The following is a 65,019-nucleotide window of genomic DNA, read 5'->3' as shown; positions in this document are numbered from 1 at the left end:
GGGCCCGCCCGCCGCTCCGGGCGCTCCGAGCGGGGGCAGCGCTGACTCCCGCCCGTACAGCGCTGCCCCTGCCTCTGCCCCTGCAGCGCTGCTCCTGCCTCTGCCCACCTCCTGCGGCCAGGGCACGGAGTGAAGCTTCCCGCCCCCGGGAGCGGCCTTGGCTGCCGCTGGCACACCCTCTGCGTGCATTTCTTGTCTTGCCACAAACGTCCAGATGACACGCAGGAGTTCTTCGGCATCTTCCACGCGATCTGGCACTCCCTCCGCACTTAGTTCTCTCTCATTTGATCTCCAGAGAAACCAACAGAGTAGGTCTTTGGCTGCCGCCTATAAGCTCCTCTCTGAAATGCCTGTTGCTATGTCCTATCACCTTCTGTAAGCACTTTTCAACCCATTTTAGGAGTGAATTTGTTTTCATCTCCCATGTGGAATACAATCTTGATCGGTTAAGGAGAGAGAAGACTTATGGAATATGTTGGATGGCAGACCAGGGGAACAAATAATTAATCTATAGTCTGGTCCCAGATTGGACTATGAGAGTAACCTCAGGTGTTTCACTAGAATACCTCAAAAACCAGTTTGCCATATAAGTCAGCAGCTGACTTGGTACTTAACAATGGAGCAGTCAGCCATAAAGGATACAATCATACACCTGCTGGCTCCAGTGTGCGTGCTTTGCTTTTGCAGTGGAAGGAGGAGGAAAAAACAGATCCCTACTGATTTCCCCATGCTACTCATGAATCTTATTTTCACAAATTTTTTACTGTATTTGGTCCTTAAATGCCTAAACAAAAAGATGTTATAAAATTTTCAGCTTAGCTATTGGAGAGACAGATATAGCGGTTGAAATCTTGTCCCTGCTGACAAAGCAAAACTTGACCCAAAGTTGAGATTTTGGTTATTTTTCTTAGCTCAGGAAAAATCTATCTTGCCTGTAGTTTCTCTTTTTATTTTATTTTACACTTATTTTTAGCTAGTTTTTTAAACTGCATTATTTACGTAAGCTCTTAATGACAAAATTACCAAATATTTGTTTGTGGGCTTTTTAATGGTTCAATAAATAATATATTACTTCACCCAATATATCCAACAGCCACAGAAAAACCTAATTGTCAACTAGAAAGAACAGCCTGAAAGATTAGTGTAATTTTAGTTGTGAGACAAATTCTAGGTTGGAAAGCTAAATTTGCCTTTGCTTTGAACCACTGTAATATGCAGCAGTAGGTTATGATACGTCATTGAGTGAGGGCTGACTTAAAGTAATGTTTGGTGTATTCTCCATCTTTTAAAACAATCTCCAGGTTAATAACACATATCAGTTTTGCTAAAATCAGAGAATGAGATGGTTTTCTCTATTTAGTCCAGAAGAAAAGGAAAAACATTGTGGTTTTGGAGGCGGGGACAGGGAGATATTATCTTGCATTCATTGTGACTGCAAGGCACAAACTTATCACTACAGTGACAACAGTAAAGGAGAAACAGGTCAGGAAATCAGACCTTAAAGACTGTGAAATATGTTGAGACACAAAGCACCAGAATGATGGTGGCACAAGAACTCATATTTGCAGGAACAAATATGCTGTGATTTAAACCCTATGTTTAATGCTGCTGTGGACAAGCAGAAACAATGGCATGAGAACTCCATTTCTCCATTTATCTCCCTTTCAATAGTGGAAATATTAGAATAACAAAGCAGCTAGAGGTAGCAAAGCCCAATTATGGCTCAGATTTTAGATAACATTTAGTATTTATATGCTGGATAAGAAATGTTAATTCATTATACACTCTCTTCTCACAGCTATTTCTATCTCCATTGGTGGCTATTGCTCACTATTGGGTTTATTTCTCCTTGTGATTATTTCAATTAAAAAAAGGTATTTCTTGAAATTTTAAAAACTAAAGAAATAAAAGAATAAGAATATTTTCATCAAAAATATTTATTTTTGAATGAAAAATCATTTCATAAAAATAACCAGATATTTTTCTTGATAACCATATTTCACCAATATTTAGCTTGATGGCCAGAGTGTCTGGCAAAAATTGGTTAATGCTCTCTAGCTCTCCTTAGAATTTAAAATCTGATACAATATCTGAGTGTATAATTTGTGTCTGAAAGACATGCTGTAGAAATTGTCCAGAGAAAATCCAGAATCATTTGCTAATGAATGTCTCATATTTTATTTATCCTCTCCACAGAAAAAGTACTGCTAAGTTAAAGTTGTGGTTAAAAGAAATTCCTAGAAATGTTGGAACATTTTAATTCTGGAGATCTAGGTGAAAATAAGAAAAGATAAAAAGGAGAATCAAGATATGCTTTCTCTTACAAAGACAAAATTAAGGCCAGAATCTCCCTTTCTAACACAGCACAGAACACCTCCAAAAACTGCCATTGACCTTTAGTGATGTTCTTTCCTCAGAACTAACTCAGCTAACACAATTTATCCCCCTGGCATTAAGGTAGCAGCAAGAAGAATACAAATTGTGTCAGCAGGTGCTATTCACCCCCTGTTTAGAAAGATGCTAATTAGGATTTGTCCATTAGCATCGATATTTTGGTTCTTTCTTTGCTGGCCCAGGTTAGGAGTACTGAACCCTCTTCCTCTCTGTTTGTCTCACAGGGATCTGGGGAACACACCTGACAAGGCATAAAAATTTATCTGCCTTCCACAGTGACCCTTTATGTTTGAAAAGTATACATATTCCCCTCTTATGCTGCCCAAGTTTCCTTAAATAACCTTTGCTTTCTACATTCTTTCTCTTTCTTCAAGGATAAGCCAAAAATACATTTTCTGAAATCAAAATATAGCTTTCCCAAATTTGGGCATAATAGACATTTTTCAACCGTGGGCTGAGATATTTTATGTCTCAAATAAATGATTACTGATATTTATTTTGCAGCTGGGTTGCTATACTAGTTTTTAACTTTATGACTATTTATTTGCTTATAACTAAACAAAAGAAAAGCTTAGAGGACTTTTGAAATTCCATTTCCCCATATCTGTAATGTTTTAATTCAGCAGGTGTTTGTTAAATAATTTCAAATTTTATAGAAAAAATATATATCTTGTTCAACATTCTTTAACAATTCTGCATTTTCCATGGCTGAAAATAGTCTTCTTATGGTAAAGGAATTGCAATAGCTATGAAATCAAATCCTGCTGTGCTTTCCACAGTTATTTGGGTTTTAGTTTTCTTGGAAGAGATGAAGAAAAATAATGTCTTAAAATAACATTGGTATAATAGCTATATTTAAAAATGAAGCTTACACACACGAATATTGAAAATCCTATTATTTTATTTGATATTTAAACATTCTGTCCATTTAGATATTTTTCTTTATTATTTTTTAATTAAAAAAGAGTATTCTCCTTTTCCTCTTTAAATAGAAAACTTTAATATCCAAATGAATGCAAATCCCTTTCTCTCACTTAACAGCAATGAAAACTAGGAGGAATTGCAACAGTGTCAAGTAAAACAGCTGTTGGGGAAGGCTAAAGCATAAAGTGATTGAGCACTTCATAAAACTATAGTTGCCATGATAGATAATACATTGCATGACATTAGGTCAAAGAAAAACCTAGAAAAATATTTACAAAAGGTAATCAAATAACACCTGGTCAATTAATAATTGGCTTTATAGAAACATTTGAATACATGAGACTATCTTCTTCCTATGCCAAATAATTTTTAATAGAAAAGTCCTCCCTCTCATCTTACCGGTTCTTTTGAAAAATCTGGACTGAAATGCAAGAATAGTGCCACAGGGAAATTGTATCTCAGGTTCTCATAATTAGCCTTTTTCTAACCAATAGACCACATTCTTCTAGAAGACTAAGTCTCCACTGATGCACCATGTTCATCCTTTAAGGAAAAAAATACAATACATAGTAGGAAGCTCCAGGCCAGAGAGATTATCCCATAAATAGCTATATAGATCTAGAATTGATTGTATCTTTAGTTATAAATGGCAGTTGAGAGGGAAGTCATGAAAACGAAAGGCAATTAATGTTCCCTACGTTAAAGATTTTCAGAGATCTTCTGGAGCAACACGTACACATCATGGACTAAAACGAGCTACCAAAGTTAAAATGTCCAGTCCTTCAGAGGTGCTGACACTTGTTATTCCTATTGGCCTGAGCAGAAAATTTGAGCCTATAGCACCTTTGAGCATCACATAAGTTTTATTTAAATGGTTACTTTTTAGGCACTCAAATCTGAAAAAAATAAAAGGCTGTTTAAGTGTAATCTTATGAAAATATGTGACTTTCAGCACTTTGGATTCACATCTTAGAAGCAGGTCTGTACTTAGAAAAGTAATGTGGACTCTCCCCAAGTCAGTCTGAAGTGAAAGTTCCATAAGAAACATAGAACTTACTACAAGTGGATTTGCAGAAAAAGAAGTGCAAAGTAATGCCAGAATATCACTAGTGCATAAGTAAGCATTCTTTGTACATGAATCAATCATTTATAGAAAGAGGATATAAATAAATGGTGTTTGAGCTTTCTTTCAAATACTTAGATTTCTTCATATGATACATTTTAGAACATTTCACAGCATCTAAAATATATAAAAATAAATATCTACAATATTTACAAAGTATGATACAATCCAATCCTTAAAAAGAATTGTAAAGACATGTTCTTTAGCTCATACTGAGGTAAGTAGGTTTCTGTAAGACTGAGAAAAAAGAGGATAGGCAGTTATTTTGAAGGAACCCCTTTGTCCAGTTGTAGTTTGTACCACAGCTAAAACCATGTGACACTCTGTGGCAGTTGTAGTGTATTGAGCCAAAGTCATCCTTGCTGTAGCTCCATCGAAGTGAGTTTAGTTATGCTAGGGACAAATTTATCCCACTCTGCATTCTCTGGTTTGACAGTGTCTTCTGCAGAAACCCTCATGGCTTCATCTATGTTTGAAGTCATGTTCATCCCAGGTATGTGGAGATGCAGTTCTGCTGACTTCAATGGGCTGAGCATCGCTGGGATATCTGTAGACAAAATAAAGATTTTAAATAATTTCACTGCTTGTATCAGGTGGCTGGCTAACTGACTCTCTGAGTATCTCTCTCTGAACACTATGCAGGTGATTATCTATTAGTAAAATGGTCTTCCAGAAAATGTTTCAAATTGCATTTGAAAATTGGAAGTGAAAGCTTCTTGACTGAAGACTAAGGGCATTTCTAAGGCATAAATATAGATTTTTAAACTTTGCAACATTTTAATGTGTTCTACTACTTATTATTATGCACTATTAAGTACATTGCCCTGTGGTTCCTTATCCAGATGCCTTTCTGACCAGCAGTGCACCATGGCTTCCTGTTGATAAATCAGTCATGGAATCACTGATAGTTTGGGTTTGAAGAGACATTTAAGGACCATCTAGTCTAACTCCCCTGCCATGAGCAGAGGACAGAGAGAAGAGAATAAATCAGAAACAAAGGGTAAAACATAATTTATAGCCACAGTGTCATATGAATTTCATATTTGTAACTTTGCTTGTGCTGTACATAAAGGAATGGCAATGCTACTGAATTCAGGTGAAAAACCCCATTCCTTCTACATTAAGTGAAAAAAGTGGCTTTCACTTCAGGAATGTGTAATAGCCTACCATGAAAAAGAACAAAAATTTTGGAAAATAAATTAATATGAATTGCTCTTTTGATCAGCCTAACTCACACCAGAATGCATGCTAAGCAGATAATTTGAAATAGTAAAAGACATTAACAGTAGTTCAATCTCTACACTCAGTTTTGGTAAAACACTTGTTATAAAATATACCACAACTTCAGCTAATTAGATAAGAGCTGTTTATATACCCAGTCCAATGATAGGGAAAATAATTTTCATACTCTCAGATACTTGTTCTTTATTTACTTAGGAGTCTAAAAGAAGTAGGTATCCAAAGAAAATATTTGTATAAAACATGTCTGCTTTGCTCCCTAGCTATCTGCAACATGACTTGAAATAAATGTGAGAAATTTTCTTTCCTCATTATAAAATCAAAGTTATGGCATATTCTATAAAATATTTCTTTTAATTTTCTTTTCTTCTTAAAATTAAGTCAGTTCTTAATTTTAACACCCTTCTCTCTTTGTGCTCAGATCCCAATATTGATGGATGCAGAATTAGAATTTCCTTCTATGGGATCAAAAGGCATAGGGACCAGTATACTAGCAGTGAGTAATAGATGCAGTACCATTTGATGGAATTGTGTTTATGTTGGTCAATACAACGTGTTCTGAAAGTTTTGAAACGTTATCAAAATTGCTGATCTGGGTGGTCAAGGATTTCCGACTCTCTGTACTGGCACGACCTCTGTTGAACCGTTCGTCATGGTGGCTGCGAATGCCAAAGATGCAACAGGAAAATGCTGCTTTAAATTCTTCTCTAAATTTCCCTGTCAACCACAAAAATGATTCATGAAAAAATTGTACTATAAACTGCATTTCATCAAACTTTATAGATTAGGATATAAAGGAGTTATCTAAAGCAAAATTAATGTGAACCACCCAGATGCTCTTCGAATGCAAAAGGAGAAAATCACAGTTTAATCATCTTGGAGAAAGACAGAAAAAAGACAACCTTTGTAAGAAGACATGTGAGGTGTGATGTGAAGACAGAATTATTCTTGGCTGGACAGAATGGACAAACTAGAATGATTAATGACACCACCTCATAGATAGTCCGCTGATCATTTACGTATGTAACATAAAAATAATTGAGCACATATAGGCTTGAATGATTGTATCCTTACTTGATATCTGAAATGAGAGAGCATGGCTAGTTTGTGTTTTATCATTAATAGGTTTTAGAAGAAGATTCACAATGTTTGACAATCCCATGCTTTTGGGGCTCAGAGGAAATTGCTCAGATCATTATCATACTACACACCACAAAAAAACTACAGTGGGCCAATATGTAGTGAGGATCAATAGAGTTTTGCCTCCCTGTATTTAGCTGCAATACTACCAGGTCAGGTCCTCATTCTGCTCTCCAAGCCAAATGACACAAACTATGAGAAATCTATACTAGCAAGTAAACAGCATCCTGGCTGGTTTTTGAAGTTGACCCTACTTGGCACAGTCTGGCCATGCAGATACTATTAAAGACTCACAGCCTCCAAATCCCAAGACTTGGATATAACACACCAGCTGGGGACAGCCCCCAGACTGTGCTACCTGCCAGAGAGCATTCAAGAGTCTTTAGAGGAATGGTAATTGTTTCAGATCAAAGTCATGCCAGGAACTTCTCTGCCACATTAATGTCACACTCTAGCACTTGGACTCAGGCCCTGGCACACTCCAGGTTACTTTTTGGTAGACAGCTGAGGGTAATGGGATACTTCAGGCAACTTCTTCTAGGAAGAGGATCTAGCTCCCACTGGAGGAGCTGAGCTGAAGTTACACAGTCATTAATTTTTGCTATGGTTCATTACATTCAAATTACACATTAAACTTGAATTCTAGGTAACAGTAACTTACCACTGAGGAAGTTATAAATAATAGGATTGGCAGCACTGTTTGCGTATACAAGCCAGTGTGAGAATGTGAACCAGGCATATACAGTTTCTCTGTCATCAGCATGATTAAACATCCCCAAAACCCTACAGAAAGAGAAAAGCAAACCTGAAAGATCGCAAAATTGGAATTCATCTTAAAAAATTTTACAACTTCTAGCCTGATATTATCTCTGATGACCTATTTGCAGTACCACAAAAAGGCTGATTCAGCAGTGCTCTCTCACTTGAGAGAAAGAAATCCTCTCCCCAGCCCTCAGCCTCCTGTCTTGGTGGTTTAGCACAACTGAGACTTTACCATGGTGAAGATGCACAAGTTTTCTGCCAAGTAATTAAAGTCATCTGGTGCAACATAAGCCAAGAAAAGATAGGAAAAGTTGCTTTTGATGTACTTATGTCACTGATCTTCCTGGCTCTAGGCCCACTCTCCAAGACACTCTCTAGGCCACTCTCCAAATATCTCTGGAATTGAAAAGGTACTGAACTGGCCCCAAACCTGAGGCTACTGTAGCAGTTTCTGCCCTCCAGAGAAATCTGCATTTTCCAGACTCTTTACGCATCACTTCCGACATTCACATGAAAATCTAACCCTGGGCCTACTCTGCTATTGTTGTTGATGTAGCCTGTGTATCTCCTCTTTTTCATGTTGTAGGAGCCATGAATCATCTTCTGGAAATAGTTTTCTCTCTAAATTTCCTACAAAGGGACTTGAGAATGAAAAGAATTTAAATTAGGCCTCAGGGAAAAGCTAGAATTGAGTAGGATGTATGTAAACCTTGAAAATCTCCCTTAAAAACTAAAATGTTCCAATAACACTCCAATTAAAAAAACACTAATAACATGCTCATTTTTTTTAGGATATTCAAATCTTCTGCTGTGTGCCATTATTTATTGGTATTCCGGGGGACTCATGAGGTGTAACTTTAGCAAAGCCTCAGTCTGTCAGGCACTGTACAAATACCAAGAGTGTACACAATCACATACGAAATGCACAGAGAGAAAAAGATAAAAAGTTAAAATACAGCTTCATAGGACCAATGGAAGTGTTAATCTAGGGTCTCAAAACTGTACATGAGTAGCTTAGGTTTGAATTCAGCATTTCACAGCCCTTAGAGCCAAGCCACAACACTGCACTCTGCTGCTAACCTTCAACTGCTGCTTTAGGTGATTGCACTTCCATGGGGGCATTTACAGCAAACAAGCTGCAATTCCACATAAATGATGAGGTTTAAAGAGGAGATAGGTTAGATCATTTTCATGAGGAAGATCTTGTTAATAAGAGTTCCACAATCTGGCCTCTAGTTTAAGTACAATGGATAGGTTATATATATATAAACATATATGTGTTATATATATTATTTTCTCGCAATACTATGCTTATTTTCCACTTCTTTATCATGCAATAAGTAAGCTTATCCTTCAATAGTATCTGTCAGAATAAAAGGAATCTTGTAACAGAGAATTCTGGTTTTAGACAGAAAGCTTTACCAAGTGTTTCTATTTTGAGATAAACTTTACCTTTTCAAGACATTAAGGATGCTAATTGGTAGGTAGCAAAGTGCAAAAACCAGAAGGACGACCATTAGCATACGTGCTGTTTTCCTTCTTGCACGAATCTGTTTTATTTCAGCTGCCACAGCACTAATCTTTGACTTTGTTGATTGTCCCAGCCCTCGGGGCTGTGCTGAAGGCTGCTGAGGTTTCCATTTCTTCTGAACAACAGAAGAAGTTCCTGGGATCTAAGGCAAACAGAATAAAGGGCATTTTGAAAAACATTTCAATAAACCGATTTTGTCGGCAGATATAACAAGACAAATAGACACCTCAACATACACAGTGTAAGCTCACAGGGATAAAAAGGATTTTTAAATTAATTTAATTGATGTAGCTGCAGGAAACAAACTGAATTTGAGACACACAAGAGGGACTGCATAAAAAATTGTGTTTTATACACAGATATCAACTGATGTCCTCAAGTTTTCTTTACTTCCCACATACCTTGTCTTGCCCGCATCTTCAGACTATCAACAAAACCAACCCTATTGCTGCAATTACGTTGCTTTAAAGTTCTACATTAAATGTTTTGTTGTATAGCAGAGTAGCTTTCCCCATTAATATGCTGCTAATATAAGATACCAAACAGTTTTTCAGTACTGGAAAACAAGGATTTTCAGCCTACAAAGCTTTAAGTGCCATAAAACTTCCATACATGCAACTCATATGACAGTGAAGTAGCTAAAGAAATAATCACAGCTGAAGTGTGGATCTCTCTGCAAAGTTCTTCTAAACTGAGGGAATTCATGGAAATCACCTTGTCCTGCCAAGACACAGGAAGAATTAGATTAGTCAAAGACATGCAATGAGTTGCATGTAGGACCACGCTATTAAAAAAAATGGTTTTTTGTTTCCTGTGCCCTCACATAAGACAAGGCAAGTAAAACCATTTTGCTTCAGTTCTTCTAAATTACTTCCTGCCTGCAGCAAAATGTGAAAGACTGCAGATATCAAGGACTTTCTCAGAGAACTCTATTACAATTACATTTATAATATTTTCAATGTCATACAGTGTGAAAACCTTTTGGCTAGAAATACAGTTTTATTTATGTGTAGTACAACTGTGTGTAGGGTGACTAAGCTCATGAGAAATATTTCAACTTCAAAAGTATCTGAAAAGTTCACATTGTCTATTGTAACTTTTTTTTTTTTTAACCAGGGCTTATGTAGACAAACAGACCAGAAAATTATGAAAATTTAGTATTTATTTAAGAAAGATAAAAGTAAGATAAAAAGCATGCACATTCAGAATTGTTCTAGAAAACCTATTATGTTGTGGTTTTGTGGGGTTAGGTGGGGGTTTTTTTGTTGGTTTTTGGTTTTGGTCTATTTATTTGTTGTCTGGGGTGGGAGTTGTGTGTGAATATCTTCAGACAAGCCCTTAGTTCAGCATTTATGTACACACCAAACATGATTTACAACTATTGGAACATTTTGGCAAAGTTGCCATCTAGTGAGCAGAAAATCCATTAAGCAAAACTGGGAATAAATTCTAACATTTAGTTTTTACTAACGTATCCATGGATTTAACAACATGGATAAAACAACTCAGCCCCTTACACTTCTACTGTGGATTCCCCCTCACACAGCTGAAATAATCAATTACCAGCTTGACAATTGCACATCAGTACTATTGCAAGGGATTTGCCCTGCTTGGCTGTGGGGTGTAGCAGAGAAGTGATAGAATGAAAGGAAATTGTCTCAGGTTAAGCCAGGGGAGGTTTAGATTGGATATAAGGAAAAATTTCTTCACAAAAAGGGTAGTCAAGCCTTGGAACGGGCTGCCAGACCACTCCTGTAGATATTTAAAAGATAAGCAGAGGTGGCACTTTGGGACATGGTTTAGTGGTGAACTTGGCAGTGTTATGGTTGTTATGGTTGAATTCAATGGTTGTTTTGGTTGAATTTAATGTACTTAAGAGCCTTTTGCAAGATAAATGTTTCTATGATTCTGTGATTCTTTATGTACAAATATACACGAGTGTACACATGGGAGCATAATGTATATATTTGCTTGTTGGTAATTAATCAGTCAGAGATAATTTTGAAGCATTTGTGTAATTCCAACATTTTATGAAAAGCCTATTAGCTGTGAATATACAAGTACTGAAATTTAGAGTTTTACTTTCTTATACACCTTTTCTCTACCCCTCAGATAGTTGTCAAGGGGCTTACAACCAAAGAAAATTTCTCAAATGTAGTATCAACTTGCAAAGATTGGGAGGGTATATTTAAACTACCAAAAAGAAAATGGATAAAGCTCCTAATTATTAATTCAAATGTACTTTAGTGATAATGCATTCAGACATGAGGAAATTGAAGCATACTAGGAACTTGGTATTACAAATGGTGTATCAACATTTTCATCATATTCAGTTCATTCAGTTCTGTTTGTACAGAAGCCATTTTAAACGACTTAAAATCCACACAAGAACATAGACTTCTAAATTACTACCTCCTTACTAATAATTAAAATTAATTACTCAAAATTTATAGTATTTTTTGCATGATTGTGCTTGTCTTTATAAAAGTGAGTCGTTAATTCAAAGATCTGCTTGATTTATACAATCAGAAATTTTAAGAGCTATTACACAAAGTATAGCAAAGATAACTTGTAATTCAGTCTTTTCTTTTTAATTTGAAAATTTGCATGCACAACACATTACATTTTAAAAAATAATATAAAAAATATAGGGCATAGAAAGGATCTACTGTTAGTTGTTTTTTCTATCATGTACATCTGAAAGGCTCCTTGTACCTTGCAATAAGATCACCATATTTAACTGAATTTCTGGTAAACAGCATGATTTTTTATTGAAACTGTTACCAAAGAACACATTTAGAGCACTTCATAAATTTGTGCTACATGACTGATTACAGCACACCTGCTGCACCTAGAAAAGTGCCTGATGCCTGCAGCCAAGTCATAGCTGATAATAGATGTGCAGTGGTTTTAATTTCACTTAGTGCAGCCTCTTATACTTAGTGCTATCATCTAGGCCAGGCAGAGGGACAGCTGTAATTTGGCACCACTGACAGCACTAAGCCTGCAGTAGAATTTCTCTTTTTGTCACTGAAAAAAAAGGATCATCCTAACCTTGCCAGCATGCAACATGAATTGGGAGAAGAAAACTGAGGAACAAATAGACCAGCTAAAACAACTGGGAGTGGAAGTGGGGGAACCAAAAAAAAAGGTCGGTTTTCAGTCATTCAACTTCTGCTCTGCATCTGAGCCAGGGATTTCAGCTACGTGTAGGTTAAGAAAACTGCTTTGCATTAACTTAGTTAATGCAGAGCTCGAGAGGGTAGGCAAATTGTAAAGAAGAGAAGGTTGAGAAGGATTATGGTGATAAAGCCATTGGGTGATACAGGACAGATTCAGCAAGGCAGAGCATATAAACTATGTTTAGCCTGGACTTAAAACTAAGCAAGAAATCCTTTGCTCTGGAGAAGAGTCCCCTCAAACTGTAAAGGTTAAATTTAATCTCCAAGCCATCTTGTTATTTAATCTTATCAACCTAAGAAATTAAAAGCAAAAATAATAATTTAAAGCTGACAAGCAATTCTGGTTTAACCTAATCTGATTAGAAGTGACAAAAATTGCTCTTATGACTTATGGACAATATCAAAAAGCCTTAAAGTGGATTTGGTATTTCCTGTGTATGAGTTACTTGTGAGAGATATATTCTGTCAGTATGAGATTTGATTTTTAATTTTATCACATGCATATTTAGAAATACAAAGTCTATTTGTGGTTTATCTGATGAGTCATTATGAACTGCATGAAAAATGCTCCTGATGGGGCAGGTATTATCCCCTGCCCAGGACAACCTCAGAATTGAATGGTATCAAACATGCTGGTGAGAGAGAAGTGATTCATGCCCATATGTTAATGGAAATATGAACCATGTTAGAGCCACTTGAGATGGAATATCTTGCATTATTTCTTCAACAGGATGGGTATTTTGTCCTTTTCAGAATTACAGGACAGCTGGTGGTGGACTACAGCTATAGATAAATCCTGGACAAAGCAGAAGACATCAGAGAGCACCACAGACAGGTGCATGATAAATTGCAGTTCACAAACAAAAACCAATTTTTTTAAAGATTTCTGAAAAAAACATTCATCATTTTGCCACTTAAATTCAAATGTTCTTTGTTTGTTTGTCTGCTTGATGGGTTTTTTGTTTTGTTTAATGTTCTTGTTTTCTTTCCTGTATTTTTATTTGAATCTTGAAAAAAAAAAGGTGTTCACATTAGAAATTGTGTCAATTATTTTTATACCAATTCACATCAAATGTTTTTGGTAACAGCCAGCTTCACATCAGGAAATTCCAGTCTCCCAGTACTGATAGCTGGACCTTCTAGTTTAAATTTTGTTCAGATTGGACCTGCCATCAACCTGAGTAAGAAAAATAAAAATAAAACTAACAAAATGAGAAGGTCAATCTTAAATTTGACTGCTACAGGAGATTTTAGCAGCATTAATAAGGTCATCTAAGGTATTTTGGCAAGCATTTCAGATACATTCAGTACATTCAAGTGAGAGAGATTTTCCTTCTACCTATAATCAATTTTTCTGATGCCTTTGCTTTCTTTCTCTCTAAGACAAAGCCCTTCACAGACACATGAAAGCTGTTTACTTTGACTGCCTTCATTTTTCATTACATCTCAATGCCTCTCCAAGGTGGCTGTATACCTGCATGGATGGAAAAATCAAAGTCCCAAGTGACAAAATGGAGTTTATAAAGGCAGAGGTTGTACATGGGAATCTGCACAAAGCTGCGAGAGCAGTTAAGCAGAGGCAGTGCCGAGCGCCTTACCTGGCGACACCACAGCTTCCGGAATATCTGCAAATAGGCCAACACCATAAGACACAGTGGTGCCATGTATGTCACCAGAAAAAAGCATGTGTGATACATTTTGGGGTACACCTCAGCTGGAAAGAGAATTCAAATAGGAAATGTGCATTTAAATATACATACATTTCAAAATCCCCCTTAGAAAATTATTCATATTGATATGCATGTATTTTTCAACATAACAGGAAGATGTACCAAATAATATTATGGTCAAGATTGGTTTTTTAATCTCTTCTAGATATACTCTATCAGAAACATACTTTTTATCTCAAGGATCTCCTATATCACACTTCAGATTTCTTATCATATTATTACTTTATGCATGGAGTGTTAAGTTTTACTTTTTGTTAAAACAGTGATGGATTAATTTTGTTATCTAAAAATGAAATATTAACTATAAGTGAAAAATTTTGCTATCTAAAAATAGGTAAGTAATCAGTCAACCTACCTCATCCTTGACATATTGAAAGGTTGTCTGTCATTAGTTTAATTCTGCAAAGGCTACTACATATCCCTGAGTAAACTGCACAATCCCTCACGTACAAAGACTGCAACTGCAAACTACAGCACACAGGACACTGATGGGAAGAGAGACACATATTCCATAAAGCACTCGTTGGTGGCAGAATATATCTGACTAAGATGCAGTAATTAATTATTATGATTAAATTTTAAAAATAGAATCGGTACATTCAAGTGCTTTAAACCTAGGAAATCTCCAAGATGGTTTTTAACTCAGATTTAACAATAAAGAGTTTGGTAGTGTTGTATTCTAATTTCCCATGTATCTCTTTTCAAAAGAAAACTTATAAATGTTATTTGCTTAGAGTAAATATCTTAGAAGTGCTGCACCTGTATTGAGTTTTAAGAACGTTGCACCTTAAGCTCCATCAGTAGTTTACACAAGAATGTGCAGTGCCTGAAAACTTGGCTTCTATTTTGTAACATTAAATGTAGTTTGCTATTACCAATTGTTGGTATTAATTACAACTTAACATCATTGGGTGGCCTCAGAAAAGGAAAGAACTTTTTGGACATAACAGCACATAGCAGAAGAGAAACTGTACCCCATGAACAGTTAAATTGCAAGGTAATATTAAGCATTGCATCTTGGATAAAGAAGGAAATTTTATTTTAATTTCTAGAATTTCCAAATGTTTCAGGATGATAAGATCTGCAAGTGAAATTCTGTATTGATTGCTTTTTAAATTAAAAAAAAAGAAAAAAGAAAAAAAGAGGGGAAAAAAAAGAAAAGACAAAAAAAAAAGAATTGCATGAGATCAAAACTGGTGCATCAAAATTATTTTCTGCCTGTTAAAGTGACTGAGACTGTGGACCCTATCAAAGAAGAGCATGCCAGGAGAATTTCAGAGCTTGTTCAGGCAAAGTTAGACAAAGACTTGCCCCACAACCCTCATAGCAGGGAAGAGAACACCACAATGTAAATTCTAGGCTCACTCTCAAATGCAGGCTCAGGTAGTCTCACACTTGCTATTGGACCTGAAAGTGCCTGCTGGTACACCCAGAAAACCTTCAGTGTGAAGGAGATGGAAACCTGCTACAGCAAAATCCAGCCAATGTTCATTCCCAGCAAAGGTAATAGAGATGCTGCCACTGACATTTGATAGTTTTGACGCATCAGGGTTCAAAAAATTCAGATGAGCATTATTAGACTTCTTACTTGCTCTAAGATCCTGTAGCAAACCAACTTACCACCTCCTAACTAGCAGCTGCAGCTACTAACTCTTGTCAATGTCCCTGGGGTAGCCAGACCATTTGGGGCAGGTTTATTATAATTGGCATTAACCTGAGATTATATGTTGATTGATGATCTCAAACTTGCTTTGCATTCCAGAAAATGCAGCCTCACAGCAACCCTGCTAGCCAGGGGAAGTATTGACATGCATGCTCCACAGGTGGAGAGATTAGGGAGCAACTGGAGTAACGTGACTTGCTGGGATCACAGGAGGTCAGAACTGAAAGAACATTCTTTGTGCTCAGGAGGAGGTGCCACCTGCCTCGTCAGGGCTCTGCCGGCAGCCGGGCCCCTTTCAGGTGGAAGGACGGTACATATTTAAAAGGCCATCTGGAGTTTATGACTTCCAATTTAGCATTCCAAGTAAAGTAAAACATTAAATGAGCCTAGCTATCTACAAAGAACTGAGGACCAGGTTGGAGGAAGATCCTAACACTTGCCTTTGAAGTTTAGCCACCTGGAAAGTGCCAGCTGCTAAACATCAAAGGAAACCTGTCCCTCCTCCACCCAGGGCAAAGCCCTTTGCAGAACTTTTCCCTAAGAAACATGACTCTGTTTAGCTTCTCAAGCCAAAGAAAAGCTTTAAAGCTGTTTGACAATCCCAGCAGCAAGAAGGAGGAGGGCTGGCTAAAGATACTATTCATTTATCAAGCGAGTTCCAGGCTCCTTGAATGCAAGCATCAATCAGTCTGTGGTCCTGCCTGTCCGGGACAGCTGAAACGAGGGGGAGAAAAGGGTCCTATGGTCCCATAATGGACTTCAGGACAGGGGGAGATTGTTCTTAGCTGGAGTAGCCACCTCTTTAAGAATGAAACAATGACTCTCATGCCTCTGGCTGCTATTCTATTGGAAAGAGAGAGTAAAACTTAAAGCAAACAGGGGGTCACAGCGGTTGGACTGGATTCAGATCAGCATTCCTACTCAGCTTCATTCATACACTGTAATTACCCCACCCAATAAAGGATCAGTATGTTAAATTGAGCTTTCATCTGTCTACTGCAGGGGTTATTATAAACATTTTAAATTTTTCTAAAGCTTGGTCTTCCAGTCCCACCCTGAAATTGGTAGATTGAAACTGCAGCTTCTGGATTTTTGCCAGAATTTTACTGTATTTTTGTAAATACATATATACACATGTATACATATACATATGTAATCAAATTGAAATAAGCACTCAAAACATTGTGATATGTCTAGCAAATGAAATAGTCCCTTTAGCCATAGTGCTTAACAAAATTGGTACTCCTGACAGCTTCCTTAAGAATAGGGAAAATCAGGACTATCAAGTTTGCTGAGCATCAGTAGAGTTCCCAGGTTCTCTGCTCTCAGGAAGATACCCATGAGGTTCTGGAGTTACCAACATAGAGAAGCAATGCAACTTAAAGTGTACATCTTTAAAATAAAGCTTAATAATCAGGGATGTTAGGAAGTGGGTGCCTATAGGACAAAAAAATCAAACACATAATGCAGTGCTTCCAAGCTAAGTTCCTATGTCAGAGTACTTAGGGCTAGCTAATACTAAAATTACATGTTGAAACTGAAAATATTGTGCTTGAGTTATCAACTTACAATAACACCCAGCATAATTTCAGTATTTGAAATATTCTAACTTCCTTCTACATTAAAATATGCCAAGAGTTTTTCATTAAATTTTGAACACTTTGATAAACAGGATGTATAAATCTTCTTGTAGTACTGCAATTTCCAGCTATTTGTTTTCCAGAATTAACACAATGTGGTTTTGTACTATTGTATGAATAGTCTAAGAGGAAAAGGAACACGAAGTCTTCCCTTTGTTTCCACTCAGCCATGCAGTTTTGGGAAAGAATTATCTCCATATTCTTTTTATCATTTGCAAAGGGCTTGGCTAATGTACTTTGGCTAATACTCTCTTCTTGAACAGCTATAAGACAATGTACTTAGCTGACTTGGACACATGGTGAACTCATTTTAATATACATTTATTTTATTTTGGCACTTTATCATCAAATTCAGCACAGCAACTACAGACTATTATAGAGCAGTGGCCAACTCTGGCTCCTTAAGTGAGCCTGCATTGGTCACATGTTGGATTCTTCTGCATTCCCAAATAAAATATTGTTATTAGACAGTACTCAAGATGAAAAACCCTCAGCCTAGAATTGGCAATGAATTTTACATTCAGGAATGCCAGAAGCAATTATAAAGAAATTGAGCCCTGTTTTAGGCTGAACTACTGCTCCATTTGCAGCCACTGGCAGCTTTCCAACAGCATGCTCAAATCTTATTAGTCAGGGTGGCAACCATTGGTTCACCATTGAGGAGCCCAGGTGTCACAGTTCTGATCAGACCTTCCCTCCAGACACTCAACAGACTTTTATGGTCTCCAGCAGCTGGCCCTAAGTCTGTGTAGGGTACAGTGCTGTCTCCTGCTTTGGCATCTCTGACATCTTCCTGGACGTGGCTTTCAGTTACTCTTCCATAGCACCTCATGCTTCAATGGCCCTGGGGTTCCAGAATTACAACAGACTTTGGAAAGTGTTATTAAGCATCCTCTTTTTGCAGTCCCAGTTTTTAACATTCACAGTTCAACATCCTCAGAACATATGGTGTACACGATATTCTGCAAAGATTTTATCAGACATACTGTAATTTTAGACAGCATTAATTGTATGCAGTTCTAAACAAAGCAATAAACACCCAAAATACAATCCCTTTCTTGAAATTGATTTTCCTATAGGACTTTCTCAGGGTCTCTTGAGTGTATGCAACATCTACATCTCTACTTTCTCTTTGCAAATATGGGTTATTTGTAGCAGCAAATTAATTTCTTTCTCCTTCAACATCCTCCTAGACAGCTCTTTCTTTGACCTTCTATATTTGCATAGTCAAAAGAGGCAAAACAAAATCCAACAACAATGCAGTTATTTTCTTTAAAAATATTAGCTTTTTATTTCTCCTTCCAGCTTTAAGGCTCATCGTTCTTTTCAAACCACTGCCTTACTCTTTTCTTTTGTTCTTCTTTTTGTGGGCCTTTATGATTTCAAACTCTATTATTCAGTAGAAAAACTGCATATTCTATGCCTTGAATTAACTTGGAGTCCTTAGAAACTTTCAAGAGAATGGAAATTATTTTTAAATTAGACTTTATTTGCTATACTCTGAAAGGGATGTGTGTATATATATATATATATATAAAATCCTTATTGATAAAATATTATTAACTCTACTTTTACTAGTCAATTCCATGATTTTGAGAAATCTGCTCATAATTTAATGCATATAAAGATTCTTCTTTCAAGTTACTATGATAAACTTTTATTAGAACATGCAGATTTTTTAAGGATATCCGAAATGCACCAGCAGAATAACTAGCAATGATGGTGTATCACCATTGGAAGAATTATTTGTTTAAAAGGCAGCAAGATAAAAATAGGATTGTTATCTTTCAGTGGAGTGAAAAGCTTCCCATTTCAGAAAACTTTTTAATATAACATTATTCTTTTCATGCTCAATATAAATAATAATTTTTAAAAATTGGAGTGTTTGTACTCCCTTTCTGAAGCCAGACACAGAAAAATTGACTCTATACACAAATACACTTGCCTTTATTATAATCCCCTCTATCTCTCCACACATCCAAGTGAAGGCTCACATCATAACCTAAAGACCAGCAGATTTAAGTTTAGAAAATACACTCCATAGGAGTAGAGTCTTGCAAGCACATGGGAATTTGGGTTGGTTGTTTCTTGTTGGGGTTTTTTGAATAGTGGGTGCTTCAGCTCAGGCTGCAACTACTTCAGCACAACTGAACAAGAGGCACCATTTAAAATATTTCTAAACCTACTACAGAATCTGTAGTTCAAAAGCAGCACTTTTCCATTGGGAATCAAAGAGTGGCCAATACAGATCTGGAAATTCTGAGATTACATTCCCTGATGAAATGCTCTCTTTATTTCCTAATAAATTAACCACATCCTTTCCTAGGCTGAGATTAAAAGAATCTTTGCTGCAGAGTTAACCCTGAAGTGATGAAGGCATGAATAATTGCTTCTGCACCAAAATGAGTGGACAAAAATTGTACTTGGAATGAATGCTGTGAAAGAAAATAGTAACATAACTACTGCAGTATGCTGCAGCAGAAGGGGACACAAAATTTTTCACAGATGAAGGAAGAACACCAGAAGTAGAGATTTGTCCTCTCCAATGAAACACTAAGTACAATACAGCTTAACAGAGGCTCCCTCTCAGCTATGAACTCAGAGCACACCTTTGTCAGCAGTGAGTACCAGTGAGCCCGTGGCCACCTCTGCTCCCTTGCCTTGTCCCAGAGGACTAACTGGGATGAAGGAGATAAAGAACAGGGAATGTGATACCCAGTGTCTTCTCATTAATCCTCTGGTGGCTCTGTGTAAGCTGTTAGCAGGAAAGGAACTTTCAGAAGAGCACATGGAAGAGTCCCCAGCAGTTCAGGCTGTTTAAGCTAATTTATCATGATAATTAAACACAGGTGAGCCAGTTGTGTTTTATCACAATTTTTCACAGGACTGGAATCTTCTTCTACAGAGACAGCTCTGGGAAAATATCTGATTGTGCTTCAGCCGGACTCAAGGCTATTAAACAGGCACCTTTTAGCTATGTGTTTTGGCAAACTTGGCTTTATTTTCCTGTGTGTGAAGAATGGTATTACTGATGGCCATTATATCCAGTGTCAGAGTCACAGCATGTAACTCATGCAGTCTGTTAGCACTGGAGGTGTGCCAAGGCCCACCAGAGTCGAGCCCCAGCCGTTCGGGTGGGTGGCTCACACCACTTGCTGTGAACCAAGACAAAATAGATGCAGTTACTCCCTGGCAATCCTTACAGCTTCCCTCAGCCACAGAACATGTTAGATTCAAAGTTACTCTGGAAAGGCAGGGTTACACTTCTTGTATAGATTAATTTGTAACTGATCGCTTTCACAAAGGTGTTTAAACTATTTTGTCCATGACAAATTTCAAATTTTACATTAACTCACTACCCTGTATTGATGACATCCCTGTAAATTCTGCAATGACATGCAATTTGCATTGAACTCCCAGGAGATACCTATAAACACGAGTCAAATGCCAGCAATTAGCAAAATATCAGGTGAAAAGAAAATCTGTTCTTGCATAGTTACTTCTCAAGGCTAAGTACTGAAGTCTTTGTCAACCATCGATGTACATCAGTCACAGAATTATATAAACATCAGCATGGAAGGGACGGAACACTTCTGCCCTCTGGGAAACATTAACATGGTCAAGACCTTAGTCAGTCTCATTCATTTAAACTTCATTTAAAATGTATTTTAAGCCTCAGCAACACAAAAGAAATTCACAGAAATTTCACAAAATTTGAAAAAATGATAGTTCTTGGAAAGCTTATATAATCAAGAACATTTATTGGTATGTTTATACAACTTGACTTCATATTAACATCTCCTGATATTTTTGATTACTTCATTTAACACCTCCTGTTATTTTGATTACTTTATAGCAGTACAAAGTTAGCTTGTATGGTCAATGACAGACTCACCTCCCCAGTGCTCATCACACACTGTGAACAAGGTGGTTTTATTGGCTAATCCTGGGAAAACACTGCTGCACTCCATAACAATAGCCTGAGGAATCATTATGATGCAGGACACAATCCAGATAATTATAATGCTGTTCCTTGCTCGCTTGGCTGTGCTTTTAAACATCAAAGGGTGACAAATTGCATACCATCGATCCAAAGCAATGCAGCTGAGTGTTAGGACAGACACAGACACTGAAACTGTCTAAAGAAAAAGAAATATTATATAAATTTAAATGTGAGGATTTTACCTAGAGTTTAAAAATTATTTATCATCATTTCCTCCCAGAGTTTTAAAAATTGTTTATGTTTTCAACATCGTTAGTTCTTTATCTGCAATTGTTAAATAGACTCCCAGTAAAAAAGACTACTTTTAAAATAACTTCTTACAGAATTACAACAGATGTCCTCAGCTGCTGTACTCCTACTAGAATCCACAAGACAATTCACACATTAGGATGCTAACTAAACAGAATGGGTGTTGCAAAATCAAATTTTGAAATAGAAAATTTAATCAACTTGGAATGTATAAAACTTTATGTGAAAAAACTTTTCAAACATTAGACAGTGAATTTTATCTTTTTTCTTTGTAGAAAAAATTATTTGTTGGTTTCTACGTTATATTAGCATACCAGAGCCATCATTTTACTTTTTATTTTTACAAGAACAATGAAACCCAGGATCTCATGAAAAAGTCCTTTACAACAATCAGCTTAAGGCAGACTAAGATATTTTACCTTTTATTTAGTAAAGGAAATAACCTATCACTTCAGTTTTATTGTTTCAATTTGTATACTTGGTGATCATTCACTCTTCAGATTTTCTTTCACTAGAATGGAGGTTTTGAACAAAAAAGTTGTGATTTTGATTGTATCTCAAGCTGCTGGAGAACTTTGCCTTTGACATTATAGTTCTTTGGCCTTCAAGGTACCTTCTGCAAATATAAACTGTGCTGGAGGCACAGAGCTGATGATCTGCACACACTCTGAGTACTGCTTAATTCTTCTGAATTTTAATGACTACAAAGCCAAGCACTTGTCATTCTAGTTTACCCAGTCAGTTCATCCATTCACTTGTTCTTAGAAAATGTATTTATCAATCATCTTGAGGTAAATGATTTCAAAACTAGTTAAGTCCATGGGTAAATGAGAAGCAATTATTGCTTAAGGCAGACAATCTGATCAACTCCCAGCGAACCTGGATACTTTGACACAAATTCAGTAAACATAAAAAAAGTTTATACTGCCTTCAGGAGTTGGATTCTCTGTCCTAGACACTTGTGTAGCTGTTCAGATCCACACAGAGAGAATATTAATGAGTTTATTTATGTTACAGGTATTTTTATTGTTTTACATCCCTTCTGAATCATTAAAAAGATCACAAAAAGTAAAGAGCATAGAAAAATGTTCCAAAAGATGCATTTTTGAAGTCCAACAATTAGATGGGATGAAAACCTTTATTCTGCATATTCATATTCCCAAGAGGAACATATTCCCATAATCGTATTCCCAAGTCTTTAAGGCCTCAGCATGTACTCTGAGATACCTACTCAGTATCAGGTAAGGATTTTCATTGGATTAGAAGTATCAGGAAGTTGCTGTTGTCATTTCTGGTTCTCATAACATGGATAATGTGTACACAAACAGAAAAATAATACCTGTAAGTAGGGAATCACTTTACAGAGGGTCTGCCCAAAGAACCACGTTTCTGTGATGTCCACAACTAAGGTTGCTGGAAGACAAGTAATTGTGACCAGAATGTCAGCCAGAGAGAGATTCACTATGAAGTAGTTGGTAACAGTCCGCATGTGATGGTTCTTCCACACTGCAAGGCAAACTGAATTTGGAAAGACAAGTTAGTGAGATGGAAATGACTTAGGAAATGCTTTAAGAGGAAAACATTTGACTTTGTGGAATTAAGGAAATGTTTGTGTCCTTTGTTTCACACAGAATATCTAAATATGCAAGAACCATTTGTTTTCTTTTCGAGTAGAAACAAGAGGGTACATGTAGACAGATTCTTATTACACAAAGAATAGCTTTCCACAGACTGCAGGGTGGGAAACAATCCAACATATAAAGCATCTTCTCTGCTAGTTAATCTTCACTAACTACTTATACAACTTTATTTCTCTTTCAAGCCATTAGCTCTAGTCTACAGCAGTACACATCTATACCTGTAAATGTTTATCTATTTTCTTGTAATAGCATGATGCTTAAATCAAATTACTGCAACACAAAATCTTGTAAGCTGTACAAATATAATTTTAGAAAATATTTTGCTGGATTTAATATATCTATTGCATCTGCAGAGAATCTGTAACAATTTTCTGGGTAACTGTTATTTGAATTAAGTTAATAAAAGTAATTTTTGCTGTATTAAATGTCACATTTTTGAGGGTGATCAAAAGCAGCATGTAGCAGTCACTTTATAAGATGTGCCTTTAAATCTTGTTTTGTATATTTTATCTCACTCTTTTTCACACTGAAAGACTTTTAGAAATGAATCAAATCAATCTTTAAAATCACTACACTAAATTCATAAGCTGCTGAATTAAAAATGCCATAATTAAGTCTAGGAAAGTAGCAGAAAAGTAATTTTTAAAATAATTTTGGAAGTCAAACCCTGAGTGACTGGTGCAATCAAAAGCTTTTGAATTATTTAGATTTTTAAATTAATTCACACAAAGATCTTAAAAACTGATGCCCAAAATTTTCCAGAAACACCACAATACTTTTTGTAAGACAAGAATACAATTCATTGTACATCAAAGGGTCTTCCCTGCAAACAATTATTCATCCATCATGCACATCTAGATGAAGATTCAAAGTCTCCTAATCTGTCAGGATACAGCACAGTGCTTAATTTAGATATACTAAACAGATCAGAGAATGTTAAAAAAATTGAGCTAAAAAGGTCCTCAAGAGGTTGCCCAAATCTAAATGGAATCTGCCAGAGTTAAGCCACTCTCTTACAGTCATTAAACTATCTAAAACAGCTGGAAAAAAATACATAGACTTTAAGGCACATAAGCCCTTGAGATCAGATGCTTCTTCAGATCCTAAGAAGGATGACGTGCCTGAAAGCTTCTGTCTATCTTCCAGCTCTATCAGTTGATCTCATAAAATATATTGATTCATTCCACAAATCTTGTCTTATGTCTCTAGAACAACAGAACTACAGCAAGACTACAACTAAGCAACTGTTGGCAAGTTTACATTTGAAAATGTGCTATATTTGAAGATACCACACATCTCTTAAATGTTGCACTGTTTCATTATCTTCCCTTCCCTACAAAAAAAAAATTCTTCTCATGTCTAATCTATTTTTATTTTGCTGCTATTTATTTACCTTTTTTTTTTCTGCACATAGGCAGAAATAAGGAAGAGTTTTTTTCCTGCAGCAATGCTTTACATATGTAAGGATTTTTGTTATATTTCCTCAGAACTTCAGAGCTCTTAATCTTTTACTCTCAGTCATTCCTAGAACTTCTGCAATCATCCTTGTTGCTGCTCTCTGGGCTCTTTCAGATGGAATTCAACCTTTCTGGTGAGAGTGCAGAATAGTCTTTCAAGATCTTAGCAGTGCAGTGTTGGGAGCTGAGATTGCAGTACTTCTTCATGGGGAATATGTTCAGGCACTTAGACTAGGACACAGAGAAAGGGAAAGGCTAGGTGGCCTTTAGTTTCTCTAAGACCAGGTAATTTTATTAACTCTCTTAAGATATAGGCTTCTAAGGTTCATCTAAAACCTCTGCTGTGATGCAACATACGCTCTTCATATATTTTAATGTGTTGTAGAGATAGCTCTGGATTCTGTCTCTTATATAAATTTAATTTTTGCTATATCTGTATCATGCTGTCATAAATGCAAATGAAAACCTCTCTACAAAGATCTTCACTGTTCTTGGACTGGTTTTGAAAAGGAAACAGTATAAATTTCTTCTATTGTTTTCTTCCTGAATACAGAATTTCAGGTTTTCTTAGTTTTGGCCTCAGATACCTAAAAGGCAAGGCTTATGAATTAAAGGCTTAAAGGAAACATCATATTGATTGTATTTTCTTCCCATTTGGAAGATTTAAAGTACCTACCAAAGTAATTATTTCTACAGCATTGCATGATAATTGCAATGCTGATACAACATAACAAACCAGAGCTTTATCACTGTCACTTGTGCATGGGGTTACCACAGTTATAGTCTGATAGTACAGAGGCAGCACCTGATAGGGAACAAATACATTGCTGCCCCTCTGGAATGTTGTTTGCAGTTGGAAATGCAATGCTGGGGAAAAAAATGCAGAAACCATTTCACTTTCAATAATTTTAATATCTAACTCTAAAAATTTGAAGATCTGGACATTTACTTATGGCTGTTCTTTGTCTTAAGTGCAATTCATATTGAAAGTATGGTCCTGTCTTTTAGTTGGACAAAAGTTGATGTTAAGCGGCAATGTTTTTCTGTACTTCTTATTCTTTTTATCAACAGGCAAAAATTAAATAAAAAGTTGCTTAAAAGTTCACAGTTTGGCTACTTTTTTTCTCATATTATGGTTTCAATAGTCCTGTGTTCTACCCAGTTCAGACAAATACATCATTTACAGCCATGGATGTCAGTGCCTAAAGGTGCAAGTTTTAAGCAGATATGTTTGGTCTTTGACCAGGCCTATTCCCATTCCTGTGCTGGTCCATGTGAAAAAGACCTGAACACAAACATTATTTCTGGTAAAACAAATCCATTAAATTGACAAATATGAGGTCAATCTCACTGGCAGCCAGCTGTATCAGAAATCCATTCATAGTATTCTGCATGTTGAGTTCAAGGCTGTATGAGCAAATGAAACTTTGTGATACCCCAGAGATCTAGGAATTGCTACCATTTTCATCTCTGACACAAAGACAGTGAAGTGCAGAACAGAAGTTGTTAAAGGCCCTACAGTAAATCAGACACAGAATGAGAAACTTGGACTCCTAATTCCCTGCCATGTACTAAACCTTCCAGATCCCACTAGCTTGACACAGATGGAATTCAGATGAACTTCAGTATTTGCTGCTCCTCAGAGTAACATAAAAGACTGTGCCTCTTGCTACTCAGGGTGTAGAGTATTCAGGAAAGCCAAGACACAGAAACTACCCCTGAATTCCCTTGAATTCTAATCAGTTGGGACAGGCACCTGGAAGGTGAAAAAGCCCAATAGCTTACAAGCATAGAAATGCAAAATAATTTTTTACTTTATATTTCTCTGCTTATGCTTGTATATTTCTCCTTTTGACCTCTTGTCAAGTATTTTAAAACCAAGTCAGCTTTCTCTGCCCTCATTGCCCTCTGCTGTTTGCAGTACTGTTTTGAACCTGCCACAAGCATTGGTAACGTTTTCTTTCAGTGCAAGGCTAAAAAGCTGTGAGGATCTGCTATGAGTTATTTGAATAGGACATAATGATAAAAAGTCATAAATAAGTCCTAAATGACGTAAAGTTAGTTGAATACATTCCTTCCAGACTCGCTCTTTCTGAGTTTACTACAGTCCAAGGTTACTCAGTAGCCTTGGACAATAGCTTCATTGATAGTGTCCTAGCAGCTCATCAAGAAAGATTCTCTAGCCTGTGTTCAAAACCTGCTATTTTATAGGCATAAAAATAGTTTGACTATGCCACTGAATATTGTGCAGCTAGTTAAGTGTCAGAACAAAAGAATTTAATATACACACTCCTTTAATTACACATTTTCATCGCAGGCAGTTTTACAGAGAAGCACTCAGGTAAAGAAAGTTCCATGGAGGTGAAATGCCATCTGCCTACCCAAACAGAAATAGCAGAGAGCTGTGAATTTCCACTTATCCTGAAGAACAGAAGAAAGGATAAAAAAGGTAGCAAAGAGTCTCAACTGGGAGTGTATTTTATCAAAAAGTACTTCAAAATCATAAAATAGGAGATGAGGCCAGCAGCAGCCTTTCTAAAAAACTGGGAGATACCACTGTGTAAACAGGATGCCTGTTTAGTCGGAGCACAGGAGAGTGGCCCAAACTAAGCTCTTTAGACCTCCATCAAAAAATCTGTGAAATAAAAAAATAATTTAATAAAGCTTCAATTTAACATTGTGTGCAAAGCTTTTATGTAGCCTTTGATGTTCCTAGCTATAAATAGGACTGAGAAAGAAAGTGGGGAAAGTGATGTTAACACAGACACTGATGAAAAGAGGATTAGAAAGGAGAGAAATGTAAAAAAGCAGTTATGAAACATGCTTCTGCTGTGCATGATTTTCCCTTGTGCTAATGGAACCTAATTACCTGTCCAATGTATTGTATAATTTTCCATATTTTTGCTTTTATTTTACAAAACCAGTCGGAGTTAGAGCTGTTCCTGCAAGGGCAAACAGGCAGGCCAGGTTCCACAAGGAGCAGCTGTTTTTCTAATGCCTGTTAGACTGCCCCAGACCATTCATCTCACCGGGGACATTTCCCTCCACTTTTTCCAGACATCAGCAGAGCTTTAAAAGGCGAAGCACTTGTTGTTCCCACTTCTTCCACACAGCGTCAGTAAAGGCTCGGAAACCAGCTGGACTCGCCAGGCTGAAAGCGTTTAGAAAAATTTGTGGAGGCTCTCCATAAGCCAGGATAGTTCTGTGATAACGAAGCTGCTTTCTGGACTCATCCTCCAAACACTGATGATCTCCCACTCCCCAAAAAAGTGTCACAGGAAAGTCCCAACAAGGACAAAAAAAGGTTAAAATCAAAGTTAAAATTTAAGATGGATTGCTGTTAGAAATCAATCAAGAAAGCTTCACCTCATATTCCTGAAGAAAAAAACCTTCTCTAATATGACAATATAGTGAGATTGTTATTTTTCACGTACAAATTTAGTCCCTGTGGTTTAGTGTCCTCAGGCATTTTAATTAGAGGCTGCAATGGTGTTTAATCAATTAGCACAGCTCATTGTATCCCAAGCTGAATATGAAAACAATAAAAAGGCTCCATCTGGTATAAAGTGCAACTGCTTGCCTCCTGGAAGATTTATGCTGCCTTGAGCATATTAAACAATGTGCTGCAGTCCTTCCACTGGTGGATTCCTGGGTCAGCTGTCAATTTGTTTTCTACATGTCAACTCTAAATCATTTCCCTTACACTCCAGAAGTCTCGTCAACCTCTTATTCAGTGGGTCAGCTTTCAGTGCAACTTCCTGGCCAAAATAGAAATGCAATTTCCATAACCAGCAATAACTGACATTTTCATATATAAAGGAACGACTTTATCTCTTATCTAATTTTTGATGAATAATAAATCCCTGATGGAAGTAAACAAAGAATTATCATATTTCACTCTAAACTACAATGATTTTATTTTGCTTTGGTAATTCAGTCTGACAACTGTTTGACTGAAATGTCATAATATAGTCATCCAGAAGTTATTTGGAACTGATGCTGTGATTATAAGACCTGGTAATCAGCATCTCCAAATGCATTAGGCAGAAAGTTTCTAAAAAACTTTACTCTTTCACAGTATTTTACAAGCAGTGACAAAACATGTGATAAATAGTTTTCTTCTTTTATTCTCTATCTCGTAGTCCAACCACCCCCAACTGTTTTCTCCTTACAATTAATTGGTTCTCCATATGGAATTCTTCCTCTTGTTCTCTTTTGATGATACTACCTGCTGCTAATCAAGATCTGAATGGTGGGATGTCAAGCAACACAAGGTTGAAAGGAAGGCTAAGTAGATATGCTCCCAAAGGGAATTCTGGAGAGCTACAGCCCCTGTGAAAACACTGAATGTATATTGCTGGAAGGAAAAAGGCTGTCATTAAAACTACCTTCATTATGAGTGACTCCTGATTAAGGATTCTTCTGCTTTGACTTAAAAGTCTAAAAATTAGGTGCTTAAGACTAAGCTTATTTAAGGAAGGCTTCTCATTAGTCTTTCAATAATTTCATTGATGATCTTGATTAAGGGGAAAGAAGCATTTTAAATTGCAGAGAATATTTAATTAGGGGTTTTTGAAACCAGCAATGAGAACAAAAGATCTAAAACAAAGCAATATCTTCTGTGAATAGGGAGCTATCTAATCCTTAGGCTGTCCATATCTTACCCACTATTAAGCTCTAAACTCACACATTACTTAATTTTTACATAACTAATCTTACCTGAAAGAAAGGTGACCAACATGAGACCAGGCTTACATTGAAAAGTAATAGAATGGCAGAAAGAAAATACACTGTTTTATACAATGTTTATTATAGAGGAAATACTGAAAAGAAATATCCTGTGTCTGGTAACAATGCCTGGCAGATAAGAACTGCTCTTGAATACATGAAGTGATAGCTAAAAAGACAGACAGTACTCTGAGCAAAGGAATTCCATGGCCTACCAGTGAGGCAATAGCTCCTCATCAACAGGAAACACTAAATGTGTTCAAACATGTGTGAAGAAATCCTTAGGAACATGACAAAAGGAGCAGGTGGCTAGGCCACGCTCCCTATGTCTCACAAATAAATAAGTGTGCATGTGTAGGTTCCATCACACAGGAAAAATACCAAAGCTGTAACAAATGCAGTTGAATAACATAGAACACATGAAATCCCAAAGTATTTTGTTGAACATCAGCTTCACTGGAATGTACTCATGGGGAACTGTCACCCACAAAAGACATTGAGGATCAATATAAATAAAAAAACAGATAACAGCAACTAGTTTGCTTGCAGCAACATGTTTTCCAAGGTTTTCTACCTACCACTTGTTCTATTGTACCAAAGAGTTAAGAGTTGTGGGTTTTGGGTTACTCATCTGCTCCAGCACACTTCTAAATCTTAAGAACTGGCTTATCAAGGCTTTAGAGAAGAAAACAAGAACTGAATTTTGTGTAGTGGAAGCTTATTTGTATGGATCACAACTGGGAGTAAAAGCACAACCATCTAATTGGCACTGGAATAATTTTCTAACTCAGCCACATTACATAATCTTAGGCATTCAACAATCTAATGGAAATGGAAATTATTAGCAGAGAATCAGCTATGCTATAAAAACAGACTTCCCAAAGTGCCTGTTTTAGTCAGCTCTGGAGGAAGTGAAAGGTTCCATCACAGAGTTTTCCTAATCTAACTATATTGATTAAGGCAGACAGATTGGTTTAAAATATCCACTCCCCATCCCCCAAATCATTACCAGTATTAACTGGCAAACCCAGTCATCTCTGCAGAGCTGGCTATACTGATTGACTACATGTTTAATAATAATAATTGATATTATTACAAATAAAGCCTAAAAATCTTTATCTACACTTCCTATTACAGGTGGAAGAGTCAAAAATTTAGATGTCATACTGTATATGACACTATGATAAAAAGATTTCACACTTGGCTGATTCAGTTGAAAGCTGCATGACATTAAAATGAAGGTGTGTTTCACAGCTGAAATGCTGTGCAACTTGGCAAAAATGTGCTTCAAAAAGCATCCATCAGTCACTGCAACAGGAGTTGCACTAGGAAAAACCTTTACGTGTCCACGTCTGTTTCTACTGGAGATGTAAGACTTAGTGCCTTTTCTGCAGGATATACAAAGAAAATACAATTCACTATGCTATTGACATGTTCCATCTTGCATATTATACACTTCTGAATCTGTATCACAGATTTTCGTTGCAATATTCCACAAACTAGCTAAAATCCTTGCAGTCCTACTGTGCTAAGAACCAGGAGAAAGAGCACAGTTCTGTCAGAGCTGAGGGCACCCCCAGGCTCTGCCACCTGTGCCCCCTGCCCAGGAGCTGCCTGTCCATGCTGGAGGCCAGCTCTGGCATGGGGCAGCACGTAAGCTGGGACCAGGCTTCTGGGAAGAGAGCTTTTGGAGTTTTGGAGTACTCTTCTGGGAGTCAGCCTTTTGCCTCAGAGCTGCAGTCAAGCTCAGGCTCTCACACTAGGCTCAGGCAAAGACCTGGTTGTAAGTATGGTTTTGCCTTGCTGAATTTGATCGTAAAACTCATCCATGGACTTGATTTTCTGGCTTAACCTCAGATCTGTTTCATCAGAATAGATTTGTCTGGTGGTTGCTGGGAGGTGACTGAAACCTGGTAAACATCCTCAGACCTACCAAGCTCTCAGGCACTGTGGGATTGTGTTGGTGAGTGCACTGCCCTGTCACTCTTGCTGCTGCCCTCAGCTCCTGGCACCCCCTCCCCTGGGGAACAGTCCATCATAGCTCTTTTCTGACACATTCCACTTGTGAGACAGGCAGTAAGTCAGCTGCTTATGTCCAAGAAAACAAATTTGACGTGCAACACAAAAAAAAAAATATGCTTTATAAACAACAACAAAAAAAAAATCCCAAATCCTTCAATTTTTTTTTGTTTTGAAAAATGGTGAGTAATCCCTATATTATGCAAATAGCAATGTACTTCAGTTGAAACTCAAACTCTACTATAAATTGAGCTCATACATTCTCTTAGGTAGAAAAAATATATACATATTGTCTCATTTCCTAAATGCTGTCTTCTTAACAGTGATAAAGCCATTCTAGTTATTCATCCAAGAGATAAAGGTGACTCTCATGCTGATATTACAAAGTCCTTTCAATGCCAGGTTCCCCAAGGAATCTGAAAAAAATGAAATGCAATAATTTAAAATGTAATTAAATGAAATATGCCTCATCTACAGCAACAAAATAGGATTCATGAAGATCATTTAGGAGAATATATGACTCATCCAATTCTACCAACATAGGCATGTATGCCTAGACCTCAGTATTCACTGGATATCTTTAAAATTACAACAGAGCAGCATTTGAGAGAGCTGCCTATTCACAGGCATTGAGCAGGACTCTGGTATTAGAGCCATACACTGATTTTTTTCTGCTCTAGTCCAAGAGAAATCAAATGGAGGCTGTTGAACTCTATGAGTCAGACTATGAACTCTTTGAAGAAAGAAGCATAGTTGGGTTCTTACAGATCTCAGCAAAACCAGCAGTTACTGTAAAACAGATAATAAATAATACATCTATCCAGAGAGGGGTAAGTCTCTCCCAATCTCTTTCTGAGCTGGAATGAAAAACAAGTACCACCAAACTGTGTGAGTAAATAAAGTTTCTGAGACTTGTCACTGATGTACTGCATGGCCTCTCACCCTTGGAAGCCAGCAGTGCTGAGGACTTTCAAGCTGGGCACTGGCAGGCTGTATGTGCTAAAGATTGCAGCTCCTGCCAGCTCTGAGAGGGGCTGCTGCCAAGAGCCCCAGCAGCACAGCTGGGGGGATGCCAGAGGGTTGCTTGTGTTGCCTTCAGTCCTTGTTCGAACCAAGTGATCTCTGCTGCACATTTTCATTTTGATGAATGCATGTTCCCTGAGAGAAGCCATTTCATTAGAAAAATCCTGACCCACATGAATGAATAACTTCAACAAGGGTCATTTGCATTCTTCATATGTATAAACAGAGTTAAATGTATGTGGTTGCACATTACCTTGTAGTCTTACTCCAGTTATCAACTACTGCAACTGATCAGCCTGGAATGGCATCAGTAACCAGAGACCTTCAGACATCCTAAAAATACCTTTTCTTTTAATTATCTAGTTTCCTATTTTCAAGTAATGTTTTTAATGATCTGTTTTCAAATAAAGAAGAAAAAGGTCTTTACAGTCAACATACATTCTACATTAAGAAGTCCTACACTTTGCAGTAGATGTGAAAAGAAATTGCAAGCTTCATTGAACTGCAGTAGTAAAGAAATTTTTTGGTCTTATTTGCAAAACAGAAAATCCTCACGCTCCATACTTGTGCCTCTTCTAGCGATAAATAGTGACCAAGTGAAGAAGAAAATAGGATAAATCATCATACTGATATTGCCATCTAAATTTCAGATTCCCTTAATGTTCATGCAAATATATCATAAAATCATCTTAAAATCTGTTTCTTTTCCTTGAGTCACACTGAAATACCTGGTGAGCATCCTACCCAGACATACAAGAGAATCATTGACATGAAGCACAGTGTGCAATACTGAAACCTGCATTCAAATACAGAGACTTGTTAATGTTTTTCACTTTAGCTGGTTTGTGCAGCAGCTCAGACAGTTTGTGTCAGCTCTCCTAATTAAATTGAAAGCTAAATAGCAATGCAGCCCTTGTTATATACTATTATTAGTGGAATTCCTGCTGTGTATCTCACTCAAGAACCCAATACATGTCAATCAAAGTTCAAGCTCCCGATTCTACCCTTGGTTGTTAATTAACTGTAAGAATGCTTCAATCCAGTTTATTACTAATATCTAAGGAATGTGCTGTGCCTTCCACTTGCATAGACACTCCTTATTCCATGTGAGTGCACAAACCAAGATAAGAAGCAGAAATGTAATTTTCAACACCACATACAGAAAGGGAGGGTTTTCCCCAGTTACTTAAGTGTTATTTGAATAGGATGTGTTAAAAATAGAACCAAAGCATTGACTCCAAATGCCATGAGCTCTTCAACACTGGGCAAATGTAAGCAAAGGAACTCAATGCATCATTAAGGATGACACTATAAAGCATTAGGGATGATACTATAAAGCACTAGAAGCTACTAAAACATTCTTTAGAAGCACTTCTGCTCTTCTTTGAGAAGGTCCATGACTAAATCCCAGATTAAGCTTGAATATGGATTTTTCAAGCAGCAGAAATCAGTTTCTCAGAGATATCAACATGTGTACTGTTCTACATCAGATTTCACATGTAGTAAAAAAGTTCCTCAAAAATGTCTTTGTAAAGAGCATTAGATCACATCCATCACTCTCCTCAGAGTCACATGAGCCTGCAATCAGGGCAGTGTGAGCTTTCTTGAATAAAGATGAGACAGATGAATAAAGATGATTCAGCGACCAAGCACCTACAGAGACCACAAACAATTTCTCCATGAACAGAACGAGCAATATGGAGCAAACAGCTTGAGAAGGATCATAGAATCATTTGGGTTGGAAAAGACCTTTAAGAGTCCAGCTGTAAAGCTGAATGATCTATTGTAGGTTTTACTGTAATTTAGAGGAGTGGACAGAAAGGTGTTCAGCTACTTCTCTGTCCATTTTAAGACAGAGATTTGCTACCATGTACTACAACTTGGAGAGAGAGATTTCAGAGGACAAAAGGTGGACATTCCATCCAGTAAAAGATGGAATCCAGGTGGGTGCAGAGTCAGATGCCAGTTTCCATCCCAAGCAAAGAGTAAATGTACACAAATGCAAGGAAAGAACAGCTGCACATCTGTAGTGGAATAATCTCTATTTGTGAGTGCATAGAGAGGAAAGCTTTTCTCCTCGTGGCTTCAGAGGGGAAAAGTATAAACAGGGTGAAAGCTCCCAGAGCTGAAGATTTGACCTTGAATTTTTACAGGTGAGAGGACAGCATTCTGAAACTTGTCTACATTATCAGTGGAGGATAATAGGTAAGCACGGGTGGTTCTCCTAAAATAGTCTTTGCTCAAAATCATGAAAAAGGACAGCTTTTATCCAAGTTTAAAATAAAGGGCCATTATCTTTGCCAGGGTTATTATCTTTACACTGTCGATCAAGCTGGCTGCCGAGCAATGGCCTGAGCAGATGCGCACACAGGGAATTAGGGCAACGTTACAGAATTACTAAAAACAACCAAACCACTATCATCAATGCGCTGAAATTTTAAAAAATGCCTTTTAAATATTGCCTTGGGCTGCAGTCTCATTTGCATCTCACTTCGGGAAGCCTGTAGAGTTTGCAGTGACAGCCCTGACACGCACAATTCGTTCTGAAAAACATGAATGAAAGACCCGTATGGCGGGGCGGGGCCCAGCGCGCTCCGTTCGCGGCAGTATCACGGGATGGACACCGGGAATGCCAATGGCCTGACCGCAGCACAGGGGCTGTGGCTCCGGCGGCCACACCGCGTCCATTCATAAACGCAGAACTGCTGAGGGCAGCGGAGCAGGCCACCCGCAGCCCGGGAGGAGGCACGGCCGCCTTGGGACGGGGCACGGCCCTGGGGCGGGGCATGGCCTTGGGACGGGGCACGGCCGCCTTGGGACGGGGGCACGGCCTTGAGACGGGACACGGCCGCCTTGGGATGGGGGCACGGCCGCCTTGGGACGGGGGCACGGCCTTGGGGCGGGACACGGCCGCCTTGGGATGGGGGCACGGCCGCCTTGGGACCGGGGCACAGACGCCTTGGGACGAGGGCACGGCCTTGGGATGGGGGCACGGCCTTGGGACGGGACACGGCCGTCTTGGGACGGGGGCACGGCCTTGGGAGGGGGCACGGCCGCCCTGGGACAGGGCACGGCCGCCTTGGGACGCGTGGCCGCCCTCCCCTACACCAGCACAGGCTCCTGTTCCGAGAGCCCCCGCCGTGGCGGCAGCACGCTCGATGGGGAGCGATAAGGAGCGGTGGGGGGCAGCGGGAGGGCTGCTGACAGCCAAACCCCCCTGCCGCTGCCGCTCCCGCCCGCCGCCACAGCCCCCCCCCGTGCCCTCCCTCCCTTCGCTCTCCTCAGCTCTCCGCCACACTCCAGCGCCCCTACCGCTCCCTTCGAGGCGGCCGCCGAGCAGCCCCGCCGCCTCCTTCAAGGATGAATGGAAGCGGGAGGAGGCGGGCTCCAGGAGAGGCGCCGCCCCGCCTCGCTCCCTCAATGAGCGCCCGGGAGGGGCCGCCGCGCCCCCGCCCCACGGCCCCGCTCCCAGCGCGGGGGACGGAGCCCGGCCGTTGCTGCGCCGCCGGGGAAGGAGCCGCGCGTTCCGGCAGCTGAGGGGCCCCGCCGGTTCCCGTCACAGCCCGGGCGCCGTCCCCGCGCCCGCGTCAGTGTCTCTGTCCGGGAGAACCTCCCCGCGCTCCATATCCCCAGCGCCGGGCCGGGGCTCCGCGAGGGAGCCGCATCCTCCCGAGCGGGCTGCGAGGCGGAGCCGCCGCCGTGCCGGGAGGGTTCAGCACCTCGGCCCGGGGACAGGGGCGGGAGCCGGCCGGCAGCCGCGGCTTTCCACCGCCGGGCCGCCCCGGTGCGCTCCGCCAGCCCGCTCCCCAGCCCGCTCCCCGTGCCCGGCCCTGGACGCCGGCGGCCGCCGCCGCAGCCCCTCGCCCGCGTAGGAGGAGCGGATTTTTTATGGCCCCTTCCGTGCAGCCCCAACTTTCCCCCTCGGCTGGGGACTGCCGCCTTTCCAACGGGGTGTGCCAAACCCACCGCGGTTTCCAGCCACCCTCCGCGCAAAACCCATCTCGGGAAGGGAGAATGGGAAGTTTTGGGGAGCTCGACTCACCCAAGACGTTCCCAACGAGAGCCACAATGAATACGACGATGTAGCCGGCGATCAGCGCCCATTCATATTCCTTGGGATGCAAATACTCCTTCCAGAGATATCGCAGGAACTCCTCATCATCGTAGTCGGAGGAGGGGGTTAAAAGAGCCTCCCGCGTTTCATTTAGTTCCGACCCACTCGTCCAATTCCTGTACGGAGGGGAACCATCCTCTGGTTGAATCCCGGACATTCCTAGTGGTTATTCCGGAGGCTGGGAATAAAACAATAACCAACAAACCCAAACCCAGACCCGTCAGAGCATCCGAGCTTTCTCCCGCCCGTCCATCGAGGCTTGTGGTTGCCAGTGCGAAAAGCGGGGTGTGGGGAGAAAAATGACGCGGGAACTTACGGGAACCAATGCGGGAACAGGCTGGGGATCCGCGTCGGTCCCCAACCCGCCCTGGCGAGCCTTTTCCCCGACCGGGCAAGGGGTGCAGCCTCCGCGGGGGACGCTTCACCCCCTGCCCCGTCGTGGAAAAGGCTGGTCGGGGTAGGCTGCATGCCTCAGGTGCCGGAGTGCACCCGCCCCCGCGGGAAAAGTCACGTCCGTTTCAGACGATGTCGATTTTTGTTCCCCAAACCATGCACACGCACCCTCGCACACCCCGCATCTCTGCACGCCTCCCCCCCTCTTCCTCCCCCCGCACCAGCTCATCCCCAGCTCCTCATCTCTCCCCCAACCCTACTTCCAGCTTGCCCATCCCTCTTCTCGGCTTCTCCTCGGTTTCTCACCCTCTCTTACACAAGCACTTCCCCTTAGACCTTTCAACCTTAGATTCCAGATATATTCAAGATATTTGTAAATTAAAGGCTGTGGAAGGCTGTGGTGGGAGGAAGCACAGGGTTAAAGGAGCCATTAAAAATCAGTGGCTAATGAGGCTGCCTCATTTCTGTGCTGCTTTGAAAGTTAGGCTAAAATGGGAACACTGTGGGCTTCCCAACACTGGTAGGAAAATCCCTAAGAGGGCTGAGCAGATAAATGGGAGGTGTCATTGGATTTGAAGATTGTGAGACCTCACTGTAGCTTGAGTTTAGCATGCATTCACTGCGCTGAGGATGTTTCAGACATCCAGCTTGGGATCTCGATACAGCAACTACCCCTCAGCCATTCTGAAATGAGCTCAGCTGGCAGAAAGCAGTTCAAGAGAACCCAGAAGTGCCAGTTAAACAGCATGATAGGTCTCCTGGCTTCTGGTCATTACTTCTTGAAATATTTTCATACTTTGCCAAGTGTACAATCTCTAAAGGAAATGGGATAGGTCTAAACTTGTCCCTCCATGACTGATAAAATCCCCTCTTACTCAGGCAATCTGTTCACTTCATATCTGAATAATTTAATGAGCCTGATAAAAGCACCGTTTCTATTGGGACATGGCACAACTAGCTCAGTCAAGCATTTCAGTGCAGGGTCTGCACCTCCATAGAAATGGAGGAAGTGTTATGATGCCACTCTGCTTCCAACTCAAGCATAATAGACAGGCAGATATTCAATCATTAACACTGCATGTAGAGTGCTTAGCTCTAGACAGTACTTTAGGCTACCCAATTGTTTTTTGTCGGTGTGCTACTGCCTTCAAAGTTCAATGCAGCATACCTGGAATATCTCCTCCTATTTCTATAAACCTACTCACTTTGCTTTAGTTCCTTTTAAAACAAAGAAAAAAATTCTTTCATATTCCACAGGGAACTTGAGTGAACTTTTTAGTCAAAATAAGTTATAGAGTGAAATATACTCAGATATACAGGTAGGATCAGCATGTCTCTTACATAAATTAGAAGGGTAGAGTTTGAAAACACCATAAACAAAGATTAGATATCTGCAGCTAACGAAAGTTGAAGTATGAAGTTTCTTAGTTGAAGTATGAATTAGTATGAACTTAGTTGAAGTATGAATATTGAGAAGTGACTTAAACTCTCCTGTGGGAACGCAGGATTACTTGGTACACAAAAAGAGCCCTATTTAAGGAGCTTGTCATGGTCTTTGCTAGTGGGGAAAGATTTAGAGAATGACCATTTGGTAATCAATAACAATCACACTCATGCTCCAGCTTGTTTCCTCTGCTAAAATGTTTGAAATTCCACTATTTGCTTCCAAGTTGCCAAAAAAATGAAGTAATATCTTTTTTGACATAAAGTTTCTTTCTCTGTCAGCAGTAGTGACTCCACCTGCAGTGCTGCATGCAGCTCTAAGGTCCCCAGCACAAGAAGAACATCGACCTTTTGGAGCTAGTCTGGAGGAGGGCCATCAGAGGCATAAAACACTTCTCCTATCAGGAAAGGTTAAAAGAATTGGGATTGTTCAGGCTGGAAAAGAGATGGCTTAGGGGTGACTTAATTGTAGCTTCCCAGTAGTACCTGAAGAGGAAGATGGAGAGGGACTTTTTACAAAAAGTATGCAGTGAAAAGACAAGGTGGAAGACAGATTTAACCTGAAAGAGAGTAGGTTTATACTAGACATCAGGAATAAATTGTTTATTGTGGAGGTGGTGACGAACTGAAACAGGCTGCCAGAGAAGTTGTGGATATCCCATCCCTGGAAGTCTTCAAGGCCGGGTTGGATGGAGCTTTGAGCAACCTTGTCTGCTGGAAGGTTCCTTGCCTATAGTAAAGGGATTGGGACTGGATGATCTTTAAGGTCGCTTCCATTCCAACCCAAGCCATTCTATGATTCCTATGAATAGTAAGGAATGGAATTAAAAAGGCATACATATTTGGAAAAAACATGAATTTGTTAAAAACTTGTCACAAGATTCATTCTTTCAACAAGATTACAAATCTGATTGTTAAATACATAAATAATAGATTATGCAGATTAATTAGCTGCCTAAATTCAGTATTCCTGGAGAATAGGAAGACTTTGTTTTGGTTGATACCACACATTCTCATCAGGGAGCAGACTAGTAAAAAATAAATATAGCATACATTATAAAGATTAAAAATGGGTTAGCTAACAGATCCCAGGATAAAAAGGTAGACAAACAATCATTGCTGAGCCTATGAATTCCTACTGTCAGTTCTTGGTTCTGTTATACTTATTCTTCAATGACCTTGAAGAAGCTGGCAGGTGACCCAGAGATCAGGTACAATCAGCTAAACACACATGCTCATCACCAATCTGTAGCCAGAAAGCTTCATTTGATCCTTGGTTGTATTAATGAGTATACCTGTGAAAACAGATTAAATTTTAAAGTATGAGTGAAACTCAACTTAGGGAAAATATTCAACATCTACAAAAACTCTGCTACTGAGGAAATGGTTTTCAAATACAGCCATTTTTGCTATGCATTTTAAAATCAAGATCAAATGTCTTTCTGAAAGAAAAGTGCTAGATGAGATGAGAATTAATTCAGAAAAATCACATTATATGGAATGCAAGAGGTCAGACTGAATGATTACGGTTGTCCCCCTCTGGCTTTCTAATTTGTGAAAGTGTGTTAGCTAAATCAATTCCCCTGATGAATTTTGGTTCTGATTTGTCTTTTCTTTTAATTATACTATCTGCATCAAACTTGGTGCAACAATTTAAATGTTCCTTTCATATGTAAGTGTACAGCAAATGTTCAAAATTATGTAATTCTTATTTTAAGTGGTGCTTTGTTTTTGTTTTGGTATTTTTTTTTTCAGTTCAAAGCCTGCTTAACATGGGGTTTTTGCAAACTTTTATAATCAAAGAATATACTGGTGACACAGCACTTAAAAGAAGCTTAAATTCAAGGGTATATCTATTAACCTTCTTATCTCAGGAGAGTATTTTCTGGTACTTTATTTATCTAAAAGGTTCACATACATTGATATCTTTTCTAATCCATAACTTTCCATCACTAATCCAAAAATACTGAAATTAAATTACCAGCCCTAGAAGATATGTCTTGTGGCTTTCAATCTCACTTATTATATGATATTAGACCATGTGAATATAAATCAAACAGAATTTTATGCTTTATTGCATCTGATAGCTTACAGGAACTGACATTCATAGAGAATAAACAAACCTTACTTCAGCATCCAAGTTTATCACTTCATCAAACACATTTCCCCCTCCATAACAATAATTTTATTGCAGACCTACATTTTTCTTAATCACACAAATAGGCAGCATTTTTCTCTTCTGTCAGAGACTAGCCCTTTCATTTAAAAATCTATTTGATTCAGAGGATTAGTTCCATAGTAGTAAAATACCATATTAAATTTGGAGCCCTTTTCTCAGGCCAGAATTAATTTTGCTTTTTTTCAACTTGGTTGAAGAGGCAGCTCAGCTGTGGAGTTTGTGTTCTACTTTTGTTGAAAATTTTAGCAGGTGATTTTGTTGCTGGGAAGCAAACCACATAAACATAAGCACTTAAGAGAAAGACTGTGTGAATGTCTTCCTTCCTTCCTTCCTTCCTTCCTTCCTTCCTTCCTTCCTTCCTTCCTTCCTTCCTTCCTTCCTCTGTTCTCATGGAGCAGCTTTTTTTCTGATCTTTTGTCTCTCACATGAAAGATGCCCCCGAGAGTAGAAAACCACCTGCCTTAATGTTTATTTACATGACTCGTCTTGGCGAGTCATATTCCAAATTTTGCCCATGAAGATCCTCTGGTATCTTTCCTTCTATAATGGTATTGCAAGGTGGAAGTGCTGCTTTCTGGCAGCAGTTCTAAGTAGTTTCTGAGAAGCAGATGAACTATTATCAACTAAATAGTGAAGACAAAAAATGAGCGAGTAGAAACAAGGTAAGAGCAAGAAAGGAAGACTGAAAGAAAAAGCCAGGATTAGAAGTTTATACTGCCATAAATTTCATTGGGATCATCAGACAGTGAGGTGAAAAGGACCACAAAAGAAAAATTGCTATTTTACTGTACTTTTTTGAATTAATTAATCAGTTACCCTTGTAAGTAAACAAGATGATACATCACAAAATGCAGTTGCAACTTCATGTTTCCTTTAGATGTGTTCTTGTCTTAGCATCAATTCAGTGATGAATTGTAGGTTAAAGAGTCAAAACTAATTTTAACAAAAGAGACAGTCCTCAAACCTGCTGCTAAATTTTCTGAAGTGGGGATATGAAAAGCATCCAGCAATTATCCTTGTTTAGGCAACCTCAGACATTTTTCTCTTTGCATGTAGAAAGCAGGATCCTGTTAAGCAGGATCTTATTTAAACAATTCAAAAACTTGCAAAGGTATTATTACCCCAATATAATAAGAGTATGAGCAACATTCTATTGATTTATTAGCTGACTAGCACCATTAAAATAAGTCAAAGCTATGATAATTTTCTCTGTTTCTAGTAGTGATCAGATAAGAAAAATTAGCTGTTGGTTAGCTCATGCCATCTTCATTATTAATATCCACCAATGCAGAACATATTTGAAGTGAAAAACTCTGATTCTAGTCTCATTCACTCTACTGTAAATTAGGAGTATCTTCATTCATGTCAGTAGAGTTATGCTGCTGTAATACAAATTAGAATAATAGAATGCATATCTGTTCAAATTCAGACAAACTAAAAGCAATAGGAGAATCTGACTCTCAATGAAAACTCTGTTGTCCAGCTGGGAACAGAATTGCCTAACATCATTCCTATATGTTAAAGATATCATTTCCAAGGGTGTGCAATGCTAATATATAAAAATGTACACTGTCATACCATGCTTTTCTTGGTCCATGTGCTTACTAACAGCCAAGTACTAAAAGGGGTTTTAAATCTTCTTTTTATTTCTTCTACCAAAAAAAATTGTTTTGATATATGAAAATGAATGCGTACCATCTGCAGTATTCTCTCCTCCACCAAGTCTACAAATATTTAAAAGCAAACACATTTAATGATCAGGGCACAAATCCAAACATATATAGAACAAATTACAAAACACCTTTCCTGAAAATGCCTCTGAACTGTATATGGAAGCTGAAAAACAGATGTCTATTTACTTTTTGTTGTTGTTGTTGTTGTTGTTGTTGTTTTTTTTTTTTGTTAAAGCATACTCAATGTTAATTTCAGTTGGCAAGTTTAAATATGTGGAAAAAATCTCTTCTTAACTTCATAAATATATGTCAGCACTGAAAGTCATTTCTGTAGAAGCTAAGACAAATTTATTACAAGTCCATAAAAGCTGTTAAATTAAGCAGTTTGAATGCTACACTGCAGTCAAGAGCTCTGAAGCCAGAGAAACTATAACTTGAAATAAAACCTTTTTCTTAAAATTATTTTACCTGGAATGTTCTTCTGACCCATTTGGAAATAGCAGAGCATCTGTAGTGTGATCTGAGACAAGATAGATGCTTTCATATTAAGTATTTCGAGGAACAAGAAAGAAGAGGAACTCAACTTTTTAAAAATAAATATGTTGGTTATTTTAAAGGAAATAAAGACCTTTCAAATAAATTTAGCACAAAAAAATGTATCATTTATTGCAATGTTTTCATGATGATTAGAGGATTGGCTCTTCCCTTAGCAACATAGGCATTTTAAGCAGATGAGATAGATTAGGAATGGGAAGTGAACAGTGACAAAGATGGCTTTAAGGGACTTATCACTTCCAGAGTTATCAAAGCTAAAACACACCAACATGTATGAGAGACCTGTGACCTGTACTTTTCTATTTGGGTTCACTGGCCCCCTGACAGAAGAGCAGAGTAAAAGGACTACGTTGTGCTATTGCTTTCACCAGACTGGTTCTTACTTTGCTCTCCAACCCCTCCTGTTGCATACAGCCAGCGAACCCTCCAGTCTTGGTTACATCTCTGCCAGTGGCCGGGAATAGATGACTAGAGGAGAACATAAGGGTAAGGCAAGTTTGCAGCGATGCTTCCCAGCTTTCTCTCTTTGAGCAAGCTGCTAGTTAGCAGCTTCCTGAGGCAAGTCATTATGTCTGGCTAACAAATAGGTCTTTACAAGTTTTTTTACCAACAATTTTGCTTAATTATTTCCTGAGCCCATTTGAACCTCTGGCTTCCATTGAAACTAGAAGCAATGACTTCCACAGTTTTTTACAGTGGCCCTTCTTTTCTACAGTTAAAAGTGTTTCTAAATAATTTTATTGTATTTGGTTTGTTGCTCATACAGTGTAAAAATTGAGTATTTCCCTTTCCAGTTTTTCCATACCATTTTCTTCAGTCAAGTCCTCCTCCAAACTATCTCCATTACAACAATCTTTTTATTTTTGCTAATTAACTTAGCATAACTGAAAAATTTGTTACCTTTTATATTCATGCCCTGAATAATCTCTGATCTGTTTAAATAAGGTCCAATTAACTCAGTGGGGTTTTTTTTCTGTCACTTGTTTGAATTTTGTTTGGTTTGTTCTCTACACTATGCTTCATTTAAGTACAGCATTCTGTAACTTCACTACCAGATGAATAATCTCAAATGGCACACTTTTTGGCACATTGGGTTTCTGATACTAAGTTTAAAAACGTACCCATTTTCATTTAAATTTTCATCAATGGATTTATTTTTCCTTGGATAGACTGTGTCCCTAATACCAGTTCAATCTTTTATTAAAGTTTCCCCATTCTTAACAAGCTGACTCTGCTCTTTATGCCATTTCTCAGACATACTGGTACTGCACTCTGTCTAACCCTGTTCGTGGTACTGAGATCACTTCTCAGGTCATCTTTATTCAAAGATTTTCTATAATCTGTTGCTACTACTCTACAATATGAGCTCTTGAGATTTCCATTTTAAAGTTAAGTTTTCAGTGAACAAAAGAGAAGTATTTTGTCATGAGGAAAGCACCAAAAGCATTTGTTTTCATGTCATTGTTCACCCCTTGCTATTTTGTTTCTTAAGGTGCGACTTCTTATTCTGTTAAGCATGTCTATTTCAAGATTTTACTTCTGCCTTGATAGTTTATTCCATGCCTGCTTTCTTTGTTCTTTCCTAGCCTAATAAAACAGAGAAGGGCTTAATTTCCTCCTATTTTCAATGAACTGTTGCAGGAATATTTTTCTCATTCATTCTATGAGCTTGTGGGTGGCTATACATTACTTTGGACTGCAGCATGCAGAACTTTGCAATAATTTCCCCTATTGTTACAAGGTTTCTTGTGATAGAAAAACATGTTTGGCACATCAAAAATTGAAGTCATAATGGCATTCCATTCCAAAAGAAAAACATAGAACTTCCTATACATTTTATCATAGAATTGCTAAGGTTTGAAGGGACCTCCAAGATAATCAAACCCAACCATTAAACCAGCACTGCCAAGTCCACCACAACGCCACGTCCCAAGCACCACATCTACTACATGTTTTCTTGAACACTTCCAGGGATGGTGATCCCACCACTTCCCTGGGCAGCTTGTTCCAATGCTTCTCATCCTTTCAGTGAAGAAATTTTTTCTAATATCAAATCAAAAATATCCCCTGGCATAACTTGAGACCATTTCTTCTTGTCCTATCACTTGTTACCTGGGAGAAGAAACCAGCCCCCACCAGTCTACAGTGTCCTTTCAGTTACTTGTAAAGAGCAGTAACATCCTTCATGAACCTCCTTTTGTCTGGACTAAACAACCCCAGTTGCCTCAGCTGCTCCTCATTAGTCTTGTCCTCCAAGATCTTTCAGCCTATGGGGCCAAAGTGCTCTGTTTTGCCAGCATAGCCTGCACTGATTTGTTTCTCTTCTGCACTTAGCTACTGAATCTATAAAATGTATATTTACTGGGGATAGTGTTAGAGAGAAGTCAGAAACTCAAAACCAAGTCAGTGTGAAGAAATTGATTGTTCAGGCTGTAAGATATGCTAGGCCAAAAAAAAAAAAAAAAGAAGTTGCCTATGTTACAAAATTACTAAAATGAGAACCTTTAGTGGTCTTCTCCAGCTCCTCAAATATTGGTCATTGCTTTCTCTTTTCATTTCTTACTGTCAATTGCATTTTTCAGTAAGTCTTACCTTGATTGACTGTACATTAAAGAATATTATTATTGCCCAATGTCCTATTAGACAGTGGCTGCCTCGGTTTTTTAGTTTGCTAAACACCGTAAGCCAACAATTCAGCTTGAAAAAAGAAGAAAATAAAATGCTACAAAATGCCAAAAAGAAAAGAAAATGTTAGAGTTTCTAGATACAGATCAACATTATACTGCAGAAATTAGCCTAGCCTGAATGTCAGATGAGCCTTTTAGTGAATTAAACCCATATTTTTTCATCTCAGTCAAGTCACCTTGCATTTTAGAAGTCAAATCTAGCTTCAGTTCTCATGCCTGAGTATAACACTACTTATTTTTATGGGCAGATTTTTCTCTTCCCTTTGCCACTTGGCATTATTTGAGCCTCAGATAATTATAGTTCTGCTTTTCCTACTGTAAAGATGTGTGTATGCTTTGCAGGAAGAGCCTATTGTCTATGGAGGGGTGAAGGAAGAAGTCACTTAGCACTTAGGGACCACCTTTGCTGCTGGTAAAGGCAATTTTGGAAGAATCAGCCCTGTGACCAAACCTATGGAGACTTACCCACCTATTGTGCAGCCACACATTGGGGCTGGCAGGGCCCTCAGTGAGCTCAGATGTGTGACAATGTATGACATCACTGTTGATTTGGGCCATCAGATAGAAACCCATCAGCACAGGAACTTTCCTTGCTTTTTCCTTGTATTTATAAGCAAGCTGTCAGCTCAGAGTCATATATTAAAAAACTATTTTAATCTCTCCCAATACTGTTACACGTTGAGGCGCCAACACTGAAAAGGAGACAGACCTATTTTCCTGTGAAGTTAAAAATGTGAGGCAGTGCTTAATATGCTTTGAGTGATGAGAATGAACCAGGAGATTGCAACAGACCTGCACCTTTATATTCCTTTCAGCAATGGTTTGGGGGTAAGGATGTCTCAGTCTCTGCAGTTCTTCCAGTGATTGTGAAGATAAATAATCCACTTCTGTGGGGTTCAAGACTATAAACAAGACTGAGTCTGTGATACTGTTCATTCTTTCCTCTTCTAAAATGTAATAATATTGGCTGCACATTTTTCATTTACTGTTATAGAACAGCTTGCAAACAAGGCATCCTTGTCTCAGTTTAATTTCAGCTGGATCAGATTAACCAAGATACTCAAATAAAGATCTAAACATCTCATGGCAAAGCATGAGCAAAGCTTGGAAAAGCATCATTTGAAAAAGCACTATTCACATTTTTCCTTCAAAGTTTGATGCCTGTTTAAATGCTTAGACCTTCTCAGATGGCTTTTGCTGTTTCTTTACTGACTTTTTCTTCTGACTACTTCAAATCTTTAGGTGTGAAGACCATTTCTTGTGAAGCACTGCTAATCTCTTAGCATTTTCAACTTTATGAGGATTCTGTATGTTTCTATACATCATTGTCTGTTGCTTGCAACCATCTATAGAAATCTGTCATATTTAACCTCATCTTTTAGCTACTCATCTACAAACTGAGTTCACAGAATTTCCTTAGTGTAAATTTCTGTAAAAACATAAATTTTAGGTGCTATAAGTGAAGAGGGTGAAGGATGGCAAGTTTAAGAATGTAAATTTATATGAGTTACATAAATCCTGATACTTGTGCACTGAAAATATCCAGACTGAGTCCACTAAGTCCAAACTAAATGTCAGAACATGAGAAATCCGTCCCTTCCTTTAGCCATTTTGTTTCCTTTCTGTAAATTTGCTTAGTCATTCAATTGTGTAAAAAAACCCACAAATTTTTCTACTTCAGGATCTACTCACATCTACAATTACCTAAACAGAGGTGATCTATAACCTGTGTAAATATTCATGTATTTTTTTACAGGACTTATAAACTGCTCCTTCATTTTCCATTGTTCTTCCCAGAGGAAAAAGACTGAGCTGGATCATGAGATGGAGAATCTACACTGAAAAACAAGCTGTTGAAAATGCACCCCAAATCATTTCTTACTTTGTTGTTAAAGTTTACTGAAGGTCTCTAATTAATATGTATATGCAGGGAGAAAGGAAAATTAGGGGAAAAATACAGGAGTGTGGTATAATTACACAGATCAGTGTTGTTCCATCAGTAATACTGTTGGAAGTACTAGTGAACCTATCACTCTTGAAGGTCTTGAAGATCTTTGTAAAAAAGTGATGAGAATGATAAACACCACGAGAATTTCTTTACAAAATTATAATATTTTACCAAAGGAAACAAATCACAAAGGTCAAAAATGAGCAACAGTATGAAAGCAAACTACATGTTTCTGCTCTTAACTCATGGCAAAAGAAGGAATCACAGAATGAAAACAGTAGTGGGAAATAAAAGCTACACCCAACAGCTTTTCTTCCAACAAGATAAAAATAGACTATAAAATTGATTAAGGTAAAAAATTTAACTACATTTTAGAAGGGCCCATAATCAATATATACAACAAGAATATCCAGGCTTGTCACTGCTAATTATAAGTAAAGGTTTTGACTTAGTTTTCCTGTGTTAGAAATTAGATGAGATTGTGGAAATCCTATTGCCCATAAATTAACACACTATGGAATCCACTAATAATGTAATAAGATGCACCTTAAAATAAGCTAAATTTCTTTTCTCCACAAATCCAGCTTACTGTAAGTAAGCTAATTATACCCAGATAAACTATACATCTCCTGTTTTCACAAAACCACAGTAAACATGGATAATTACAGCTGAACTGAGTGTTTTTCAGGTTACATTATTATCTTGAAAATAGTTTAAGAAAAATATATTCCATCTTGAATATAAGATTGCAATATCTATGAATAATTAAGAAAACAGGCTTTGCTTTTAGTTAAAGATGGAAAAATGTACACATCAGAATGATGCCAAAAGATTTTTGCTTTTTATATATTTTTAATATATTTGTAGCTCTGTAGACTACTATTGTATAATTATATATTTTCTTAGCTAACTCAAATAATTTTCCTACCCAGTTAGGCAAATACATTCCTGGAATCCTATTTTAATCTTGCTTCTTCAGTGAACCAAGGTTGTTTCACTTTCCCATTTTTTAGACATAAACAATGTAGGGCTAGGAGCAAAGGGGAGGCTTCGGTAGCGGGCTCAACCAAGAGGGGAATTACTTCATTAACAGTACTTCTAATTGGGGATTCTTGTCAATTACGCTAATTTGTTAAACTTATAAAAGTGTTGAAGCCCTGTATCATGTGCACATTTTATCATCTTAACCTTGTTTTGCTCTTAATTTTAGAGGCTATCAAGCAACAAGAACATAAAAATTTCAATTTAGATATGCAGATTAACCCCCCTCCCAAATTTGTACCTGTGTGGTAGGCAACACAACCTCACAGAATTGTAGTAATAATGTATTCTTAAAGCCTGTACTTGGGTCTTACTCAGCTCTCCTTCTATACAAGAATACGAGAGGCTAGCATAAATTACCTGGAGACTGTCCTATCTTGCTCTTCAGCAATTCAAGATATTTGAACAGGAAAAAGTTTCCTCCTCCCAGACCCATTGACAGAGCTTAATATTGTAGGCTGAGAGCACACTGGATAGGAAGAAAAAGGGCTCACACTGCCTCCTGTACATCAATCCATCTCCTAGGAAACTAGTATTTAATTCAGTACCCAGAAAGTGTTCCCTCACTCTGCTAGACACAGCATAGCCGGATAATATTTCTCCAATCTGTGGAAAGGAATACAGTTAAGAGGCAATATAGTTTTTGAAAAACTTACAGTTATCTCTGCTAATTTCTGTTTATATTTTTATTTTAAAGCAAACATTTTTTAAGCAGTAATAAACAAATCAAGCATGAGTTATTAAAGGTTAACAAAGTATTCAATACTGCAGTACTCAAATAATCATATATTCATTTTAGAATTAATGGTTTGAATAGACATGTGGAAAATATATCAAACACAGGGATGTCCCATGGATCAAAAGTAGCACCTTTCAGTTTTTCCCCTCTGCTCCACATGTTCTGCTAAATAGTTGTTAACTAGTTTGAGAAAATTTCTGCTGCTTAGAGTAGAAGTTGACTTCAGGTGAGCAAAGCATTTAGAGCCTGCTTGTTTATGTGCTTGCCCTTGTAGTTGCTATGCATGCCTTTAACTAATTAGTGAAGCAATGAATGCGTCTATAATTTATTTAAATGGAGCCAGGGGCTGTTCTCGGGTCCTGAGTGAGTGGGTCACAGGCTAGATATGTCAACACTACTTTGCTCTCTGCTTTGAGTCTTTTGTTGGCCTCTCTGCTGGTACTGGCTGTATCTAAACAGAAAACTGAGCAAAACCTTTGCAGTGCCTGAGTGTGATTTGGAGGTTAAACCAGGACAGGAGCCATTTCCAACACACAGTTTTCAGGACACCACATGTTTTCCAAACTCTGTTGATATGAGCAGCTCCAGGTTCCTGGCTTGTGTATTCGCCCCTGGATCTTCTTTGCTGCACTTCTTGAAGATGGGTGTAAAATTTTTGATTTTTACTCTCAGCAGAAATCTTCCTTGATGGTCATGACTTTTTTAAGATGATAGAGAAATGAAATTTGCTAGTCAATGTCAATGACATTAGCTGGTTCCTTTAGCATTACTGGATTCATCCCATCCCAAATAATTGAATTTTTTAAAGACTTCCTTAAGCTGTAACTTCCTCTGGTGTAAATAGTGTCATTTTCACACCCTCTACAACCAGATGCAAAAGACCTGAGAGCAGACCTTGCCAGAAAAGACTACGAGAAAAAAGTAATTGACTATTTTTGCCTTTTCTGTGTTCTTTATCATCAGATGAGCACACTGAGTAGCAAACCCACATTTTTCTTAGTTTTGCTTTTGCTGTACATAAAGAAACTCTTCTTTTCATTCATGGACTTCACCAGTTTCAGCTCCAGCTAACACCTGACTTTGCTAACTTCAGCCCTAGATGTTTAGGCAATATCTCTATAGTTCCTCAAGTAGCCCATCCCAATTTTCACCTTCTTTGTATTTCCTTCTTTTTTGGCTCAACACAATGGTAAATCTGCTTTCAGAACTGGACACAATAAAAATGTTCACAGTCATCCAATGTGAAAAGCTCAACTTGTACAAGCACTTCTACTTCAAATGTGCTTGTAATTTTTTGAGGAGTTTTAAGTTAGGTCAGGCATCATCAATTTTTCAGAGCTAACATGAGACATTAATAAAATACCCACTACACAGAATCACCAGCCTGCCTTCATGTCCTTATTTTTCATCTGTGCACAGCTAGTACTGCCAGGTGGCCCAGCAGCCCTCAGACCTTGTGTGGATAATGGCTGAGCCATGGCCTACAAGGACCTGAGAAGCAAGCAGGGAGGTGCTGGTTGCCTCTGCTGTCCATTCCTGCTGCCCGTCCTGTCATCCATATGACAGGTTGCTATGTCAATATTTATTTCCTGCTGGAATACACACTGTTTACTTACTTAGGATGGATTTTACTTGGAAGAGAAGTGCCTTTGATGTTTTCTGTGACAAGTACTACATGCATTGTGTTTGGACGGAGTTTGCAGTCAAATGAAATTAGGCAGTGCAGGTAATAAATCATAGCCCTTGAAAATTAGAACAAACTGCCTTGTTCTTATTCCAAAATGCAGCACTTAAAAGAAAACCACAGTAGCCTAGAAAACATAAAAACAACCCTCAGAATTAAAAGAAAACTAGTCATCTCTGAAGAAGTTATTATGGGAAGAGACACAAAAGAAAAATGTGGGAGGGCAAACAGGAAAAAAGAGATGTGCAGACCTATCTAATGACCCAGAGTCACTCACACTGTTGGAAATCAAACTCATTGATTTCTCCCAGTATTTTATACATCAGACCTTTGCATCTCAGAACTACAGGACTGTGACCAGTGTGACAGTGTGGTCCACAAAAAAAAAGAGGCATTCACAAGCCTGAGCATTTTAATATATTCTTTACTTCAAAAAGTATACTCTTTCCTTGAAGTAGTGGATCACAGCAGAGCTATGGCTGTGTGTGCCATGAGCTGTGACTGTGTGTGCCATGTTATTTCAGCTGCTAATCAAAGCCTCCATTCCCTGTACTGGGTACCTGTTGAGGGTTACACACAGGGGAGGCTGCTGGAAAGGCTTGGACAGATGCTGCTCTTAATCAGCACCTATTAAGTTTTCTCCTGAGCTCAGTTTGGCTCCTTGGAACATGGAGGAGGCACTTAGCTGTGTGTAGGTCAGGTGCTCACAGGGGTGATGTTTAATGTAAGACATCATAAGCGCTGGTACAGAGGACCACTGTGCTTTGAGGCAGGCAGCCAAGTACCATCGCCAACAGCTCACAGCCCTTTGTGGGAGCTTCCATCTGAGTAAACAAGTGGTATTTATCATGAAAGTGAGGCTATGCCTATACTAACAAATTAGTATTCCAGACACAATTCTCCAGAAATTGCATTGATACTACTGAACTATTTTACTCTTCAAAGCAGGACGCTCTGTCCAAACTGTATTTCAATTCACGAATATCAGCCCAGGTATAGTCTGAATGTGTACAGCTCCTGTCAGCTAGAGGTCCCTGGAAGTTTGATGTAATTTTGAGTGAAACACAAAGAATCATTTGTGTTTGAAGAAAGGTGTGTGGTGCAGCATCCCATGAATATTTCCATCGATGCATGAGCATGACTAGACAGATCAACGATTATAACTCACGGATTTCTGTTACAGAGGTTCAACGAGGTTCTATGAGCAAGAGATAGCTTAGGGCCACTTTAAATTCTTCCACTTGCTCCTAGCCTCAAGGCTTCTTCAATACTAGAAATACAATTGCAGGAACGTGTCAGTGGGTCTAGTAAAGCCTAAAGAATTGCCATTTTAAAAAATCAGGAAACATTCTCAATGTTTTGACTTTAAGCCAATTGGTTTTGCTACCTATCCAAGCATCCCGGAAATTTTTCTTCAGTGATGCAAGAGATGGCACCAAGTTCCTAGGGAGGAACTTGAAAAAAATTAGTCAGTAGCTTCAACTATAAGGAAGGAGTACTATAATCTGTAATTTATATTGCTCCCAGGAATCCAAGGACTGTTAGCAAATTCTTTGAAGGATTATAACTTCTTACAAAGATGTGAGCCAAATAAACCAGCCATGGGAGGTCTCATCTTATCAAGTACTGGCTAAGATGGGGATGGTGCTGATTCCTTCTGGGATATAAAACTTCAAGTGATAAAATTGATAGGGAATGCCTTACAGGAAAAAAACCCTCAGCAAAATCCCCAATGATTCTTCACTTCTAGAAAGGCAACAGAGTAGAGTGTCACATCTTCAACATAAAACAGATAGCTCTAGGCACAGAAGAGTGTACATGCTACATTTAGCACACTAAGATTTACTTCCCCTCCCCTCATCCTCTCTTAAGGATTAGCCAATAGAACCTTAAAAAAAAAATGAGCATACTTGCATGGGTTCAAGTGACAAGCTTATATTATCTGGAGTGAATAAGGAAGTAAACCCTCTGATTTTCTTTTTATTTTATGAATGATTATGTACAAAAGAGGCAACAGAGATTTAAAAACAAAAAGGTAAGGAATCCAAAGTGATTATGTATTGGGCTGACAGCAAAAATTCAAAGCCCACAGAGTTCCTGTGTTAGGCAATAATACAGGAGGCAATAATGTCTCCTGGGTTACAGATGCTTGATAGAGTACAGAGGAAGATTGAATGAAATACCATCAACTCATGGGAAGCTTACAACATGTTTCTATTTGTGAAGAATTTGAAATGCTGATGGCAGACATATTTCAGACTCAACATTATTCCATTTAATTTGAAAATAAAAGCTCATGTATACATTAGGATACAAGCTTAAAAGAGCAAACTGTTAGTTAAAAAATTAAAGAAAGATCTCACCAAAGCTCTCCATGACAAAACCTATTCAGACAGTTATGTATGCCAATGTCTGAGTCCAGGAACTGGAACTTCAATGTCCACAATTCAAAATGGTTAAAATTGTTCTGAAACTGTTTTTTACTCAATAGTTCCTCTGCTAAAAGATTCTGGGGAATTGTTCAGCAGGTAGCACAGGCAAAGTGATATTCCCAGTAGGGTCTATGAATGAACAAACCTCCTGTCCTGCAGTCAGCTTACCTATACTAAGGCAGCCTAATCCTGTCAGTTCTCTTTGGGACTGGAAAATGAACCTGGACATTGTTACTTTGCTGATGTAACCTGACAAAATTTTGAACATATCATGAATGTAGATTTATTTTATACCTTTCCATCTAGGAACTGTCCCCGTCTTCCATTTCGCACTGATACACAGAAAAATTACTTTTCAGATCTTCTGTGAATATGTAAGTAGCATGTGAAAATAATAGTTACAGTTGCTGATAGTTAAGATGCTTCTGTTGGAAGAAAAAAGATCTCCTGATCTCAAGGGATCTAACTTTATCATTAGGATAATGTCATTTAAGTATGATTAAAAACATCCCATGTAATTCTCCCACCTTCAGCACAATTATATTTCAAAAATAAGGTTCAAACTGTAGCACATTTGATAGTAAGTGCTAAATAATTTGCTTTTTCCACTAACTGACAATCACATACTTTCACTGAATTATTTCCTGGACAACCTAGTGAGAGTTCAGTGATTTCCATTATTCATTACATTTTTGAGCTGATAGTAGACAGGAACTCCCATGGCTGTCTTCATTTTCAGAATAAATGAATGATAAAAATGGGATTTTTCTTTGTCCTACACACAAAGCCTGTTTTCCCTCAGAGGGAAAGGACATTTCTCTTCGTTTCTCTGGTCACCTTCTGAGTCAGTTTTTCACCCACAGAGCACCCTTCTTTGAACCATGTTCATGGTTGGTTTTCACCCTTTTTTTCCTCATGGGTGTGCATTCTTCCAAGAGTCTTCAGGCCTCTGCAGTTGCACCCAGTCAGAGGGAAACTTCTCACAAAGTGTAGCTCATCTTTGTCCAGGCTCTGATACTTGGCTAATTTTTTTAGCAGTTGTTAATTTTTATAGCTGTCAACCTGTAAAGAAGGCTGAACTAGACTTGTTTTGTTTAAACTGAATTTTTTGTTGTCTGTTGACCCATTCAAAGAAAACAGTAACACCTTTCAGTACAAGAAATATCTATTCTGATCTCATTCTTTCCTATGATTATTCACAGTGCAAGAAAACCATTGCAAGTTTGATGATAGTTATATTCAATCCTGCCTGCTGCAATTCCTGCTGCAGTTCTGCTGTCAGCCCTGATACTTGACTCAAACTTGAAAACTCCATCAGTTTATAGTTGCTATGCCAACAAATCATTGGCTATGGACCAGCTTCACAAATTGTCAGCCAAGAAACCCTGGAAAACCTGTCTGACCCTGAAGGCCATGTAGGCACCTGCCCTTGGGGAAATAAAAATAGGAAACTGGAGCATGCATGGGGATTGCAAGAGTTCATTATCACAAAAATCTCCTGATTTCTCTTTGCCTTAAAAGTTAATAATACTAGCATTCCCTTTAATCAGAAATTGAATGGCTCATTGCTTACAAAGGCACAACTTGGGAAGGATGAACAGGAGCTCTTCTGGACAAATAGGTCAGCAAGTCCTTTGGCTCCACACCAAATGCACAACAGCTGCAGGAAGTGTTCAGAGAAGAAGATAGAACACAGATCCAGATTCTATTTGGCAAATGCTTTATTTATGACAAAATAATTTAGATGCTGAACTGGAATATCCAAGACAGGATTGTCATCCTCCTAGAGTCAGAGTGCAGAGAGAAAGCAAGGCAGAAAAGTCCCTAGAGGGCTGAAATCTTAGACTTGTCTGGAAGCCTTCCCTGACCACAGAAGGAACTTGAAGAACCTGTGTTTTGAACTTTAGTGTCTGCCAATTGGTTAAAGATAGGCAGAAAGGTTTTATCCCAGAATAAGGCTTGAATAGGTGCCGAGTAAGAATAAAGGATTGTTGTGTGCCTTCCAACTGGAACTTTGGGAGCTTTATCATTAGACCCCAGCCTGAACCTGACACACATAACTCAGATCACTCTCAAAAATAAAGGTGGAACTTTCTGATGCTACCTAGCCAATTCTTATTAACATATGGAAGAGAATCTACCTCTGAATTCACTTCAGAAATATCTTGTTTTTCTATGCTGTGCAGAAAGCTGTATTTCCTTCCGTTTAATGCAGAGACATCAATGTGAGATTTCATTTTTTCTTCTGTTAATTCTTTATGTTGAAAAGATTTTCCTTTTACGTAAGTCTGTTTGTGAGGTTTGGATATTTGAGTTAATAAGCTACAAGCTGAAAATTAAATATAATTGAACACAAATTTTATCTTTGAACCAGGTTTAATTTTACTTTTATATTTTTAAACTAAGATTCTATCTACTTACAGCAAATATCTTGTTCTCCTAACTTTTTCATTCTACTGTGACTCACATTTTTAAGCTGATAAAATAGCATTAGACCTTCTTGTTTATTGCAAGACTATTCTTCTTTTTAGATGTGGTAAAGTCTGCTCTTTCAGACAATTTTAATTAGCATGCAAGACAAAATATTGTACAAGATAAGTGAATTTCTTATCAGTAATAAACCAACTTAATAGAATGTGATGATATTACATCAACTAATTCTTTAAAATGCAAAATAATGTGTACAGCATACTCCTGACTGGTAACTTCTTCCTTGATTTCCCATTGTTAATAAATGGATGCTAAAAATAGTTTTGATAGGTTATAAGGTATTTTATGGTCTTACTTCTTGATTAGTTTACTGCTATTTTCAATATTGGTATAAGAATCTGCAGTATGTTCTTCTTAGTATTTTGTCTAGGTTTTATTTATCAAACAGTTTACCAGAAAAGTTAATTGATAGAAAAGAAATGGCAGCTGACCTAAGTGCAGGACTACTCAAAACAAAAACAGAAGTATCAACATCTGAGAGATTTGCATTATTATTTTTGTTGCCTATAGTTAGCTTGTACTACTTCTGAATCATGAGATCATTTTCAACATAAGCTGGTGAGAAAAATGGTCAGTCATATGAATGTGTTGTACAAATTCAAACATATCTATAACTGATAATGCATTTGATAGGTTTTGTGATCTTCCAGTTCCCTGAAGGTGAAGCATTGTCTACAATGAAAAATTCTCCCTTAAAAAAATTTAATGCATGGAAAAGAAAATAAAATAGGTGCAAAATGAATAGTTGGGTAAATATTAGGAAAATGTCTGTAAACCTTTGATTATTTCTATTATTTGGATATCTGCTTGTCTTATCAGTAGACATGATGATTTAGTCATGCAGATTTTCATCTCAAGAAACAGACTAGAGTTAAAAATAACTGCCTCTGTGCTGTTTCTTTTGGGATTTACTCCCCAAAAGTGTGTCATTAACACAGTGACTTAAAGGTAATCCTCAGAATTATGGGAATTATGCCCATATAATGTAAAATTAAAGAAAAAAACCTCCACAACAGCAACAACAACAACAAAAAAAACCACCCAAAAATCAATACTGTCAAGATATATATATATTTGCTTTCTTTTTTGTTCTCAGAAGTAGGGTATATAGTACAAACTTACTAAATATCTGACATTTTCTGAGAACTAAGCAACATTCTCTGACACATACTACGCTATTTGAAACTTCTTCAAGTGGCTAAGTGTATGTTTAATGAAACCACAGGAGAAAATCTATCCCTATCTCTTTTCCCTTTTGATTTTCCTGGAGTTTTTTTCATATTTAAAATGTGTTTTTATGCAAGTACCTCTATTATATTTATCTGTAGCCTGGAACGTCTTATCCATGTTTATAATACATGAGCCCTCCTTAGGGTAAAATCTATTTTTGTGATTATAATAATTCTGTGGTGTGTAGAGCTTGGACTTTGTGCTTGTCTTTTATGGTATGATATCCATTATACCATAACGCACAGATGAGGAACCCAACTCACAACGTGCAAGCAAGAATCAAATTCTGTTTCCTTTTACATCCAGACACCCCAGGAAAGCCAACAGAATGAATTCCATGAGTGAGATTTTATCAGTGGCATTAAATTGTTTTAGGATGGCATTCTGACCTCACTGGACTACAGCTGGTCCCTCCTTGCATACAGCTAACCCTGATGGATCATCTAACTCTGCCAACAGAGCTCAGGGGTGTTCTGAAGTTCCAGAGCTGATCCCTGCGGGCAGCAGCAGGGTATGGAGTGGCCTGCCATCCCCTGTACACTGCATTTATGCACAGGTGACTCAGGGCCACACCGGGCTCCACACAGCTCAGTGGGAGCAATGCAGCAGTGCTGAGGCAATGCCCTCAGCTGCTGACAGCCCAGGAGGAGTATTAGAATACAACAGGCATATAATGATACTTCTCACACATAAAAATCCCAGCTTCTAGTGATTCTTGAGCCAGGTTATTGGTATTCAATAGCAGATTGGGTTTTATTCCACAATATTGTCATTTAATCCTATTGTATTTTCAATATGCACTGTCTGCTTTGAGAAGGATTTCCTTTCTTTACAGCTATACTTTACAATTGTTGAAGTTACTCTGTGAAAGAGTGTGTGTAAATGCTCCATTTATATCCTGTTCAGGTCTATCAGATGTCCTTGTGTGTAGAGAGCTGTAAGTGGGAACAGAGGAGCTGTGTCTATGAAAGTTGCTGTCTGTATTTCCTTACAAGAATGCTGTCAGTGCTGCCTTGTAGAAGAAATACAGTGTGACTGCCAAAGATATTAAAATCTCTCAGTAACAGCTATTACTAAGGATGAGATTGGATAAAATCTGAGAATATGTAGAAAATGTGCACATTTTCAACTAATTGCTTAAATGTTTGTCTCATGTATCCTTAAATAAATCAATTACTGCAGCTAACATCATAAAAACAGGAATGAGAAACAGCAAAAATAATAGCCCATATGTTAAACACAGTGATCTGCTTATACAAAAATGTGATGTTTGCAAATAATGTAGTTTTTCTGAAGAAGTGGAGAAGTTGCCATTTCTGGCATTCAGTTTATTAACCTTCATTTTTAAAAAGACTTATTTCAGAAAATAAAGGAATAGATAATTGACATATGCATGAGGTAAAAATGGAAATTTGACTAACGGGTTATTTCATAGAAAACTCTTCACTTTGACTAAACTAGACTACTTTGTAGCAGGCTTTTTCCATGCATTAAAAAGAAAGTGTGGTTTAAGAGGAAAAGCAGTTAGAAGTCTATTGAACCTTGACTATTCAGTGCTGGCACAATATCAAACACACATCATTGCAGTTTAGCACATGCTTAATCTAGCATTATTGCTAGTGAACTGCTTGGAATTATCCTGTGAAACACATTATATGGTCAGCTATCATTAGATAAAAATAATTTGATATAGTAACTGCTTCAAAGTCCTTTTTAGACTTAGTTTAGCTAAGGTTTGCCAAACTAGGCTGAAATGAATGATCTGAGAGATTATAGGAGTTCCAGGGGAATTAAGACATTGAACAATGAGACAGAAATATATTCCATGTCTGAAAACTTTGACATTACTCAGTGTTTTCTTATTTCAATATATTCACTAGCTCTAGTGGTTTTTTCCTACATATCCCTGAGCAGCTCACAATGAGCATTTGATGCTTGCTGTTTGAAAACCAAAATCTGTGTTTAACACTACCAATTACATTTTATACCCTTGCTGTATAATTTTAATGTAGACTGTAGAAGTTGATATCCAAAAAAACTAGCCTAGAAATCTTGCAGTTCAGAGCTCCCCACCTTCAATTGGCACAGTCCCAGTTTTCTTAAAGGATCAAAATTTGGTACCAGTGCATGCTCAGAAATATGGTGGGGTAGAGAGCTAGTTATTCCTCTCACCTTTAACCTCTTGTGTGACTAGCTGAAAAGTGTTCAGAAAAAGGCTTAATAGCTCCAGAAGCCTGAATCTAAAATACTGAAAAACAAACCAACAGGCACAAAAAACCCCCTCACAGTATTTAGAAAGTGTTTTTTAGCTTCAAACAAGTTCAGGATAATGGGCTCTGAACCATTGTCCCAGAGGACAGTAATCATAGCCAACATGTTTTAAAGCTTTGAAATATTGTTTAGCCTATCCCTTTTAAGGGATTCTTTTTTACTTGTCTGTTCTGAAGATTGCTTAAATCTTCACTGTGGTCATACTTTCTCCTTTTTCTACTGAGCAGTTTTTGGTTTATGAGCATTTTGTGCTATTGATTTATTCCTTCATACTCCTTAATTAGCTATATTGGCCTTCCATGCCCTTTCCTCCTTAAACCCTTGTTGGGATCAATTTCAATTAAAGATGGGTTCATGACATAGAATTCTGATGAGGATCTTGAGTAGGCAAATTTAAGAGTTTGCGTTCAGTTTTGTGGCTCAGGGACTTGTTTAACAATATCTGCTGAAGCTTGTCTCTCCTTTAAACCTTGATCTAAAAACTTGACAATGGATGAATGTGCCTTATCATTTGTTTCTGCATCATAAATCCCAGAATTAGTGATTTAATAAATTATTACCTGGAGGGTATTAGTTTCACTTGTTTCTTTTTTCAAGCTTGAGAGATTACAGAATGCAGCACTCCTGTGTTTTCTCCTCAAATTCAGTATTTCTATTTCTGTAGACTTATTCCCAGTTACAGACCAATACTTAAAAGAAGACCAACATTGCCGAAAGTAAATAAAATATTCCAATATTTCTCAATTTTGGGTTATCTTTCTCAATTTTGGTGTAGGATCAATTCTACTCCTACTGAAGTAGAATTCAGTATCCTACTGAAGATACTGGCTTATCTTCCCCATTTTTGGTGTAGGATCAATTCTACTCCTTTCTTGTGGTTTTTTTTTATGGGTTTTGAATGAACATTTTGTGGTTCACTTCAGTTTGCTAGATCTTGTTCAGCTATCTTCACTACATTCTATTTTCCCCTTAGTTACTTCAGGTTGTTATTTATTCCCAATATTCTGTACAAAATGGCTTTTCTTTTGTGCAGACATGGAGCCTCAATGTGCCTTCCTCTTGTCATGAGCTGCAAGCATCAGAGTTTTATATTCAGCTTAAAAGAAATTCCCTATGCCATGTTACAGCTAAGCCTCTAATCCATGACCCCAGCTGACTTCAGTGAGTCTTCTAACAACAACAAAAAGATTTTATTTTTTTTAGTGTCATTTTACGCATCCAGTTTAAAGCAAAATAAATTACCAGCTTAGAAGCACAAGAAATGGTATCTCAAATTTCTCTGAAGAGGTGAAGATGTAAGGGATAGAAGCCTATAACTGAAGGTAGGAAAAGGAAGGATGGAGCTTAAAGCACTTTATAAGTTCTTAAAGGTTCATAAGATAGATTCAAACTACAGGTTCCTTCTTGGGAAAAAAAAAGTTTTAAGCTTTCTGGTTTTTTGTTTTCCGTTGAATTGAATCAGCTTGTGATGACACAATTTAGGTTTAGTGTCCGTAATCAAATCATCACTGAAGCTCTGATGACTTTCTAAGAACGAAGTCTGAGGGAGGATTCCACCCCCTCCCAAATTACTCTGTTCCCCCAGCCTCCTCACTGCTGGGCTGGTGTGAGGGGCACAGAAGGCCTTGACATTGTGTAAGTGCTGCTCAGCAGTAACAAAAACACCCCCGTGCTATCAACACAGCCCATACCAGACATGAGGAAAGCTAACCCTATGCCAGCCAAACCCAGCGTGTATGTGCTTCTGAAATTTGTCTCTCCTTGGGGTCAATTACCTCCCTGGAGGTCTAAGGTTCATTTTTAAATTAAACAGAAACAAACATAGCAAGTCTTCTCCTGATTCCAGGTGCCCTTAAGTAAAGGGGGAAAAAATTGTTTTAAAAGAAGGCAAGAGTAAACCCAACCTTATTAAATCTTGGTTATTTAATGGTAAATTTAAACTGTAGGTCTCCCTCTGTTTAAAGAGGTTTCCACAAGTATTCAACTCCTTGGATAGAGACATGATCAGTGGGCTAAAATGCTTGACAGACTAGGACACCAGCCCTGTTCATTAGAAAGCAAGATTCTTCAGATGGAGGAAGGAAAAGAGAAACCTCTCATTCTGTTTTTTGCTGCTAGGATAATTTCTGCATTTTATATTGAAGACTCTCTGGAAAATTGCAGTGACAGGACTTGACCTCAGGCTCCTACATAGCCTTAGTTAACTGGTTGATTACAGTCAGCTTCCTTCTTTCTGTACCTGTTCCAGTACCAATGCTTTTGGCTGCTTATTTATCCAGTTTCTGCAGGGCATGGAAGCAGATTATTTAGGAACTCTCTGGAAGTGGATTTGTGTTCAGATGTGTAGACTTGAGCTTCTTGGGGACATACAGAAACTGGAAGCAAGTTTCTCACTTTGCCAGCCTACCCTCTTACCCTCCAGCCCCACTTAGAGATTCCAGCAGCACAGGAAACTCCCTGTCCTACAATCTGCTTTATAGCAAGTCAAGCCCACATTGCCACTAATGTCAGCAGTCAACAGAGCTGGATGTTTAAAATTATAAAAAATTATTATGCTCTTTGAGATTTTGTCATATATAGATACAGATTGCCTTTAGAAAACAACATTTTTGTGATCTCTAACTGGGTCACATGTAGAGCAAAGTTCATGGTCACAAGTAAAGTCTTCCATTTAAACACAGCAGAAAAACTCACAAAAACAGATATATATATATATATATATATATACACCTTTTTGATTCTGTATTTACTCTTAATATTGCAGCCATACTTTAGCTAGCACTACCAAGTTTGGAACATATTGAGTTTATAGACTTATCATCAGTTCTTGGAACAGAAAGAGTTTCTGAATTAGGCTACTACATTAGGCTGATTCATGTGGTGCATGAATTAGCTATGTTTATTCTAACAGTTTTCAGTCAGCTGGCAAACTTCCAAAACATTTCCAGAGAGATGGAGATTTTTCAGCATCAGCAATTTGAGACTGTAATTGTTGCTCATACACTTTGGGAACAAACTGTGCTTCCCTGCAAACCTGTGAAAGTCAGTGTTGTAGGTCATGTCAAGCTGGAATAGATTGAGATGTTTTGTCAATGAGGATCAAAATTTAAAATAACTTCAACAAAATAAAGATGTGACACAAAATAAATAGAATACAACTCAGTGAAGTTAAATCACAGAAAAGGAATAATAAAAAGCACACTGACTAGGCCTCAAGTCCTGAAAAGAGGACCTGGAATTCAGGAGCAAAAAATAAATTAATGCACTAACCCTACAGTGAGAAAAGGCAAAATTTTAGTCTAGTAATAAAAAAACAAGCAACATGAAAAATAATTGACCTGTTCCATTAGTTACTGGCAGGATGCCAGCTGAAGAGGTTCGAGAAACAGTGGATCAGCTTGGGAAGAGCCAAAGAAGGACCATAAACAATTAAAAGGGCTAGAATATGTGCCCTCTTAAGGAAGATTGAATAAGTTATTTTTTCTGAAAAAAAGTAGATTAGAGAAAACTTCATAACAGCATTCAAGTGCACATAAATCTATGGCAAGGAAAAGAAAAACATCTATTTTTCTTTTCTTTCTATACTCAGGATAGAACAAGGAAAAGTGACCTTGAGTTATAGCCTAGAAGATTCAGACATGGGGAATTTTCTTACAGTAAGGCTAGACAGGCACTGGAATAGATATTTTAATAGGGTATGAAATCTCCATCTCAGAATGCTTATTAAAAAGATTAACAACCTTATCTGAGCAGGATGGATGAGGGGGTAATAGAACATGGATAGTATTGGACCAGGCAATCTCTGAAGATCCCTTACAGTCCTATTTCATACTCTTCTCTGTACACAAAATTTTATCAATTAGAAGTATGTGACTAAACCCTGAAAAATAAAGAATCTCATCTGATAACAAAACTTAGTGAAGGGATACACACGTGCTATTTGCTGACACTGCCACTTCAAAACTGCTTTGTAAATCCACATCACATTTGGGGTCACAGAATCACAGAATGAACTAGGTTGGAAAAGACTTTTGAGATCATCAAGTCCAACTTATGACCTAACACATCCTCATCAACTCAACCAGGGCACTGAGTGCCACATCCACTCTTTTTCAAGCACTTCCAGGGATAGTGACTCCACCACCTCCCTGGGCAGAGGATTGCAGTGCTCAATCACTCTTTCAGTGAAAAGTTTTTTCCTGATATCTAAGCTAAACTTCCCCTGGTGCAGTTTGAGATTGTGTCCTCTTGTTCTGTCAGTGTCTGCCTGGGAGAAGAGGCCAACCCTCACCTGGATACAACCATTTTCAGGTAGTTATAGAGAGGGATAAGGTTCGCTGTAAACACCGTTCTCGGAGACTTAGTTTAATTTGACTGCATAAAACTCAATTCCCTCTCATAGAGCAATATATTCAAAAATATGAGGAGAAGAAAATTACTTCAATGAGTTATTTTCACTAATTTTCAGCTGTGATTCATAAGATGTGCATTTCTTTCTCACAAAGGTAAGTTAAAAAGCCCAGTGTAACATAACTGACAAAAGTGCAGAGAAAAGACATTACTTTCTTCCATCTACCTTTCTCTTTCCCTTCATCCTGTGACAAGGTTATTTTCTTTTTAAGAACAGCTTTTGTTCTGATATTTCAACAAAGAAACATTCATGTTTACATTTTCAAGGTACTATTTTTAGATTTATCTAGAATGATGAAGACCCACATTACTCCTTGACATGCCAGTCATATTGTCTCTTTGGTAGACAAGCATACAGTTTGATAGACTATAGTGGAAATACACCAAAGGAAATGTATCTCTGCAGGAGCAAGCATGCATCCTTGTGATGAGTGGAAGACTAAATTATAGGTATTCTTTATCAATCATAAGGACATGAGATCCTGAACACTGGCAACGTTGGCTAGCATTCTACAATACAGACAGGGTGTTTATGGATGCTGTATTTAGGAAGGCTTTTGGTTTCTTTTCAGCTTTCAGAATGTCTTAACATCTCCCACTCCCTACTCCTCAAGTGCATCATTGGCACAGGGAAGTTTTAAGATGCACATGATAGCTGTTTTATTGTTCAAAACACTGATCCCACAATTGATCAGGTAGGAGGCAGTATTGTTTGGAACAACTGTGTTTCAGAGACAGGACTGGGCAAATGCTTTTTGTCAACTTTTTCTCCAAATTAACTGAGAATTATGAGAATTCTACAATCAGAAGAAATATAAAGTGTCTCTGTTTTGTTGCAGTCATCAGCATTTAAACCATTTTGTCTGTATGAGTCTGGGGAATTTTGATGGGGCTGCCCACACCCCCATTAGAAATATCCTGGGAAGGCATGTTCTAGCTCCACAGAGAAGACTGAAGCCTTTTAAAAAATGACCAAAAAAACAGCGAGGTGCCCTTGCATTGGTTGTTTCACTAGGACTGTAAATGTCATAACAGAGAAGTGGGAAGGTGTAGAGAGATACAGGATGGGTAAATGAAGGTGGTATAGAATGTAATCTTACCCCCTAAAGAGTTGCAGCTGAGTTAATTATTAAGGATTAGGAGCAGGTCTGATGTTAACAGGCCACACCTGTAGCCAATAAGAAGAGTGTTATAAAAGAGTGGATTGGTTGGCTGTGAGGGAATTGGAGTCAGTTGGTTACTGTGAGGACAAGGAAGAGTCAGTGCCTAGAGGAGCTGCCTAC

The 65,019-nt window shown here is 38.1% G+C and overlaps 2 protein-coding genes across 2 annotated transcripts in view; both read right to left on the bottom strand.

Moving 5' to 3' along the window:
- Positions 1-239, bottom strand: part of GFRAL (GDNF family receptor alpha like) — a 25,494-nt gene extending 25,255 nt beyond the window's left edge. Inside the window, exon 1 of the mRNA XM_054279055.1 lies at positions 1-239. This exon is cut by the window's left edge and continues 286 nt beyond it. Coding sequence (XP_054135030.1) covers positions 1-239 — 239 coding nt within the window.
- Positions 240-4,704: 4,465 nt separating this feature from the next.
- HCRTR2 (hypocretin receptor 2) lies at positions 4,705-37,029 on the bottom strand. The gene is made up of 9 exons (XM_054280580.1): positions 36,878-37,029; positions 36,490-36,677; positions 22,920-23,098; positions 21,224-21,467; positions 13,894-14,009; positions 9,035-9,255; positions 7,482-7,603; positions 6,197-6,397; positions 4,705-4,988 (listed from the first exon to the last, which is right to left on the bottom strand). The coding sequence occupies exons 1-9, from the start codon at positions 37,027-37,029 to the stop codon at positions 4,795-4,797; spliced, it is 1,617 nt and encodes a 538-aa protein (XP_054136555.1). The 3' UTR covers positions 4,705-4,794.
- Between the last annotated feature and the right edge of the window lie 27,990 nt (positions 37,030-65,019).

Source organism: Melozone crissalis, unplaced genomic scaffold (assembly GCF_028551555.1).
Source record: "Melozone crissalis strain CALT ecotype California unplaced genomic scaffold, PUWL_Pcris_2 ptg000027l_1, whole genome shotgun sequence".
NCBI classification, from domain to species: domain Eukaryota; kingdom Metazoa; phylum Chordata; class Aves; order Passeriformes; family Passerellidae; genus Melozone; species Melozone crissalis.
This window is presented reverse-complemented; position numbering and strand designations above follow the sequence as displayed.

What these genes read in the sequence shown, in the direction of transcription:
- HCRTR2 (XM_054280580.1), bottom strand. Translation starts at nt 37,029, where the DNA reads ATGCAGCCTACCCCGACCAGCCTTTTCCACGACGGGGCAGGGGGTGAA. An exon ending in GTGTGATGAGCACTGGGGAG is followed by an intron (nt 14,010 to 21,223) that starts GTGAGTCTGTCA and finishes TTCTCTTTCCAG; the next exon opens with CTGAGGTGTACCCCAAAATG. An exon ending in ATCCTTAATGTCTTGAAAAG is followed by an intron (nt 7,604 to 9,034) that starts GTAAAGTTTATC and finishes CTCTTTCTGTAG; the next exon opens with GGTTTTGGGGATGTTTAATC.